This window comes from Bubalus kerabau, chromosome 11, assembly GCF_029407905.1.
Source record: "Bubalus kerabau isolate K-KA32 ecotype Philippines breed swamp buffalo chromosome 11, PCC_UOA_SB_1v2, whole genome shotgun sequence".
Classification (NCBI taxonomy): domain Eukaryota; kingdom Metazoa; phylum Chordata; class Mammalia; order Artiodactyla; family Bovidae; genus Bubalus; species Bubalus kerabau.
This window is the reverse complement of record NC_073634.1, coordinates 48,022,380-48,094,468: the sequence shown is the minus strand read 5'-3', so window position 1 is coordinate 48,094,468 and position 72,089 is coordinate 48,022,380. Positions and strand designations below refer to the sequence as shown.

The following is a 72,089-nucleotide window of genomic DNA, read 5'->3' as shown; positions in this document are numbered from 1 at the left end:
AGTATTCAGCTGACATGCTTGCAAGTGATCGCCAGATATGACTTTATTCTTCTGTTATTTAACAGAAAGTCACACAGGCCCTCCCAGTTATGCTTTTTCTTCATTATCACCATAGTTTAATTAAGAACTGTTGAATGGGCAAAGTCTGAATTATCTATTTTCTTAAAATAATTTTTCAGTGTTATGTGGTGGCCTGGATGGGAGGGGAGTTTGGGAGAAAATGGATACATGTGTTTGGCTGAGTCCCTTTGCCCCACACCTGAAACTATAGTGACATTGTTAATTGGCTATACTCCAATACAAAATAAAAAGTTAAAAGTAATAATTTTAAGGAGAAGATCCCCCCAGATAATATAAGATATACAGATGCATGTGTAAAAGCAGGACAGGAAGATGAAAAGTCATGTGGCATTTGGAGAAAATGTTCGTAAAACTCTCAGTTGGTGCCTGAGGAAGAACAGTGGACTCAGGCTATCATTTTGTTGCATAAGTAGTCCAAGCACAGGCTGAGGGCTGGTACCCAAAAAGAAATAACAGGGTAGAAGATTTTGTTTCAACAAAGATTTTGATCCAACAAAGTAGTAAAAGAGTTCACTAGTACTTCTAGGAAAATAGCTGATTGGCACCAAAAAGAATTCAATGGCTTTCTCATGTCTTTTTGCAATTTTGTTTCACTACTCTATGAAGACTAAAGGCTATCAGAAGGCCTCAAAGAGGGTCAGAGAAGGTGAGAAAAGAGCCTGCCAAGCTGAAGAGAAGGCTGGTATTTTGTATCAGCCTAATGTTTCTCTTAAAATCTCAATATGTAGGGAAAAACAAGTAGAAAGATTGTCTGTCATACAGAGTGAAGTAAGTCAGAAAGAGAAAACCAAATAGAGTATATTAACCCATATATGTGGAATCTAGAAAAATGGCACAGATGAACCTGTTTCCAAGGCAAGAATACAGACACAGATGTACAGAAAGCACATGAGGACATGAAGGGAAGGGTGGGACAGATCGGGAGACTGAGATTGACATATATACACTCCTATGTGTAAGACAGATAGCTAGTGGAAAGTTGCTGTATAGCACAGGAAGCTCAGCTCTGTGCTCTGTGATGACCTAGAGGGGTAGGAGGGAGGTCTACAAGAGAAGGGATATATGTATACATATAGCTGAATCACTTCCTTGTACAGCAGAAACCAACGCAGCATTGTAAAGCAATTATACTTCAATTTAAAAAAAACAAAAAACAAAAACGTATATCATGGCTTGGTGTTTTCAAGTGGACTCAGTATTTCTGCTCCCAGTTGGTTGGAAACTCTTGCTCATGACCCTCCCTGGGGTGTTCTGTAGGTTTCCCAAGGCTTAGTTAGCAGTCATTAGTTTTTCTCTCTAAAAGCCTAGTGATGACATGTTTTATCCACTTTCAAAAATTAACTGAAAACAGTATAACTATTGGAAATCTCCCATTTGTGAATCATTTAATCCTTGAATCACCATAGGTATTGACTATGGCCTTAAGCATGAAATAATTTTAAATTAAGAACAGCAGTCAGTGTTTCTGCCCTTTTTAAAATCAATTCCAAATGCCACATGATTGAGCTGCCACAGGGGCTGTTATTGGCCAGCAAGGCAGCTAAAATAATCAGATTCACCACAGAGATGTCTATAAAGGCAGTGCTATCATTTCTATTTTATGAGAGAAATTGTGCCAGTAAGAAGGGGAGAAGTGTGGAAGGGGTCACCGACCTCAGCTTGTTTGGAAGTTAGCTGAGAGTAACGAGAGGTGGCCCCTTCACCTAACCATCCAATGGCCACCTAATTCCGCCAAGCAATTTACCAGCCCCACCTCAAAAGCCTATCAGTCCTCCAAAAATAGGTCAGGGGCCAGAAAACTCCCCCACTGTCCACCTGGCAGGAGTTTCCCCACTCTGGCACATGTTCACCCCTCACACTATCCTGTATTAAAGTAACCTTTTGTGGCCATTGGGCTCATTAACTGTTCATAAATATCCCATGAATACATACATATAATTATAAGACTGAATTATGGGAAAGATATGCACAGAGAGCATCTTGTTATATAACCTGCAGTTGTCAATCAAGACTGTCAATCAATGACCCCCTTGGATTATACAAGTGTTGTTCAGTTGCTGGGTCATGTCTGACTCCTTGGGACCTCATGGACTGCAGCACCCCAGGCTTTCCCTGTCCTTCACTATATCCCGGAGTTTGCTCAAATTCATGTCCATTCAGGGTGTATAATAGACTCACAGTTTTTCAAATTTACCTGGAAAGAATGTGGATAGTCCCTGGCTAAAGGGAACTCTGATGAGCAGGCTAAATTGGAATGGACAAATGAGTGGACATGCCCAGGAGGGAAGAAAAGGTGGGAAATGTAGGATACACAGACAAGAGACTGTAGGCATTTATGGGATATTCTTCCTTCAAGAAGAATAGAAAGGACTTGCCTGGTCCAGAGGTTAAGACTCTAGGTTTCAATGCAAGGGGCATTGGTTTGATCCTTGGTCAGGGAACTAAGATCCCACATGCTTTGCAATGCAACAGAAAACCAAAAAAAGAATAGAAAAAAAAAAAAAGTAAATGGGAGGAAACAGATGAAGAAATAAGATAGCTAACTTCCAGGAAATCAAGACAGCAATTTATCGTCCCTTTGTTTATACTCCTTTATGTTGTGCGGACCTTGTCTTTTAATTGACCACCTCTCTATTAGGTGTTTACAGGGAAATTTTCCACTTTAAAATCTTGCAGCATTATTCACAGTAGCTAGGATTCTTTACTGTCTGAGCCACCAGGGAAGCCTTTCTTTATGGAAAGGAGCAGGAAGAGCAAACCCCAAATACTGCAAGAGTCCTGAGCTCTGTGAGCAAGGGAAGGCAGTTAGAGACACAGAAAAACTAGAATGATGTTAGAGTAAATGATTCATGACTCCAAAGCTTGGGTCATGTGAAAGGTTATCACAGTAAAAGACATACATGTAACTTTTATTTTTTAAAAATATTTTATGAACTGCAGAAGGAAGAGCTTTCAAAAAGGAATTTTGTAGAAATTTAGTCTTCAGGTGACCCAGATAACCATGATGGTGTCATCATTCACCTAGAGCCAGACATCCTGGAATTCAAAGTCAAGTGGGCCTTAGGAAGCCTCACTACAAACAAAGCTAGTAGAGGTGATAGAATTCCAGTTGAGTTAATTCAAATCCTAAAAGATGATGTTGTGAAAGTGCTGCATTCAATATGTCAGCAAATTTGGAAAACTCAGCAGTGGCTACAGGATTGGAAAAGGTCAGTTTTCATTCCAATCCCAAAGAAAGGCAATGCCGAAGAATGTTCAAACTACCTCACAGTTGCACTCATCTCACACACTAGCAAAGTAATGCTCAAAATTCTTAAAGCTAGGCTTCAACAGTACGTGAACTGTGAGCTTCCAGATGTTCAAACTGGATTTATAAAAGGCAGAGGAACCAGAGATCAAATTGCCAACATCCCTTGGATCATTGAAAAATCAAGAGATTTCCAGAAAAACATCTACTTCTCCTTCATTGACTATGCTAAGTCTTTGTGTGAATCACAGCAAACTGTGGAACATTCTTCAAGAGATGGGAACTTTTCTGCCTCTTGATAAATCTGTATGCAGGTCAAGAAGCAACAGTTAGAACTGGACATGGAACAATGGACTGGTTCAAAACTGGGAAAGGAGCATGTCTATATATTGTTACCCTGATTATTTAATTTAAATGCAGGGTACATCATTTGAAATGCTGGGCTGGATGAAGCACAAGCTGGAATCAATATCAACAACCTCAGATGACACCACCCTTATGGCAGAAAGCAGAGAGGAACTAAAGAGCCTATTGATGAAAGTGAAAGAGGAGAGTGAAAAAATTGGCTTAAAACTCAACATTCAAAAAACTAAGATCATGGCATCTGGTCCCATCAGTTCAGTTCAGGTCAGTCGCTCAATCATGTCCCACTTTTTGTGACTCCATGAACTGCAGCACGCCAGGTTTCCCTGTCCATCACTAACTCCCGGAGCTTGCTCAAACTCATGTCCATTGAATCAGTGATGCTATCCAACCATCTCATTCTCTGTCATCCCCTTCTCCTCCCACCTTCAATCTTTCCTAGCATCAGGGTCTTTTCCAAGGAGTCAGTTCTTCACATCAGGTGGCCAAAGTCCCGTCACTTCATGTCAAGTAGACGGGGAAACAATGGAAACAGTGACAGAGTATTTTCTTGGGCTCCAAAGTCACTGCAGATGGTGACTGCAGCTATGAAATTAAAAAATGCTTACTCCTTGGAAGGAAAGTTATGATCATCCTTGACATCATATTAAAAAGCAGAGACATTCCTTTGCCAACAAAGGTTCGTCTAGTCAAAGCTTTGGTTTTTCCAGTAGTCATGTATGGATGTGAGAGTTGGACCATAAAGAAAGCTGAGCATTGAAGAATTGATGCTTTTGAAGTGTGGTTTTGGAGAAGACTCTTGAGAGTCCCTTGGACTGCAAGGAGATCCAACCAGTCAATCCTAAAGGAAATCAGGGAGGAGCCAAGATGGCGGAGGAGTAGGACGGGGAGAACACTTTCTCCCCCACAAATTCATCAAAAGAGCATTTAAACGTCGAGTAAATTCCACAAAACAACTTCTGAATGTCGGCAGAGGACATCAGGCACCAAGAAAAGCAACCCAACTCTTTGAAAGGAGGTAGGAAAAAATATAAAAGACAAAAAAAGAGACAAAAGAGGGAGGGACGGAGTTCCGTCCCGGGAAGGGAGTCTTAAAAAGAGAGAAGTTTCCAAACACCAGGAAACCTTCTCACTGCCGAATCTGTGCCGAGCTTTGGAAGCACAGAGGGCAACATAAAAGGGAGAAAAAAAAATAAACAATTAAAAATCGCAGATTGTGAGCCCTACGGTAACTCCCCCAGCGGAGAAGCAGCGCAGACGCGTGCACACGGCATTAGCAAGCGGGGGCTGGGCAGGGAAGCGGGGCGCGGGCTGTGTCCCTTAGAGTAAGAATTGGCCCGAATGTCCTGAGCGCTATCTGAGCGAAATAATTTGGGCTAGCAAACCAGACTGTGGGATATCTACCACGCGAAAAGCCAGCCCTAACCTAAGACACCGCCAGGCCCGCGCACAGAACAAAGGACTGAACAGAGATAGCTGGTTGCAGACCTTCCCCCTCTGGTGACAGGCAGCCAGAGCCATAAGGGGGCAATCGCAGCCCAAGAGAGACACTATCTATAAAACTGTAAGCAGGCTTCTTTGCTAACTAAAACTTCTTGGGGGTCTGGACGGTCAACATCTGCCTGAGAAGGTGCGCCGGTTTTACACCCAGATAACCGAGTGGCGGGGAGGCGATAAGTCACAGCATTGGCGTCCGCCAAACACATCACCTTAGCTGCTTGGATCTGGGAAGAGCACAAAACGCAGGCCCAACCGTCTGCGCCTCTGAGGACTACCCAAGTGCCTGAACCTGAGCGGCTTGGACCTGGGAGCTCAGCCCAGGGCCGGCCTCTGATTGTTCCCGGCGGAACAACCTAGAGCCCGAGCAGTGTGGGCAGGGAGGCTACACGCGCCATGAGCGGGGGGCAGACCCAGTGTGGCTGAGGCACTGCGAGCGCACGCCAGTGTTATCTGTTTGCAGCATCCCTCCCTCCCTCCCCACAGCGCAGCTAAACAAGTGAGCCTAAATAAAATAAAAAAAATAGTGTCCTCCACCATCCCCTTTGTGTCAGGGCGGGAACCAGACACTGAAGAGACCAGCAAACAGAAGAAGCTATAACAGAGGGAAACGCCTTGGAAGCTACAGGCCATAGATTAAAACCCTGTGGTTACTACGAACTACATAGGAAGGGGCCTATAGATCTTGAGAAATATAAGTCAGACCAAGGAACTAGCCAAAAATGAACTGAACCCACAATACTCACAACAAAACCAAAGAAAGACCTAGATATATTTTTACTATTTTTACGATCAATCTTTCTTTCTTTTTTTTTTAATTAAAAAAAAATTTTAAGTCCTCTATTGTCCTTTAATTTTCACTTTTATAACTATTACTTTGCAAAAAAAAAAAAAAAAAAAAAGACCCTATTTTTTTTTTCTTCAGCAAACTTCATATATATATTTTATAATTTTTTGACCGTGTTTTGTTTTGTTTTGTTTTTTTCTTTTTCTTCTTTTCTTTAACATTGTATTTTTGAAATTCCAAACTCTACTCTAGATTTTTAATTTTAGCCTTTTGGTATATGTTATCAATTTTGTACCTATAGTTTTTTTCATAATTTCTGTGACTTTTTTTTCCCCTCTGTTTCTTTCTCTTCTTCTTTTGTATAACATCGTATATCTGCAATTCCAAACTCTACTCAAGATTTTTAATTTATGCTTTTTGGTATTTGATATCAATTTTGTACCTGTATTTTCTTTATAATTTTTGCGACATTGTTTTTGTTGGTTTGTTTGTTTTCTCTCTTTATTTTTCTTCTTCTTTTTTTTAACATTGTATTTTTGAAATTCCAAACTCTACTCTAGATTTTTAACTATTGCTTTTTGGTATTAGTTATCAATTTTGTACCTGTAGTTTCTTTATAATTTTCGCGACCTTGTTTGTTTTTCTTTATTCATTTTTTCTCTCCTTCTTTTCCTTCTTCTTTTCTTTAACATCGTATTTTTGAAATTCCAAACTCTACTCTAGATTTTTAATTTTAGCCTTTTGGTATATGTTATCAATTTTGTACATATAGTTTTTTTTTTATAATTTCTGTGACTTCCCCCCCCCCCCCGTTTCTTTCTCTTCTTCTTTTATATAACATCATATATCTGCAATTCCAAACTCTATTCAAGATTTTTAATTTATGCTTTTTGGTATTTGATATCAATTTTGTACCTGTATTTTCTTTATAATTTTTGTGACATTGTTTTTGTTGGTTTGTTTGTTTTCTCTCTTTATTTTTCTTCTTCTTCTTTTTTTTTCAACATTATATTTTTGAAATTCCAAACTCTACTCTAGATTTTTAATTTTTGCTTTTTGGTATTAGTTATCAATTTTGTACCTGTAGTTTCTTTATAATTTTCGCAACCTTGTTTGTTTTTCTTTGTTCATTTTTTCTCTCTTTCTTTTCCTTCTTCTTTTCATTAACATCGCATTTTTGAAATTCCAAACTCTACTCTAGATTTTTAATTTTTGCTTTTATGTATTTGTTACCAATTTTGTACCTTTAAGAACCCAATCTTCAGGACCCATTTTTCACTAGGGAGCGAGATTACTGGCTTGACTGCTCTCTCTCCCTCTGGACGCTCCGCTTTCTCCACCAGGTCGCCTGTATCTCCTCCCTAACTCCTCTCTACTCTACCCAACTCTGTGAATTTCTGTGTGTTCCAGACGGTGGAGAACACTTAGGGAACTGATTACTGGCTGGATCTGTCTCCCTCCTTTTCATTTCCCCCTTTTATCCTTCTGGCCACCTCTGTCTCCTGCCTCCTTCTTCTCTTCTCTGTATAACTCCGTGAACATCTCTGAGCGGTCCAGTTGTGGAGTGCACATAAGGAAGTGACTACTGACTAGCCCACTCTCTCCACTATTGATTCCACCTCATCTCATTGGGGTCACCTCTAACTCCCTCCTCCCACTTCTCTTCCCCATGTAACACTGTGAACCTCTCTGAGTGACCCTCACAGTAGAGAAACTTTTCATCTTTAACGTAGATGTTTTATCAATGGTGCTGTATAGAAGGAGAAGTTTTGAAACTACTGTAAAAATAAGACCGATAACTGGAAGTAGGAGGCTTAAGTCCAAACCCTGACTCCAGGGAACTCCTGACTCCAAGGAACATTAATTAACAGGAGCTCATCAAACGCCTCCATACCGACACTGAAACCAAGCACCACACAAGGGCCAACAAGTTCCAGGGCAAGACATACCAAGCAAATTCTCCAGCAACAAAGGAACACAGCCCTGAGCTTCAAGATACAGGCTGCCCAAAGTCACCCCAAAACCATAGACATCTCATAACACAGTACTGGACATGTCATTACACTCCAGAGAGAAGAAATACAGCTCCATCCACCAGAACATCGACACAAGCTTTCCTAACCAGGAAACCATGACAAGCCACCTGTACAAACCCACAGTGAGGAAACGCCACAATAAAGAGAACTCCACAAACTGCCAGAATACAGAAAGGACACCCCAAACTCAGCAATTTAAACAAGATGAAGAGACAGAGGAATAGCCAGCAGATAAAGGAACAGGATAAATGCCCACCAAACCAAACAAAAGAGGAAGAGATAGGGAATCTACCTGATAAAGAATTCCGAATAATGATAGTGAAATTGATCCAAAATCTTGAAATTAAAATGGAATCACAGATAAATAGCCTGGAGGCAAGGATTGAGAAGATGCAAGAAAGGTTTAACAAGGACTTAGAAGAAATAAAAAAGAGTCAATATATAATGAATAATGCAATAAGTGAAATTAAAAACACTCTGGAGGCAACAAATAGTAGAATAACAGAGGCAGAAGATAGGATTAGTGAATTAGAAGATAGAATGGTAGAAATAAATGAATCAGAGAGGATAAAAGAAAAACAAATTAAAAGAAATGAGGACAATCTCAGAGACCTCCAGGACAATATTAAACGCTACAACATTCGAATCATAGGGGTCCCAGAAGAAGAAGACAAAAAGAAAGACCATGAGAAAATACTTGAGGAGATAATAGTTGAAAACTTCCCTAAAATGGGGAAGGAAATAATCACTCAAGTCCAAGAAACCCAGAGGTTCCCAAACAGGATAAACCCAAGGCAAAACACCCCAAGACACATATTAATCAAATTAACAAAGATCAAACACAAAGAACAAATATTAAAAGCAGCAAGGGAAAAACAACAAATAACACACAAGGGAATACCCATAAGGATAACAGCTGATCTTTCAATAGAAACTCTTCAAGCCAGGAGGGAATGGCAAGACATACTTAAAATGATGAAAGAAAATAACCTACAGCCCAGATTATTGTACCCAGCAAGGATCTCATTCAAGTATGAAGGAGAAATCAAAAGCTTTTCAGACAAGCAAAAGCTGAGAGAATTCTGCACCACCAAACCAGCTCTCCAACAAATACTAAAGGATATTCTCTAGACAGGAAACACAAAAACGGTGTATAAATTCGAACCCAAAACAACAAAGTAAATGGCAACGGGATCATACTTATCAGTAATTACCTTAAACGTAAATGGGTTGAATGCCCCAACCAAAAGACAAAGACTGGCTGAATGGATACAAAAACAAGACCCCTACATATGTTGTCTACAAGAGACCCACCTCAAAACAGGGGAAGCATACAGACTGAAAGTGAAGGGCTGGAAAAAGATTTTCCATGCAAATAGGGACCAAAAGAAAGCACGAGTAGCAATACTCATATCAGATAAAATAGACTTTAAAACAAAGACTGTGAAAAGAGACAAAGAAGGTCACTACATAATGATCAAAGGATCAATCCAAGAAGAAGATATAACAATTATAAATATATATGCACCCAACATGGGAGCACCGCAGTATGTAAGACAAATGCTAACAAGTATGAAAGGAGAAATTAACAATAACACAATAATAGTGGGAGACTTTAATACCCCACTCACACCTATGGATAGATCAACTAAACAGAAAATTAACAAGGAAACACAAACTTTAAACGATACAATAGACCAGTTAGACCTAATTGATATCTATAGGACATTTCATCCCAAAACAATGAATTTCACCTTTTTCTCAAGCGCACATGGAACCTTCTCCAGGATAGATCACATCCTGGGCCATAAAGCTAGCCTTGGTAAATTCAAAAAAAAAATAGAAATCATTCCAAGCATCTTTTCTGACCACAATGCAGTAAAATTAGATCTCATTTACAAGAGAAAAACTATTAAAAATTCCAACATATGGAGGCTGAACAACACGCTGCTGAATAACCAACAAATCACAGAAGAAATCAAAAAAGAAATCAAAACTTGCATAGAAATGAATGAAAATGAAAACACAACAACCCAAAACCTGTGGGACACGGTAAAAGCAGTCCTAAGGGGAAAGTTCATAGCAATACGGGCACACCTCAAGAAACAAGAAAAAAGTCTAATAAATAACCTAACTCTACACCTAAAGCAACTAGAAAAGGAAGAAATGAAGAACCCTAGGGTTAGGAGAAGGAAAGAAATCTTAAAACTTAGAGCAGAAATAAATGCAAAAGAAACAAAAGAGATCGTAGCAAAAATCAACAAAACCAAAAGCTGGTTTTTTGAAAGGATAAATAAAATTGACAAACCATTAGCCAGACTCATCAAGAAACAAAGGGAGAAAAATCAAATCAATAAAATTAGAAATGAAAATGGAGAGATCACAACAGACAACACAGAAATACAAAGGATCATAAGAGAGTACTATCAACAATTATATGCCAATAAAATGGACAACGTGGAAGAAATGGACAAATTCTTAGAAAAGTACAACTTTCCAAAACTCGATCAGGAATAAATAGAAAATCTTAACAGACCCATCACAAACATGGAAATTGGAACTGTAATCAAAAATCTTCCAGCAAACAAAAGCCCAGGTCCAGACGGTTTCACAGCTGAATTCTACCAAAAATTTAGAGAAGAGCTAACACCTATCCTGCTCAAATTCTTCCAGAAAATTGCAGAGGATGGCAAACTTCCAAACTCTTTCTATGAGGCCACCATCACCCTAATACCAAAACCTGACAAAGATCCCACAAAAAAGAAAACTACAGGCCAATATCACTGATGAACATAGATGCAAAAATCCTTAACAAAATTCTAGCAATCAGAATCCAACAACACATTAAAAAGATCATACACCATGACCAAGTGGGCTTTATCCCAGGGATGCAAGGATTCTTCAATATCCGCAAATCAATCAATGTGATACACCACATTAACAAATTGAAAAATAAAAACCATATGATTATCTCAATAGATGCAGAGAAAGCCTTTGACAAAATTCAACATCCATTTATGATAAAAACTCTCCAGAAAGCAGGCATAGAAGGAACATACCTCAACATAATAAAAGCTATATATGACAAACCCACAGCAAACATTATCCTCAATGGTGAAAAATTGAAAGCATTTCCTCTAAAGACAGGAACAAGACAAGGGTGCCCACTTTCACCATTACTATTCAACATAGTTTTGGAAGTTTTGGCCACAGCAATCAGAGCAGAAAAAGAAATAAAAGGAATCCAAATTGGAAAAGAAGAAGTAAAGCTCTCACTGTTTGCAGATGACATGATCCTCTACATAGAAAACCCTAAAGACTCCACCAGAAAATTACTAGAACTAATCAATGACTATGGTAAAGTTGCAGGATATAAAATCAACACCCAGAAATCCCTTGCATTCCTATACACTAATAATGAGAAAACAGAAAGAGAAATTAAGGAAACAATTCCATTCACCATTGCAACGGAAAGAATAAAATACTTAGGAATATATCTACCTAAAGAAACTAAAGACCTATATATAGAAAACTATAAAACACTGGTGAAAGAAATCAAAGAGGACACTAACAGATGGAGAAATATACCATGTTCATGGATTGGAAGAATCAATATAGTGAAAATGAGTATACTACCCAAAGCAATCTATAGATTCAATGCAATCCCTATCAAGCTACCAACAGCATTCTTCACAGAGCTAGAACAAATAATTTCACAATTTGTATGGAAATACAAAAAACCTCGAATAGCCAAAGCGATCTTGAGAAAGAAGAATGGAACTGGAGGAATCAACCTACCTGACTTCAGGCTCTACTACAAAGCCACAGTTATCAAGACAGTATGGTACTGGCACAAAGACAGAAATATAGATCAATGGAACAAAATAGAAAGCCCAGAGATAAATCCACGCACATATGGACACCTTATCTTTGACAAAGGAGGCAAGAATATACAATGGCTTAAAGACAATCTCTTTAACAAGTGGTGCTGGGAAATCTGGTCAACCACTTGTAAAAGAATGAAACTAGAACACTTTCTAACACCATACACAAAAATAAACTCAAAATGGATTAAAGATCTCAACGTAAGATCAGAAACTATAAAACTCCTAGAGGAGAACATAGGCAAAACACTCTCTGACATACATCACAGCAGGATCCTCTATGACCCACCTCCCAGAATATTGGAAATAAAAGCAAAAATAAACAAATGGGACCTAATTAACCTTAAAAGCTTCTGCACATCAAAGGAAACTATTAGCAAGGTGAAAAGACAGCCTTCAGAATGGGAGAAAATAATAGCAAATGAAGCAACTGACAAACAACTAATCTCGAGAATATACAAGCAACTCCTACAGCTCAACTCCAGAAAAATAAATGACCCAATCAAAAAATGGGCCAAAGAACTAAATAGACATTTCTCCAAAGAAGACATCCAGATGGCTAACAAACACATGAAAAGATGCTCAACATCACTCATTATCAGAGAAATGCAAATCAAAACCACTATGAGGTACCATTTCACACCAGTCAGAATGGCTGCGATCCAAAAGTCTACAAGTAATAAATGCTGGAGAGGGTGTGGAGAAAAGGGAACCCTCTTACACTGTTGGTGGGAATGCAAACTAGTACAGCCACTATGGAGAACAGTGTGGAGAGTCCTTAAAAAACTGGAAATAGACCTGCCTTATGATCCAGCAATCCCACTGCTGGGCATACACACTGAGGAAACCAGAAGGGAAAGAGACACGAGTACCCCAATGTTCATCGCAGCACTGTTTATAATAGCCAGGACATGGAAGCAACCTAGATGTCCATCAGCAGATGAATGGATAAGAAAGCGGTGGTACATATACACAATGGAGTATTACTCAGCCATTAAAAAGAATACATTTGAATCAGTTCTAATGAGGTGGATGAAACTGGAGCCTATTATACAGAGTGAAGTAAGCCAGAAAGAAAAACACCAATACAGTATACTAATGCATATATATGGAATTTAGAAAGATGGTAACAATAACCCTGTGTACGAGACAGCAAAAGAGACACTGATGTATAGAACAGTCTTATGGACTCTGAGAGAGAGGGAGAGGGTGGGAAGATTTGGGAGAATGGCATTGAAACATATAAAATATCATGTATGAAACGAGTTGCCAGTCCAGGTTCGATGCACGATACTGGATGCTTGGGGCTGGTGCACTGGGACGACCCAGAGGGATGGTATGGGGAGGGAGGAGGGAGGAGGGTTCAGGATGGGGAACACATGTATACCTGTGGCGGATTCATTTTGATATTTGGCAAAACTAATACAATTATGTAAAGTTTAAAAAATAAAATAAAATTAAATAAATAAATAAAAAAAGAATTCAACTTGTAAAACAACAAAAAAAAGAATGGCTGTGATCCAAAAGTCTACAAGCAATAAATGCTGGAGAGGGTGTGGAGAAAAGGGAACCCTCTTACACTGTTGGTGGGAATGCAAACTAGTACAGCCACTATGGAGAACAGTGTGGAGAGTCCTTAAAAAACTGGAAATAGAACTGCCTTATGATCCAGCAATCCCACTGCTGGGCATACACACTGAGGAAACCAGAAGGGAAGAGACACGTGTACCCCAATGTTCATCACAGCACTGTTTATAATAGCCAGGACATGGAAGCAACCTAGATGTCCATCAGCAGATGAATGGATAAGAAAGCTGTGGTACATATACACAATGGAGTATTACTCAGCCATTAAAAAGAATACATTTGAATCAGTTCTAATGAGGTGGATGAAACTGGAGCCTATTATACAGAGTGAAGTAAGCCAGAAAGAAAAACACCAATACAGTATACTAACGCATATATATGGAATTTAGAAAGATGGTAACAATAACCCTGTGTACGAGACAGCAAAAGAGACACTGATGTATAGAACAGTCTTATGGAGTCTGAGAGAGAGGGAGAGGGTGGGAAGATTTGGGAGAATGGCATTGAAACATGTAAAATATCATGTATGAAACGAGTTGCCAGTCCAGGTTCGATGCACGATACTGGATGCTTGGGGGCTGGTGCACTGGGACGACCCAGAGGGGTGGAATGGGGAGGGAGGAGGGAGGAGGGTTCAGGATGGGGAACACATGTATACCTGTGGCGAATTCATTTTGATATTTGGCAAAACTAATACAATTATGTAAAGTTTAAAAATAAAATAAAATTTAAAAAAAATAAAATAAAGGAAATCAGTCCTGAATACTCATTTGAATGACTCATGCTAAAGCTGAAGCTCCAATACTTTGGCCACCTGATGCAAAGAACTGACTCCTTGGAAAAGACCCTGATGCTGGGCAAGATTGAAGGCGGGAGGAAAAGGGGATGACAGAGGATGAGATGGTTGGATGGCATCACTGACTCGATGGACATCAGTTTGAGCAAGCTCAGCTGATGATGATCAGGGAAGGCTGACGGGCTGCAGTCCATGGGGTCACAAAGAGTCTCAAACAAGCGCATGACTAAATTGAATTGAACTGATTCTTTAGCATAGTAAGAAAAAGTGAGATATTCCCATTATGATCCAGCTAAATGTTGTTAAGTCATATCTGATAAATTGTTGAAGGTCAAAGATCAGTTTCAACTATCACATGAGAACATGAGGACACAGTGGGTTGCAGCCAGGAACACTACCTTTTGCATCAGAGAAAGGGATGAAATTTAAACCCTCATCTCAGAATCACCTCTCTGATACTTCTCATTGAGGGCTGAGAGAGAAAAGAAAAAAAAACATTTGGGGAATTTAATGCCTAGTGGGTATAATTTGCTGATTTTTAAGAATGTGTATAATGTATGTGTGTGAGTGTGTGGAACTTTCTTTCTCTTATGAACCCTGCACTGAACCATGAGCAGCAAGAACACATTTTATGTGCTGCCTAGAAATCAGTGCTGACTGCAAATTCACTAACCATGAAAAGCATTAGATATGACTGCATTGCTCATGCAGGTGGATTCAGTAGAAATACCAGGAGAAAGAGACAAGTCCACTGTCACCTTACCATCTGACATGGCCATGTTCAAGCTGGCCTTTTTTAATATGCTCACCAGGATTCTTTGTTTATAACACAGATGTGGTCTCTGATAGGTTCTCATTTAGGGAAAGTCTAAACAGCTAAAAACAAAAAAGGAATTTAAAATTTGATCAATGTTTCAATCCCAAGCATTATTAAATATTATTTAGTCTAAAAAGGAATTTGTTCAACTATTTAGCTTGACATTTAAGACTGTCCAAAATTTAGCAACCTGTTTCAAAACTGTCCCCTTCACATTGGCTATATGCTGCTGCTGCTACATCGCTTCAGTCATGTCTAACTCTGTGCAACCCCATAGATGGCAGCCCACCAGGCTCCGCCATCCCTGGGATTCTCCAGGCAAGAACACTGGAGTGGGTTGCCATTTCCTTCTCCAATGCATGAAAGTGAAAAGTGAAAGTGAAGTCGCTCAGTCATGCCCAACCCTCAGCGACCCCATGGACTGCAGCCTTCCAGGCTCCTCCATCCATGGGACTCTCCAGGCAAGAGTAAAAAAGCAAAATGAGTCTTTCAGTTCAGTTCAGTTCAGACGCTCAGTCATGTCCAACTCTTTGCAACCCCATGGACTGCAGCATGCCAGGCTTCCCTGTCCATCACCAGTCCATAACCAACTCCTGGAGCTTGCTCAAACTCATGTCCATCCAACCATCTCATCCTCAGTCATCCCCTTCTCTTCCTGCCTTCGATCTTTCCCAGCATCAGGGTCTTTTCCAATGAGTCAGTTCTTCACATCAGGTGGCCAAAGTATTGGAGCTTCAGCTTCAGCATCAGTCCTTCTAATGAGTCTTTATTGGTCAGGAAATACTCTTGCAGAACAGACAGACTTGAAAAAAAGATAATTGGGATCATTTTCTGCAAGTCTAGTAAAATAAATCTGGATCAAAATGCCCATACTATTTATTTCCTTTAAGAATTTTGATATTCTGCTCAACTGTCAAATCACAGGGGAAAAAATGAATAAGGAATTTCTAAAAAGCTATCAGAAAAATTAGAACATTTTCTACCATGGATATTTGTCTTCTATTGGCTCACACATCTTTGTTCCCCATGAGTCACTAAACATTTTGCAGGGCTGAAGCTGGGTGTAAGATGCAAAAGCAACTAGATAAGGGATTAAAGATGCAAATGAGATGCTTTGTGACAGCTAAACAATGTCATGAATTTTAAATATTTTTTCTTAAAAAGAGTCAAGCATTTCTCCTTACAAGTGTTTTCTGTTGATTCTAGAAAGTGTTTTAGCTGTTTATAGTCTGGTTCTGTGAACTGAAACTTGTCTGCAAGCAAGATAAGCAAAAAATCAAACCTCAGAAACTTTTATAGTCATTTGAGCACTGAGAGTAATTTTATATCTGTTGAATCTAATAAAAAATTGGGGGGTTATTACATATATTTTTTATTTCTCCAATAATTTGATTCTTATGTATTCTATGAAAGTTGAATTTTTTTAAAAAGCCTGTTATTTTAGCATATGAAGTTTAGGAAGCAATTTTCTAGCACACGGGAAACACTTCTAGTTGATTTTCTAAAAATAAAGATGTCCAGTGACTCCAAATGCCTTTGAAAACCACGAGTCACTTAGATATGAATGAGCCCCAGACTAAGTCATGGTGGTAGTGCTTATTACGTATTCCCAGGTTCTTTTTTTAATGGAAATGACAGAATCAAAATTGATTGAGAATGTATTTTGGAAGCATCTATAATTTATAATTTCATTTACATGAAGCTAGTTAAAAATTTAAGGCTGTAATGATGATAGGGTGGAAAGCGCAAGAGTACCCAAGTTAAAGCCCAAGGTAAGGAGAGCTAATTCCAGCCTCACTCAAAGTAATGTCCATGAGAACATAGCTGGGCTTCAGGCTTTGTCCCTGTGATCCGGGGAGCTGCTAACTGGCCAGATCAGAGCAGGAAGGCCAGATGGATTGTGTCTTTGGCTCATTCCCAGGGGCAGATCTCACTTCCTCCGACCTCACTTCCTGGGGCACCAGCCAAGGTCAAGGTCACAGCACCCAGACTAATAAATCAGCTTCTTCCTCTCTGCCAGCTCAGGAACATCCATGTTCAACAAGCTGAGCCAAGTCATCAGACTGTTAAATCCAAGGCTGACTTTTTTTTAACTGACATTTGCGAGAGAATGAAACCTGAGAATGAAAATTCCTTATTGCCAAATTCAGACTTAAATTGAAGAAAGTAGGGAAAACCATTAGACCATTCAAGTATGACATAAATCAAATCCCTTACAATTATACAGTGGAAGTGAGAAATAGATTCAAGGGATTAGATTTGATAGACAGAGTGCCAGATGAACTATGGACAGAGGTTTGTGACATTGTACAGGAGACAGGGATCAAGACCATCCCCAAGAAAAAAAAATGCAAAAAAGCAAAATAGCTGTCTGAGGAGGCCTTACAAATAGCTGTGAAAGAAGAGAAGTGAAAAGCAAAGGAGAAAAGGAAAGATACACCCATTTGAATGCAGAGTTCCAAAGACTAGCAAGGAGAGATAAGAAAGCCTTCCTCAGTGATCAGTGCAAAGAAATAGAGGAAAACAATAGGATGGGAAAGACTTGAGATCTCTTCAAGAAAATTAGAGATACCAAGGGAATATTTCATGCAAAGATGGGCTCAATAAAGGACAGAAATGGTATGGACCTAACAGAAGCAGAAGATATTAAGAAGAGGTGGCAAGAATACACAGAAGAACTATACAAAAAAAAGCTCTTCATGACCCCAAAAATCACAATGATGTGATCACTCACCTAGAGCCAGACATCCTGGAACGTGAAGTCAAGTGGGCCTTAGAAAGCATCACTACAAACAAAGCTAGTGGAGGTGATGGAATTCCAGTTGAGCTATTTCAAATCCTAAAAGATGATGCTGTGAAAGTATTGCATTCAATATGCCAGGAAATTTGGAAAACTCAGCAGTGGCCACAGGACTGGAAAAGGTCAGTTTTCATTCCAATCTCAATGAAAGGCAATGCCAAAGAATGCAAAGCTACCACACAATTGCATTCATCTCACACACTAGTAAATAAATGCTCAAAATCCTCCAAGCCAGGCTACAACAACACATGAACCGTGAACTTCCAGGTGTTCAAACTGGATTTAGAAAAGGCAGAGGAATCAGAGATCAAATTGCCAACATCCATTGGATCATTGAAAAAGCAAGAACGTTCCAGAAAAACATCTCCTTCTGCTTTATTGACTATGCCAAAGCCTTTGACTACGTGGACTACAACAAACTATGGAAAATTCTTAAAGAGTTGGAAATATCAGACCACCTGACCTGCCTCTTGAGAAATCTGTATGCAGGATCAGGAAGCAACAGTTAGAACTGGACATGGAACAACAGACTGCTTCCAAATTGGGAAAGGAGTATGTCAAAGCTATATATTGTCACCCTGCTTATTTAACTTATATGCAGAGTACATCATGATAAATGCTGGACTGGATGAAGCACAAGCTAGAATTAAGATTGTTGGGAGAAATATCAATAACCTCAGATATGCAGATGACACCACCCTTATGGCAGAAAGTGAAGAAGAACTAAAGGGCCTCTTGCTGAAAGGGAAAGAGGAGAGTGAAAAAGTTGGCTTAAAGCCCAACATTCAGAAAACTAAGATCATGGCATCTTGCCCCATCACTTCATGGGAAATAGATGGGGAAACAGTGGAAACTGTGACAAACTTTATATTTCTGGGCTCCAAAATCACTGCAGATGATGACTGCAGCTATGAAATTAAAAGATGCTTACTCCTTGGAAGGAAAGATATGACCAACCTATACAGCATATTAAAAAGCAGAGGCATTAACTTTGCCAACGAAGGTCCATCTAGTCAAGGCTATGGTTTTTCCAGTAGTCATGTATGGATGTGAGAGCTGGACTATAAAGAAAGCTGAGCGCAGAAAAATTGATGCTTTTGAAGTGTGGTGTTGGAGTAGACTCTTGAGAGTCCCTTGGACTGCAAGGAGATCCAACCAGTCCATCCTAAAGGAGACCAGTCCTGAATATTCATTGGAAGGACTGATGTTGAAGCTGAAACTCCAATACTTTGGCCACCTGATGCAAAAAACTGACACATTTGAAAAGACCCTGATGCTGGGAAAGATTGAAGGCAGGAGAAGGGGATGACAGAAGATGAGATGGTTGGATGACATCACCGGCTCAGTGGACATGATTTTGAGTAAACTGTGGGAGTTGGTGATGGACAGGGAGGCCTGGCGTGCTGCCGTCCATGGGGTCACAAAGAGTTGGACACGACTGAGGGACTGAACTGAACTGAAACCTGAGATAAGCTTTTCTCAGTTTTAAGTTTCCCTTTACTGTGATTTAAAAACTCATGGGGTCTTCTCTGGGTCTGCTTTCCAACAGGAGCTATAAAAACCTCAACAGTCCATTTCTCTTTCCTTTAAACTTGATTTCTTAAAAATATTTCATGTATCAAAATGTTTAAGGTGAAGAGATACGTACTGGATGGAACTGTATATTTTTGCTTGATATTGTCTTCTTAGGACATAAAGAGAAATCAGTTGTTTTATGCTAAAAATGCAACATTGCATGCAGATATTTTGCACATGATTACCTTTGGAAACTGATAGGCTTACATCAGTGCCAAACTGTCCCTCCTATCCTTGGCAGGTGGACTATTGATTTAATCTGCGGCTATTCACCTCAAGGACTAGAATTTTAGGGGACATTTTTCCTCCTCCCCAGCTAGTGTTTTTTTTTTTTTTCCCCAAGGCACTGTATAAAATCCCCTCATTATCTATTGCCAGGTAATCAGTTGCCTTTGTCCATTCATTCGTCAGCAAATATTTGAGCATCATCTGTATGCCAGGCACTGGGCTAGTTACTAGGTATCCAGTGTTTACTAAAACATCAGGGTCCCAGCTCTCATGTAGATAACAGTTCAGTGGGAAAGGCAGACAATGAACAAGAAGATAAAAATGGCATTACAAACCATGCAACATCCTAAGCAGGAGACAGTGAAAGGAGCTAAACTGAAATGATGCTCGGGCAGCCCTCTCTCTGCCACTTCCTGGATCCTTATCTGTCCTCTCAGCTCTCGCCGGGGCGGCATGAGGTTTACCTCCTCAACTCCTGGCCCAATAGTTCTTTGAAAACCCTCACTGTGCAGCCAGAGGAGGTTGGCATTTAATGACTGGAAAATGGATATGGGGGCTGGTGGGATAGGGTGGGTAGATATGAGAAGTGCGCTTTGAGACCAAGTGAGCCTTGTGTTTAGAATATTGTTGGTCCTTGTTGCATTTATTCTACTTGCCTTATATATTCTCTAGACTCTGTCTCCGGAGCTGAAACAATCATGGAAAATCTGAAGACAGGAATTAATGTGGTGTCTGTCCCCCTGGGATTTAGCATTTCAGCCCGAGCTGATGCTCCCACCTCCACTGCTTACAGGCCTTAGGTGTTTTCAGGAGAACTAATGACCTGAACCACAGAGAAGCTGCCAGGGAGCTTAGGAGCTTAATTCTGCAGTTGGAGAAAAAAAAAATGAGCTGGGATCTCTACCTTGTTAAAGAGGCATTTGAGAACAGAGAGCAATGAATCAGTGTAATAAAATCATTCTGAATGATAACCCTTTGATGCAGGCAGGTTTATTTCCGAGTTTAGTGAAATTTGAGCTATATAATCCACGGTGGAAAAAGAAGATTTCAAAGAAAAACTTGTTTTGATAGTGATTTTCTCCCATTAATGAGGTTGCAGGAGAACTGTTTATTTTTTTTCCTTCTAAGTTTCAAAATTTTTCTAAAAATCAACCTGTTTTATTCTGATAGTTTTAAAAAATAAAGTTTTTCAGTTAATAATACTCCATATTCTTGAATAAGTTCCACATGGATTTTCCCCTGAAGAGACAAACGTCTGCTGTGTCTAAGATGCGCGGTGCAGGGGCGATGTCGGATGCTGATGTCTGGGACACATTACGATGGGGTAGATATAAATGCTGCATGGATGCTCTGCATCCACCAGGAGCAAGAACTGTAGGGGTCTCAAGCTGTGAATGCCTGGGCTTGCAAAATGACTGTTCTCCATTCAGTTCGCTGCGCAAATAGCATTTGGAAGTCTGCAGTGATATTCAGTATTCTAGGACTACAAAATCCCTCCTTGCTCTGGGCCGACAGCACGCATGCCCATTTTGCTTTCCACACAGAAGAGCCCCAGTCTCTTAAGTTCCCCTGTCCAGATCCAAGCCTGGGCACAGCGTCTGCACTGTGATGTTCTTTTCGTGTTTGTGTTACCAAGCTGCTGTGTGCTGCTGCTATATCTAATGAGCCTTTATTAGACACTCTCCCTGAGGTCTCTTTTGTCAAAGGAAGGTCCAACTTTCAAAACCAGCCAATACATATTTAATCAAATATGTGCTCTGAGAATAAAAGAGAGGGAAGTGTTTACCACTTGGTGTAAGTCACCCAGACACTGATATTTGCATTTGTCATAGAAATATCACCAGCATCTCCTCATGTGGTATGTTAGCCTGGACTTCAATAACAAAAATCCCATAGATGTTTATTTCTTATGGTTCTGGAGGCTGGAAAGTCCAAAATCAAGGGGTCAGCTGAGTTATTTTGATGAGGGCTGTCTCCCTTATGTGCAGATGGCTGTCTTCTTTCAATGTTTTTATCTGGCAGGAGGGATGGAAGGAAGAGGGAGAAGAGGATGAAAGGGAGAAGGGGAATGGAAGGATGGATAGAGGGAGAGAGAGAGAAGAAGGAAGGGAGGGAGGGTGGAAGGACGCCCTGGAGTCTTTTCTTTAAAGACACTTATCCCATAGTTGTCCGCCCTCCACCATGACCTTATCTAAACCTAATCTAATTAGCTCCCAAAGGCCCACCTCTAAATACCACAGTGAGAATTAGGGCCTCTATGGATGAATGTCTTGGAGTGGGGGAGGGGAGACAATTTAGTCCATAGCACCTGGGTCTCACACCCTCTGTTCCCCTCAATGTGGGTTGAGGTAGGAGAGAGTTAGGGGCCCACATTTCAGTCTGTCAGTGTCCACTGTTTTAGTCTTATTATACAGTTTCATACTTGCATTTTATTGTTCTTTCTCCTACATAGACCTTTTGGTAATGGGTACATTTGTTTATTTTATCATTAGTTACTTTAGAGGCAATCCATTTTTCAATTGATTTAAAAATTTTTTTATTGGAGTACAATTGTTTTACAATGCCGTGTTAGTTTCTGCTGTATAATGAAGTTAATCACCTATATGTATAATTATATGCCCTCCCTCTTGGACTCCCCCCAGCAATCCTCTCCTTCTAGGTTATCACAGGGCATGGAGCTGAGCTCCCTGTGCTATACAGCAGCTTCCCACTGGCTGGCTGTTATACACAGGGTAGTGTATATGTCTGCCAATTCAGTCCACCTATCCCTTCCCTCCCTGTGTCCACATGTCCATTCTGTATGTCCGAATCTCTATTCCTGCCCTAAAACTAGGCTTGATTGATTTTTGTTGCTAGAAATGCCAGTTTCCAAGTTGTGATCACCAGTATGACCTGCAGTCTCACTGTCTGTCCCTCACATACACTCACAAAGCTGCCAGCTGTGAGGCTGTCTCTTCCATGAGCTACTGTGCTTGCTTGTATTCTGCACAACACAGACTTCTTTAAGTGTATACTAATGTCAAGTTAAACAATTCTGAACTTTAAAATCTCCCCAAGCAAAGTATTTCCATTTTAAAAAGGTTGAATATTCTTGCATATACATATTGCATGATTTATATGACAAAATGATAGAAGCATATTTATATGCAAATCAAGAAAACTTTAAGAGGAAGTATGTTTTCATCCCTTTGAGGTATATGTCTAGGAATGAAATTGCTTGGTCATATAGAAAACTCTGTTTAACATTTTGAAGGGCAGCCAAAATGCTTTCTAAAGCAGCTGCACCATTTTTACAATTCCAGAAGCAACGTATGAGGGTTCTGTGTTCTTTCTGTCCTTGCTAACAGTTGTTACTGTTTGTCTCTTATTCATCCTTGTAGATATGAAGTGGTATTTAATCATGACTTGATTAGCATTTCCCTAATGACTAATGATTTTTGAGTATTATTTCACGTGCTTACTGGCCATTTATATATCTTCTTCGGTTACCTGTCTCTTCAAGTCCTTTGCTAATTTTTCCACCTTTTTGAAACATATTTGACATATAACATTGTGTGGGTTTAAGGTATACACTGTGATGATTTGATATATATTTACATTCTGAAATAATCACCACAATAAAGTTAGTTGACACTCCCATCACATAGTCATCATTTGTGTGTGAGTGTGTGTGTGTCTTGTGTGTGGTAAGATCATTTGACTCTCTTAGCAACTTTCAAGTATGTTGAAAGGATATTGCCTCATGGCTCAGATGGTAAAGAACCCACCTGCAATACAGGGAACCCAGGTTTGATCCCTGAGTTGGGATGATCCCCTGGAGGAGGAAATGGCAACCCACTCCAGTATTCTTGCCTGGAGATTCCCATGCACAGAGGAGCCTGGAAAGCTACAGTCCATGGGGTCCCAAAGAGTCAGATACAATTTAGGGACTGAACAACAATTCTTGTCTCTAGCTGCAGGAGTGTGATGGTCCACCACAAGACCTGTGAGCAAGATAAAAGTGAATAAATAGAGCCATTTATTTCCTCAAGTAAATTTCCAGAGGGAGGAACAGATTTTCCACCAACTTTTATTTTGAAAATTTTCAAACCTACAGAGATACTGAAAGAACAGTACAATAATACATTTTGTACTATATGTAAATACATCTTGCCCATAATTGATGACAATTATTAATGCATGACCACCTGTGTGCATGTGCGTCTGAATCATTATAATGTCCTCATCAAATATCCCAGATCCAGAATGTGTCACCTAAGGACAAGGATCTACAAAGGTCCATATAGTCAAAGCTATGATTTTTTTCAGTAATCATGTACAGATGTGAGAACTGGACAATAAAAAAGCTTAGCATTGAAGAATTGATACTTTTGAACTGTGGTGTTAGAGAAGATTCTTGAGAGTCCCTTGGATGGCAAGGAGATCAAAGCAGGCAATCCTAAAGGAAATCAACCCTGAATCAACTGGAAGGACTGATGCTGAAGCTCCAATACTTTGGCCACCTGATTCAAAGAACTGACTCATTTTAAAACACCCTGATGCTGGGAAAGATTGAAGGTAGGAGAAAAAGGGGGCAACAGAGGATGAGACAGTTGGATGACATCACCGACTCAATGGACGTGAATTTGAGCAAACTCCAGGAGATGATGAAGGACAGGGAAACCTGGTGTGCTGCAGTCCGTAGGGTCACAAACAGTCAGGCAGACTGAGCGACTGAACAACAACAAAGACAAGCACATTATTCTACATAACCTCAGCACAGTCACCAGCAAGAGACCCACAGGTGACCGTATACGGAGCATCTCGGTAGATGATACACAGTCACCCGTCTTGTTTCCCAAACTTGCCAGCGAGATGCTTTACAGCTTTTTACTGCCCAGATCCTATCAAACTGTTGCACTGCATCTAACATCTTTCAATCCAAAACTGCCTCCCTACTTCTATATTCCACATCACTGACATTTTTAAGGAGTCAAGGCCAGTTATTTCTTAAACAGTTCCTCATTTTTTTTTTTTAAGTTTAGGTTCATGGTAAACACTTTGGGCAAGAATGTTACACTGGCAATGATGTATCATGTCTGGACATCTATATCAGCTGTCTCTTCTTAGTGGAATTCAGGAGAATGCCTTGGTTGTGGGGGTAGTTATCTGTCAGACCTTTCCAGTACAAGGGTACCTTTTACATTTGTAAGCAATGAACAATTTTTGTAATTAATAAGTAATAAAAGTGAATACTCTGTTCCCCACAATAATGGAACAGAGTTTACATGCTAAGAATTTACTGAGGAGGTTTCTGATTTCCAGTGACCACTGTTGGCTGTGTCTACCCTGAGTTGTCTAGTGGGAAAAGTCTAGGGGACCTTCATTCTCAAGTTCATGGTGTCAACACAGCAAGTATGTGGGATTGGGGAGTATTTCTTAGTCTCTATCAGTAGTGTAATTACATAGAAATTTGAAGACTTGACAGAGTGTAATAAATACCGGAAACTCCTTCTACACACTCTGTTTATATTTAAAATAGATTTGTATTCAGTTGCTTCTGTCGTGTCCAACTGTTTGCAACCCCATGGACTGAAGCCTAGCAGGCTTCTCTCCATGAGATTTTTCAGGCAAGAATACTTGAATGAGTTGCCATTTCCTTCTCCAGGATATCTTCTGCAGCCAGGGATCAAGCCTGCGTTCCTGTGTCTCCTGCATTGCAGGTGGATTCTTTACCACTGAGCCACCAGGAAAGCTCTCAGATAAATGTAATAGTACCTAATCCTGTAGTTTGGTGCCAGGAGAGAGGAGCTGGATGACATAGAATGCCCATGGAAAACATCTGTGCTCTTGGACTTGGTGAAACCATTGTTTATGCCAAGAAGAGTGTGTCTGAATAAAATATAAGTTGAGAAGAAGTTTAGAAATAAAAGTTTACATTTTGAGAGGACTTTTGTGCCTAACCACTGAATATACTTTCAGAATGTCATTCAATCTATCTTTCAGAGACATGCAGGTGGTGATGTATGACTTACATTGTTTCCTTTGAGGACTGGAGAAAATCGGAGCACAGAACTGTGACTCACTCTGAATCCATCCACATCATTGCAGGGGTGGGGGCACTTCTATGCTTTCCTGCTCATTTCTTTAACATTAATGAAAAGCAGATTGATTTTTTTTCATTTTAGGATGCAATGAGATAAATGAAAGGGGAGGTCAGTTGAGTTTTTCTTGCTTGAAAATTGTACAGTCACATCTGAGACACCTTCCTCATTCTAAACCAACCTGGAGTAGTAAGAATAATTTAGACAAAGAGTATGAATGAATGCTGAGCAGTGGAGAACAAAGAAATTAAGAAACCACTCAGAAATAGCTCGAGGATTTAGTTCAGAGGCAAAGTTAGGAATTTAGAATCTTATTATCCTGGTTTTGAATGGATTTCAAAACACTAATTAGTGCCCTAACTCTTCTCTGAAGCAGATCATTTCACTCAAAGGCCAGTTAAGAAGTTAGAACTTAAAAGAGTAATTCTCTGAGCGGCTCTGTTGCTTGTCTTCCCTGAATCACTCAGGACTTAATGATGGGGAAAACCAGGGGTGGAATAAAGCTGTGGACTGTGTGGGAGAGACAGGGAGTCCCAGGGCTGTGGGCAACATCAGGCCCACTGCTCAGAGCAGGTCCAGAGGCTCTGGGAGCCAGGGGTGGGGCAGAATGTGCACTTGGGTGGCTGCAGGCTCTGCCCGCTGAACACACAAATGACTCAGGCTCTATGGCCAAATGTGGGACCATCAGCTCAGCTGTCAGACCTTCCTACCAGGGTCAGGCTCAGCCCTCCTCCCTGCCTGCTCTGAGGGACTACCCACTGCTGCTCCCTTCTCAGCATGTGCCCCTCTGCAATGAGGACTCTGTTTTAGGGCTGAAGACCATTTTTCCCCATGAACTTAGCCCCAGGTCACACTTGTATCAGATGCACTGCTTATCCCTTCTACAGCCATCTTCAGTGCTTTGGGTTTCATACATATATAACCTCACACAAATAGCTTCAAGTTCATGGCCAAAAGCTGACATCAGCCCCAAAAGGAACGCTGATCAGAAGCTATTCAGCTGGCTCAGTTTCTCACCAACTGAGACCATCTTTCTGATGTGGAGCCCCAAGCCTTCTCACTGTGCTGCCTGGGATCAAACCATTTCCTCGGCTGGGTCTACTTGTGCCCTCAGTTGAGGTTGAAGCCCTGAGAGTCACACCTACCCTTCTGCAGAAACTGGTCAGCTGGATAACAATGGACTATAGACTGAGGAATTCAGAAGAGGGTCTGGAATCAGTAGTCAGTGCAATGTTTTATGGGGTTTTAGAGGCTTCTGATGACAAGCCATAAAGTAAAATAGATAAACCTCTCAGAAAGTAAGGAGTCATTTTGACATCTGAAATAATTTAAGTTTCTGTTACATTTTCAGAGCACAAATCATCCACTAGCCTTAGATTTTAGCTGTTTCCCTGGTTGTCTAATTTGTTTTTAATTTCATTGGAGTATGGCTGATTTATAGTGTTGTGCTAAAAGAGGAGAATGAGAGCACTGTGGACCTTCAGAGTTACTTGCCAACAACAATAAGACATGTACCAGGGACTTGGGAATCAGCAAGACCTGTTCTAAGCACCTTGGTGCCGAGTGTTTCCTGGGATCACAGCAGCTAATATCTTTATCGAGATCCAGTGATTTTGTTTGGAGTAAATTAATCTGTACTTCTTTGCATGAAACACATGTGGTTCCCTCCTTACAACAAAAATAATTTCAATTTCTGTCCACTGGGCAGTGTTCCCTGTCTGGGTTTCAGGAGTGGATTTGAAGAAGGAGCAAAGACCCCTGATACATCATTGTTTCGACCACAGAAGGACTGAAGGACACAGCATTAAAAGAAGAGAGGAGGGAAGAGCAATAACAAAAAGTAGGTGAGCATTCCAAACAGAAACAAGACAGGAAAAGGAGCAAACAGGTTTTCCTAAGTAATAATTTTTCTTAAAGTTTTTAGTTTCTATATTACAAGTTTCCATTGAGTGTCCTGAATAAAAATGGGAAGGAGAAAGGAAACCTCTTGTGGCAATTAGCTAAGTGCCCCAGAGCCCTGGTCTCCCCTCTCTTCTTCGCGGCAGTCTTTTATTTCTGATGGGGGCCCTGAGGTTCCTGGGAGGCAGACTCCACTCCCAGCCCCAGGGCTGGGGTCTATAGTCTCTTTCATCTCCCTGGCTACAGAGATTGGTTCAAAAGTGGACTGGCTACTTACGAAACCTCAATTAATGGCTTCAGGTTTTCTGGGAATGCAGAGACAAACCATTTTAATAGGAATTCTGGAACCAAAATAGGAGCTGGGAGTTGATGGCAGTCAACGTCTCTGTTATTGGAGCACGTTAATTGCTTTATTGTTCAAGCTCATTTGAGCTTGGGTTTGTTTCTCTCTGTGAATGAGAATTACTTATAATCGAATCAGAGTAAAAGAAATCTCATCAGGAGATTTCAGAATAACAAGGATGAAGCTATAGTTCTAAATCTTCTTGCAAGAAAAAATAAAGCACATCATCTACAAGGAAATGATAACCAGACAGGCAGTCAGTCTCTCATCAAAATTTCAAGGTGGTAAAAATCATGGAAAAATATCTCCCAAATTTCGAGGGAAAATTATTTTTATCTTAGAACTTTACAGAGTGAAACTTTTCTGAAGTGTGAAGTCACGACATCGTTAAATCTACATTTTTTTTGTTGAGTTTGCCTCCCACATACTCTTTCTTAAGAAGAAGCTTAAAGATACGCTTTTGGAGAAATGAGGGGCTCCAACAAGGGAGGGGAAGACGTGGACTGCAGCCTGCTTCTGGTCAGTCCAGCCAGGAATGAAGGGACACCCTGGAACTGCAGCTGTGCACCAGCCAAGGGGCAATAGGTGTGAGGGGGGAGGGGGCACCCAGGGAGGACACCTCCACCTGTGGGAAAAGATGACCCTAAGGGGCAGATTGGGAAACAAAAGGTACCTAGAAAAAAAGTTGAAAAAGTCGGACAGTTATTTACTACAGAGAAGAAAACGCTGTATAAAAATTTCATAGCTCATAGTCATGATCAGTGTTTATAATGTGAATCTGGATTATTGCTCAGTTATCAAAAGATGCCTGCCTCCACTGGGAGAATATGGCTCGGCTTTTGAAGAGCTCCATCCACATCATGACGGAGTAAATGCACCCCTTACTGTGTGTGTGTGCTCAGGCGCTCAGTCGTGCCAGACTCTTTGTGACCCCATGAACTGTAGCCCACCGGGCTCCTTTGTCCATGGGAAATCTCCAGGCAAGAATACCGGAGTGGGTTGCCATGCCCTCCTCCAGGGAATCTTCCTGACCCAGGGATCAAATCAGTGTTTCCTGCATGAGCAGGTGGATTGTTTAGCATCTGACCCACCAAGGAAGCCTTTTATTATGTGTAACTCATGGATAATTATGAATAATTAACAGATGTTTAGTGAGCAGTTAGGCATTTTATTTTTGTGGTTTTCTTATATTGGGGAACACATGTGTTTTCAGGTTTCAAACATAAGCACTTGAAAATCCCCTAGATCCTAAGTAATTGCCTATGGTGGCTAACAGAACACACTGGGAGTGGTCTTAGGACCACTTATTAACTCACATTGACTGAGCAGTAACTGCAGGCAAAATAATATTCTAAATGATGTGAAGTGTTGAATTATAGATGAGTAAAATATACAGTGTCTGACTTCAAAGATTATAATCTATGAACAAAAATAAAACTTATTCACGGAGCAAAAATAAATAAGCATATTAAATCAAGGTGAAGATAAATTATTCAGAATCACTGAAGGTTGACAATAAAGAGGAAATAAAAATGGGTTGGAAATATACAGATTTCTTACAGGTTTTTTCCCTAAGCCAAATATTAAAGAATTCATTTATTTTATAACTCTGAAAAAGTTATTTAAATCCCCCTGACCCCACTTTCCTTATCTGAAAATGAGAAAATTAAGCTAAACCTTTCCTTCCTGCTGTAAAACTTGATATTATGATTCTGACAGAATTTCCCATCAGGCATAAATAACATTTCAAGGAAAACAGGGGTTTTCTTTTATCAAAACAAGGAGATAGTTCTTCTGTCACCCATATTCAGATCTCTAGAGATTATTCCAGATGAAAAATTCCATATGGCAGTTGTAGAAAGTAATGCATTTGACAAAGAGCCCCCAGAGCAACTGAAGGTCAGGAAGGGCTTACTGCTAACTCACACCACACTCAACAGACAGATTAATCTTCCTACAAGATGCTTTGGGCATAAAGGACCTTGCCTGAAACACTTTAATAGCTTTCCCCAGCACACAGGATCCAGACCTACAGGAACACATTTCAAACTGCCTTAAACATATATACCAGGCTTCCATTTCTTTTTTTTAATATAAATTTATTTATTTTAATTGGAGGTTAATTATAATATTGTATTGGTTTTGCCATACGTCAACATGAATCCGCCACAGGTATACACGTGTTCCACATCCCGAACCCCCCTCCCTCCTCCCTCCCCATACCATCCCTCTGGGCAATCTTGAGAAAGAAGAATGGAACTGGAGGAATCAACCTGCCTGACTTCAGGCTCTACTACAAAGCCACAGTCATCAAGACAGTATGGTACTGGCACGAAGACAGAAATATAGATCAATGGAACAAAATAGAAAGCCCAGAGATAAATCCACACACCTATGAACATCTTATCTTTGACAAAGGAGGCAACAATATACAGGCTTCCATTTCTAATAACAAATTACCAGATTGCAAAAAGAAGACAATGTTCACAAGCTATTTTAAGCAAAGAGAAACATATTGAAAGAATATGTTTGTTGTTGTTGTGTCTTTCAGTCAGTTTTGTCTGACTCTTTGTGACCCCATGGGCTGCAGCACACCAGGCTTCCCTATCCTTTGCCATCTTCCAGAGTTTGCTCAGACTCATGTCCACTGAGTCAGTGATGCCATCTAACCATCTCATCCTCTGTCACCACTTCTCCTCCTGCCCTCAATCTTTCCCAGTGTCAGAGTCTTTTCCAATGAAGTGTGGCTACCCTTGAAACCCAGGGCAGTATGTACAGCTGGTTTTGCCAAGGGCTTCCCTACGGAAGGGAGTTGTACAGAATCAAGACACCAATTATTGATAAAATGGGTACATTTGGACACAGACACACAGGGAGAACACTGTGAGCAAGAAGGAAAAGATTGGAGAGAAGTATCTTACAAACCAAGGACCACAGGGGACAAGCCATGGTGGCAGCAAATGCTGGAAGCCTGGAGAGAGGCAGGGAACAGATTCCCGACCAGCATCCTTGGTGGAAACTAGCCCTGTGCACACCTTGATCTCAGACTTCCAGCCTCCACAACTGGGTGATGATACAGTTGTGTGGTTTCAGAATGTGAAAGTCTGTTCTGGCCACCCTGGGAAAGGAATTCATATGGTAATCCTACATCTCATTTTTGAGGAACTGATGAAACGTTTTTAAAAGGGGCTGGGACATTTCACAGTCTCATTAGCAATGAGTGAGGGTCAGTTTCTCCACATCCTGGCCAAGGCGTGGTGCTGTCCAACTTTCTGATTGTTGTCCTGGTGGGTGTGAACTGGCCTTCTATGGTCATTTAGAAAGTATTTCCTTATAATCCTTATTATTCTTACAAGATTAATAGTAATGTTTCCTCTCTCATTCCTGATTTTAGTATTTGAGTCTTCTCTCTCTCCCTTTTTCTTGGTCAGAATTTTTTGTCAACCTTGTTGATCTCAAAGATCCAACTTTTGATTTTATTGATTTTTCTCCGTTATTTTTTAATTCTCTGTTTCATCTACTGCCACCCTTGTCTTTATTATTTACTTCCTTCTTCTTGTATATTTTTAAGTTTTAATGTTTACTTTGGGAATTATTCTTAACATCTTTATTTATACCAATCTAGGCAATGGCAACCCACTCCATTGTTCTTGCCTGGAGAATCCCAGGGACGGGGGAGCCTGGTGGGCTGCCGTCTATGGGGTCGCACAGAGTCGGACACGACTGAAGTGACTTAGCAGCAGCAGCAGCAGCAGTTTGGATTACTATCAAATTAATGTTAATGCTATACAAAAAACTTTGCTTTTGTATAGATATGGTCTCCATTCCCCACTTACTGTCACAAAATACCTCTGTATGCATTGTTTCCATCAGTTTGGGCTTATAGTCACTGCAGTATGCATTTGTGTTTTAAATCAAATAGGGGGAAATGGGGAAAGGAAATTAAATAGGGTAAAATAGAGTTACAAACAAAAAATGCATTTATACTGCCTTCTGTATTTACCTGTGCAATTATCTTTATTGGTGCTCTTTATTTCTTTACATGTATTCAAGTTAAGGAATGGTGTTCTTTCTTTTCAAAATAAAGTACTGCTTAATAGTGTCTCCTATAGCTCCAGTACTCTTGCCTGGAAAATCCCATGGCTGGAGGAGCCTGGTAGGCTGCAGTCCATGGGGTCGCTAAGAGTCAGACACAACTGAGCGACTTCACTTTCTCTTTTCACCTTCATGCATTGGAGAAGGAAATGGCAACCCACTCCAGTGTTCTTGCCTGGAGAATCCCAGGGACGGAGGAGCCTGGTGGGCTGCCGTCTATGAGGTCGCACCAAGTCAGACACGACTAAAGCGACTTAGCAGCATAGGTCAGATGTGCTAGCAAGGAACTCTCTTAGTTACTGTTTATCTGACAATCTGATTATTATTTTTTATCTGGGACTTTTAAATTTCTTCTTCACTTTTTTGTAGCACAGCTTTGCTAGATATAGAATTCTTCTTTGACAGCTTTTTTTTTCTTTCATCACTTTTAATAAATCAACCACCACCTTCTGGCTCCCATGTTTTCTGCTATTTTCACTGATACCTTGTCAGATCCAAGATAATTAGACTTTCTGTTTTTATTTTTCTTGCATGGGTTCTCCTTATCCTGCATTCTTTCTAAAAGTCACTGTATCAATCTAGATCCTGAAATAAAACATGATTTTTCTCAGGGTGAACATACCAAAAATGTGATCACCCAAAGTGATCTGAGCCCTGCAAAATCTTTGCCACATCACCATGAGAGATTTTCACAGCCTACTGGCAACTTTAAATTCTAAGTTGCTCCACACTGTTCTCCATAGTGGCTGTACTAGTTTGCATTCCCACCAACAGTGTAACAGGGTTCCCTTTTCTCCACACCCTCTCCAGCATTTATTACTTGTAGACTTTTGGATCGCAGCCATTCTGACTGGTGTGAAATGGTACCTCATAGTGGTTTTGATTTGCATTTCTCTGATAATGAGTGATGTTGAGCATCCCTGCCTTATGATCCAGCAATCCCACTGCTGGGCATACACACTGAGGAAACCAGAAGGGAAAGAGACACGAGTACCCCAATGTTCATCGCAGCACTGTTTATAATAGCCAGGACATGGAAGCAACCTAGATGTCCATCAGCAGATGAATGGATAAGAAAGCTGTGGTACATATACACAATGGAGTATTACTCAGCCATTAAAAAGAATACATTTGAATCAGTTCTAATGAGGTGGATGAAACTGGAGCCTATTATACAGAGTGAAGTAAGCCAGAAAGAAAAACACCAATACAGTATACTAATGCATATATATGAAATTTAGGAAGATGGTAACAATAACCCTGTGTACGAGACAGCAAAAGAGACACTGATGTATAGAACAGTCTTATGGACTCTGTGAGAGAGGGAGAGGGTGGGAAGATTTGGGAGAATGGCATTGAAACATGTAAAATATCATGTATGAAACGAGTTGCCAGTCCAGGTTCGATGCACGATACTGGATGCTTGGGGCTGGTGCACTGGGACGACCCAGAGGGATGGAATGGGGAGGGAGGAGGGAGGAGGGTTCAGGATGGGGAACACATGTATACCTGTGGTGGATTCATTTTGATATTTGGCAAAACTAATACAGTTATGTAAAGTTTAAAAATAAAATTAAATTAAAAAAAAGAAAAAAAAAATTCTAAGTTGCTCCAGCCACTAAGTCTAACTACACTGTGAGTTTATTGAGAGCAAGCAAAAGATATTCAGTACTTAGTGCATTAATATTTTTTATTGATAATGGCCTAGATTGTGTTTAATTCACATAATAAACACAACAAGCACATACCACACTTTATTGATGGAGCTGAGTGGTGCGTGTAATGTGAGCAGCATTTACAAAGGAAGGAAACAAGACAATGATGGGATGCTTGTTAAGGACCCAATCAACTTGAATGTGATGCTCTATACCACTGGACATTGTGAAAGCAAATATCTCATTTAACCCACCCTGGTCCTGGGTGACCCTCATCGTTTGCCCGAAGGAGCCTGGTATGACCTTGCCTTTAATGTCTTGATGAAGATGATGTTTCATTACTTTAGCTGTTAATCCTCTATTGTTCTTACAGAAACTCCAGCACCATAGGTCACATCCAGACTGAATTACCTCTCCTTTTATTCAGTTTTGATGAGTTTTTCATACATAGAAAGATATGGTAAAACTTCCAAGGGAAACAAAAAAGATTCATGATGCAGCTGATTTGTAAAAGTGAATCATCTAAAATCCTTGATGTTAACTTTTAATAAAAAGGCGGCTAAGATGGGGACTCTTTTTGCTACAGGGGACACTTCTTTCTAAATGGACATCCTCCCAGTAATAAGGTCTCATAGGGGGATAGCACTTCACACTTCAAGCAATTGTTACATGAAGAATTAACTCATTTGGTTCACCCAGGGAGGCAAGCAGACTTTATAAGCCCTTTTCTAAAAAATGAAAACACTAAAATATAGAGCAATTTGATTTGCCTTGGTCATACTAATTACTAGAAGTGATTTCCCCTGATAGTAATATTGACTTAATTTTCACAGTACTAACAGTGGCGATGGTGGGGGTAGGGGCCAACAGGTGGGAAAGGCAGGTTTAGGGAGTTCTCATTTTTAAATTGAAGTATAGCTGATTTATATTATTTTGCTAGTTTCAGATGTAGAGCAAAGTGATTCATTTATATACATATAACTGAGTAATATAAATACTTCAGATTATTTTGCATTGTAGGTCATTAATAGTACTGAATATAGTACCATGTGCTATATAATAGATCTTGTTGTTTATCTACTTTATATATAGTAATGTGTATCTGTTAATCCCAAACTCCTAATATACCCCTCCCTCTTTCCTTTCCCCTCTGGTAACCATAAGTTTGCTTTCTATGTCTGTAACTGTAACAGATATCTTTATAAAACTGTGAGCAATCATCTCTAAAGGAATCCATGCCACTACTGCAGCTCTTGATGATGATGAAGATAAGACTGATGATGATAAGGATTTGGTGTTAATAGTGTTAACATTTATCAGAAAATCAGTAAAGGCCAGGGATTGTAGTAGATACTTAGACTGAATGAATTTATTAAATGCTCACAGAATCATTAAAAGTTAAGTGTGTTTGTCTGAGTTCAATCAGGAGACAGAAACTGCACATTAATTTGAACAGAAGTATAATGTAAAGAGTTTTAAAACAACTATAAGAGGATTAAAGATATAAAAGAAACTTTAAAGAGTAACATACAGCTGAGAGGGAATATCTAAGGAAAGGGAAACTTGGAAGGGTGGCCTGCATCAAGACCAGTCTTTTGGACTCTGTGGGAGAGGGAGAGGGTGGGATGATTTGGGAGAATGGCATTGAAACATATATAATATCATATAGGAAACGAGTCGCCAGTCCAGGTTTGATGCACGATACTAGATGCTTGGGGCTGGTGCACTGGGACGACCCAGAGGGATGGTATGGGGAGGGAGGAGGGAGGAGGGTTCAGGATGGGGAACACGTGTATACCTGTGGCGGATTCATGTTGATATATGGCAAAACCAATACAATATTGTAAAGTTAAAAAATAAAATTAAAAAAAAAAAGAAAAACAATCTGAAGCCCTATTTGGCCGTGATTCAGCTATGTGACCCTGGCTGACTCGATGGCCTTCCACTTCAGTTTAATGTGGTAAATGAAGATTTTGGATTACAGGATCTCTTAAGGCTCTTTCTGTACTGGACTGTGAGGCACTTAACTGTGAGGCAGTCATGTTAATAAATAATAGATACACATATACATAGATTATTATTTAGTTAGTACATGTAAAAACTGCTCTTTTGAAGAGGCTTGAACAACCAATATCAGATTGATTATATTCTTTGCAGCCAAAGATGGAGCAGCTTTATACAGTCAGAAAAAACAAGACCAGGAACTGGCTGTGGCTCAGATCATGAATAAATAAAAAAAAAAGACCAGGGTGAAGAACTCACTTGACCAGTGGTTGCAGCCCACTGCACAACAGAGGCTGTTATTGGGTTCCAGACCAGAGAAACAATGACCTTACTTGCTTGCTTAGAAGCAAACGTGTAAACACATCAAGGATGGCAGGGCCAGCCTTGTCTGATCCCCCTTAGCACTAGGAGCCTCCCATGAGCAGAAATTAGATCCCTGATTAGATCCCTAAAAGCTGGTGAAGCCAGCTTCTTATAGCCTGCCCTCAAATATTCATAAACATATAATTATGCACTTAAATATCAAAGTGTATTGAGAGTTACTACCTGTTTTAACAGGTATATATTTAACACTCATTAAATATGTGTTGGATGAGAAGTGAGAAAATGTGTCCTTAAATTGTGGTTAAAATTAATAAATTCTGCTTAGGATCTTCCCACTGTATGTAAAATAACATTTGTAACTATCCTAATACTTTCTTTTGTTGGATTACACTTTGAATTATTTCTTTTATTTGCCATGACTGCAAGGAGATCCAACCAGTCCATACTAAAGGAGATCAGCCCTGGGTGTTCTTTGGAAGGAATGGTGCTAAAGCTGAAACTCCAGTATTTTGGCCACCTCATGAGAAGAGTTGACTCATTGGAAGACTCTGATGCTGGGAGGGATTGGGGGCAGAAGGAAGAGGGGACGAGAGAGGATAAGATGGCTGGATGGCATCACCAACTCGATGGACGTGAGTTTGAGTGAACTCCAAGAGATGGTGATGGACAGGGAGGCCTGGCGTGCTGTGATTCATGGGGTTGCAAAGAGTCTGACACAACTGAGTGACTGAACTGAACTGAAGAGTCATCCATGACTTATTTCTAAGTAGCTCCACTGAGCTCTGTCTTGCACTGATCTCTAGTGTATTTTCTCTTTAAGGATGAAAAGTGTACAATGCTGACCAATGGTTTCCTATCCATATCAGTATGGACACATAGATATTTATTTAATACTTTGGATTGCAATGCAGTACTGCTGTATTTAGGCTTCCTCTGTGGCCCAATGATAAAGAATCTGTCTGTAAAGCAGGAGACGCAAGAGGCGTGGGTTCAATTCCTGGATTAGTAAAATCCCATGGAGAAGGGCATGGCAATCAACTCTAGTATTCTTGCCAGGAAAATCACATGGACAGAAGGGCCTGGCGGGCTATGGTCCATAGGGTTACAAAGAGTCATGCATGACTGCAGCAACTGAACATGAGCACAGTGTTTTGCTGTTCAGATTGTTCCAGATTTGGTCATTTCAAACTCTTTCAGTTTAGCTCTAGTGAACCTTTCACAAGCTCCCACTATTATGTTTTTAGAGTACTTTCTTCCTTACTGAAACAACAAGGAACCCCAGGTTCATTTTGTATGTTTCCTTCCCCAGCCCCAGAAGCACGAGTCCTGGTCACTCTATTGGAGAAGGACGTTGGAAACCAAGAAATTGGAAGTCTGTGTGCTCACATATAATGCATTGTCACTGCCTCTAGACACTCTCAGGGGCAGACTAGAAAATACATGTATGTTTACTAACTCATGGCTACATGCCTATCTATAATTTTTTAATCTTCCCTTCTGTATCTATTTTAGGTATGAGTTCATACTGGTGCCTTTGAATCCAGCCTAGGAACAAAGGATTCATTATAGCTTTTGTCACTTGTTCAACGGAAATCTCACCCTCCAACGATGAGGAACTGGTTCCCACCACCTGGTATTGATTTATTTAATTGTTCAGATCCATGATACAAGTTTAGCAGTATCAGAACTGTTCACCTATAATCCCATGTTAATCGTCTTCTTGAGGTAATTGTCTTGTTATTTATTTTATGGATTTTTTATTTTTAAAAGTTATTTGTGTGTTACCAAGGAAGACACTTCAGCTTGGTATAAAATTCAGATGAATGCTGTGGTGAGGAGGTGATGAGATATTATGAGACTTACAAGAAAGCTTTCCAAAGACTGAGAGGAACATTAGAATATAATCGATTTTATTTGGATTTTCCCCAGATCCCTGGGAAAAAAGTTGCATTATCTTTTGCCACTGATTCTTGGTTACATGGACTATGAAAGAATTATTATGAAACCCCATTTAGTTCAGTTCAGTTCAGTTGCTCACTACAGGCTTCCCTGTCCTTCATCATCTCCCAGAGTTTGCTCAAACTCATGTTCATTGAGTCAGTGATGTCATCCAACCATCTCATCCTCTGTTGGCCCCTTCTCCTCCTGCCTTCAATCTTTCCCAGCATCAGGGTCTTTTCTAATGAGTCGGCTCTTCACATCAGGTGGCCAAAGTATTAGAGTTTCAGCCTCAGCATCAGTCATTCCAATGAACATTCAAGACTGATTTCCTTTCACAGTTCGTGTACTATTGAAGCCTGGCTTGGAGAATTTTGAGTATTACTTCACTAGTGTGTGAGATGACTGCAATTGATGAAACTCCATTAGGAAGAGATAAAAAAGGAAAATAGAAAGCAAAAATTTACCCCTGAGGTTAGTACACATGACCCCATTATGACACATGAAGTTTTAACATCCTAACACTGGTATTCTCTTGAATTTTCAAATCTTTTCAGGTATCTGGATGCTGACCCATTTTTACTGAGTTTCCAAAGTGGGTCAGTGGTAAAGAATCCACCTGCCAGTGTAGGAGACACAAGAGACACCGGCTGGATCTCTGGATCAGGATGAGTCCCTGGAGAAGGAAATGGAAACCCACTCTAGTATTCTTGCCTGGAGAATCCCATGGACAGGGGAGCCTGGAAAGCTACAGTGCAGGGGATCGTAAAGAGTGGAACACAACTTAGCAACTAAAGAACAAATCAATAAATTGTGCAAATGCTGCCTCTTTATTTCCAGATCCTATCATTAAACAGTGCTGCCTTTCTCTGTTTTAAAATTTAGAATCCAGTTCTTCATTGAAAGAGAGATTTTCATTTATTTTTCATTTGAAAGGCATGCCATGTCCTGGGTGTGTTTAGGAGTTCCCTTAGTGACTTCATCATAATTGGCTGAAATATTTTTACAGGATCTGATCCAGGCTGAGTTCAACAGTGCTGTGAATTATAGAACAGTTAGTTCTTCCTGACCTAAACAGCTGTCAGGCTGTGGAATCAGTGCTGCTTGAGGCTAAGTTACATCAGAAGGTTAATGCTCAGGCTCTTAACTCTGTGGACCTTTATGGCTCAGATATTCCTAGTGTGACAGGCAGAGATAGAGCCCAGTCATCTTGGCAGGACCCTGGGTGAACACATGCATGGAGCACAGCATATGCACAGTTTCTCTGGGCATTTGGCCTTTTAAGGGAAGAGTCTAAAAGGCCTTTAGAATCCACTTTTTATTTTAAACCTAAGTTGGCTCCCCTGGTGGTTTAGATGGTAAAGAATCTGCCTGCAATGCAAAAGACCCAGATTTGATGCCTGGGTCGGGAAGATCCCCTGAAAGAGGAAATGGCAACCCACTCCAGTATTCTTGCCTGGAGAATTCCATGGACAGAGGAGCCTGGTGGCCTATAGTCCACAGGGTCACAAAAAGTTGGACATGACTGAGTGACTTTCACTGGCTGATGCTCAAGAAAGATAAAGGACTTAGCCATAGTCCCCCAGCTGGCCGGTGGATGTGACAGGTCAGAACATACATTGTCTGTATTTCTGACTTCTAACCCACATCTCCATCTGCCAGGCCTCCTTCAGGGCATGGGGACCAGTCTGCTGGGTTGTTCACTCAGAGGAGTTGAAATCCAGGTCGGAATAGTAGTCCAGAACCAGAAAAGGCCAAACAGAGATGACATGGGTGTATTATGTCTTCTTTCAAATAGTAAAGAATCTGCAGCTCAGGTTCGATCCCTGGGTTGGGAATATCCCCTGCAGAAGGGAATGGCAACCCATTCCAGTATTCTTGCCTGGAGAATCCCATGGACAGAAGGATTCTCTAATATACTATATCATGATGTAATATCATACCATATTATGCTGCATCATGTTATATTATACTGTATCAAGTTATATTATACTATATAACATATTATACTATATCATATTATATTGTATCATATCATATCATATTATGTTGTATCATAACATATCACAGACCATTGATATATTACATGAAAAAAGCCAGCAGAACTGTGGATAAAGTCAGGTGGCAGCTGGGTCCCCAGTCAAAACCCCTCCTTTACCTTTCTTCTGGCTTATCAGCATGGAAAAAAAAAAAGTTAAAATGGAAAGCAGAAGTATCAAGAAAATGCAACTTTCTGTAGTAAAGGACCAAGAAGAGAAGAAGAGGAAGATGACTAGAGAGGGAAGAAAATGAGATGGGAATGGGTGTCTGGGTGATTAGGGCATCACAAGGAGCCAGAGGACAGAGTCCGTGCTGCTGTGATCACCAGAGGTCAACTGCAGCCCAAAGAGCAAGAAAAGGACAAGCTCATTCAGAAATTCATGCAATGGGAATTGTAGGCAAATACAAACTGCCTGCTTCACCACATTTATATTGAGGTCTTGGTAAGTCTAACAGAAAATGGAGAAATAAAAAGTAATTCTAAAAGGAAAAAATGAATTCTTAAATCTGTGGCTGAAATGGATGTGCCTTTCAGTCAGAACAACTCTATTATATAACGCACTATGAAACTGCTATTATCCTAGCTCAGAATGTCAAATTCTCAAAAAATAAAAGGAAAAAAGAAGAAAAGACCAAATGAAACAGATAAAAGTACCAGGAATTTTGTAACAAGGCAGAAAGGAAATGACTATATACTGATTTTTCCATGAGGTTGTGTTTCTCACATAGGAGCCCAAATAAACAAAGAAAAGTCATGTCATTAAAAACACTTCTTATAAATGTTTCCAAATAGCTGATAAGATGTCTGACTGTTGGGCTCTGTGTTCACCACCACAGTGAAATGTAGGGTCTGAGTGCAGAACTGTGCACAGTTCTAATTCATTCGTCATGATTGTGTCATCAACCTCTGGTATCAGCCTTCAAGATCATGAAGATTGTAGGTCTTTGGCCTGCCATTGATAATTATTTATCTGGCAATTATGTATTACTTTGGCTTTTATAACTACCTTAAGTGTCTGTATGCTCAAGTTTCAGGGGTAATATTTGAGACTGTTTTCTCCCAAACGATGAGGGGAGAGTAGGGGATACACATGTCATATCCGAATAATTAGAACCAACAAAATCACTGGATTCAACAACCTTGATAACAGAGCAGAGCTGTTGCTCTAGTGCAGTATATACCCTTTCATTATTGCAAGAATGTGAAATAATTGCATCAGCTGCCATTTTAGAATCCATAAAACACTCTCCTATAGAGTGCCTACTTAATATTCTCTATGGTTCTGTGAGGAAGTATAGTATGATATGGGAATATATTTGGTCTTTGTCCCTGGTTCATGGCACAGAATTCCCCAAACCTTGATATCTCCTGAGTGATACTGAAGTTGGAGCTGGCCTCTGTACCCCAACACTGAATTGAATCTTGGAGACAGAGTTTTGGGTGAAATAAAAAAGAATAGCTTCATTTCTTTGCCAAGCAAAGGGGTCCACAGTGGGCTAATGCCTTCAAAATTGTGTGTCTGGGTATACCCATGGAGGAGGAAAGGTTGTGTATTAGGAGTCCTATAGTCCAGGGATAGCGTTGCTGATAAGAATTCAGGTGTGTGCAAGGCTCCACCACCCACATCCCTTCAAGCCAGAGATCACCTGGTGTCAGGCGGTGATGTGACCTCTCTGGAATGAGGAGTGCTTCATCAAGTAGTTAATATCTTCTGCTTGTTTTTTTTAGTTCTGCAGACGAGCTCAAAGATATTTTGTGTGTCCCTTGAAGGGGAACCAGGACCCGCTGCCAGGCTGTACTATTGTTTCTTAGCTGTTCATCCCTTGTCTCTGCACCCCTTCCCTTCCCTGATTAGCAGCTGCTTGAACTTGCCCTTTGTCCTCCTCCATTAATTGTTGTTTAGTCACTTAGCTGTGTCCAACTCTTTGCAACCCCATGGACTGTAGACCACCAGGCTCCTCTGTCCATGGGATTTCCCAGTACTGGAGTGGGTTGCCATTTCCTTCACTGGGTATCTTCCTGACCCAGGGATTGAACCTGCATCTCTTGCATTGGCAGGTGGATTTTTTACCAACTGGGTCACCAGAGAAATCCCTCTGTTTCAATATGAGTGTCTTTTTTATTCATCCTGCGTCCCTTCCCATCACTTTGGGTTTATGCTAATTGAAGTGACTTAGAGTGGAACCCCTAGACCCTCAGGATGGGGTTGGTCACCAGAAAGCCCAAGTGCTTGGATAGTTGAGATGATCACACCCACGACCTCCAGGGGTGGGGTGGGGGCTGGAGATTGAGCTCTTAACAAGTTCTTCAAAAACAGTTGAGCTAGCTGAGGAGTTGGGAGGGTGCATCTGGAGAGGCGTGGAATCCACCTGCTCCTCCCTCCTTACTCTGCCCCTGAAGTGATTCCATTTGTCTGTTCCTGAGTTGTATCTTTTGTAATAAACTGTTTCTTGTGTTTTGTCAGCTGTTCTATAAAATCATCAAAACTGAGGAGGGGAAGCATGGAAACCCTTGACTTACAGCTGGTTGTTCAGAAGTACAGTGGCAGCTGGGACTTGAGACTGTGTCTGAAGTGGGACCGAGCCCTTCACCTGTGGGGTCTGCATCACCTTTGTGGTCCATGTCAGAACTGAACTGAATGAAAGGACAGCTAGGTGGTGCCCTTTCCACCACCAGTTGGAAAACTGGTCACTGTGGGGAACAAAGAACCCTACAAATTTGGTATCAGAGGTGTTTGAGTAAAAGCAACTCAGGCAGACAGGGTGACATCATTCCCTTTTACAGGTAGGCTTACAAAGCTGAACTGATTCTCTCACAGGATGAGCCAAGCAGGGTGTCCACGGAGCAGGCTTTACCTTATTCTCACACTCATACCATCCCCCTCTTGACTGTGGTTGAACCGGGTCTGGTCCTGTCATCTACAAACTGGCACTTGCCAAGAGCATTTGTCAGTGACTCAACAACAGCAGCAAGGACATTTGCCATCTGCCTCTGCAGAGACTGAAGCCTGTGCTGCTGCAGCTGCTGACCTTCAACACCCCCCGAGGGAGTTTAGGGTGGAGAGTGGGCACTCTGTGCTCCAGGGAATCTAGTAGAACAGGTCTTTAGATAGTTAGATATTTTCAGGAACTGATTTCTTGATCCCAATCCTTGCATTTTCTCATATCTTTCTAGAAAAGCACTAAAGCCCTTCCCGATGACATCAGCTCCTCGTGATAGCAGAAAATCTTTTGTAAAGTAAGTGCTCAATTACATTAAACTCCCCCTTTACCAAAATATATATTGACCTTCCCCCACTGCTTCTTAGGAACAGTCTCTCAGAACTCTCTGAAGTGCTGTCTCCCAGGCTGCAATCCTCATTTTGCCCCAAATAAAACTTAACTCGAAACTCTCATGTGGCACATCTTTTTTAATTGACAATCCTGACTAGTCATAGGGCAACACATTCAATGTCAAAACTGCAGAAACCTAACCAGTAGCCAGAGGCGAGGGTAGACCCAGAATAACTGGACAACAAAGTCAACCTAAGCTAGTTTCCTTAGACGTCAGTTTACAGAAGTCCTCCGCTGAGAAATCACACGAAAGCTGCTTGTTTCTGTTTATTAAAATCATTATCTCAGTCTTCCCAGAAGTACCTTTCCCTCAGCACTTTGTGGTGGTACCAAGTTGGTTTCTACTTGTCCCATTAACTTATTGCAAGGGAAAAGGCTAAATGTGAAAACAGAGGCACCATTGAGAGAGGAGAAGAGATGAGTAGATTTTATTAAGCAGGAAACTGGCAAAGGTTTGACAATCTCTTGCTAAGGCTATTTAATAGCATTTCCCCTCAGACGACAGAGCCACAGGTTAGCCTGAATTGAAAAAGGCCAGCAGTGTATATATGTTTGTGGGCATGTGTGCATGTGTATGTGTGTGTGTGGTATGTCTGGGCATGTGTGTGCACACATGTTGTGTTTGGGAAGAGATTGTGGACAGTGATAGGAAACAATTCAGACTAAATATAAAAATCATCACTTAAATCATAGCTTCGTGAGCATCCCACTTGTGACACATTCTCAGGTCATCACAGTGGGAGACAGAGCATCCCCACAGTGACAGTGGGGAAGCAGGAATCCAAGTGACATCATTTGCTTTAGAGCAGCAGTCCCAACCTTTTTGGCACCAGGGACCAGTTTCATGGAAGACAATTTTTCCACAGATCGGGGGTGAGGGACACTTTACGGATGACTCAAACATTTCGCATTTATTGTGCACTTTATTTCTATTATTATTACATTAGCTCCACCTCAAATCATCAGGCATTAGATCCTGGAAGTTGGGGGATCCCTGAATCAGATCACACTTAGAAGACTTGAAATGGAAAAAACCCAGCGACGGTGCTCAGACTTTTTTATTGTAGCTGTGTGTTAAATTATGCAAATATTTTCCAGTCATGTTAGTTTCATCTTACTTAGCTCATCCACCTATGACACATTAAGTGCTGCCCTGAACTGAAAAATCTAGCACTGATTTCAGTAGGGCCCTCCCCTGAGCCTTCCTTTTCTTCTGAAATGATCTCACATGGAATATAACCTTAATAGCAAGTCGGATGGATAGATTCTGTATTCATTTTCAAAATCTGAGTAGCTAGCTGATGGATGGCCTTTCTTGATTACTATAACCATACCCCAAAGTGCAAATCAGACAGGTCCTGTTCCTCTTAATATTCTTAATGCCTTTAAGACATTTCGTGCTTAGCACTCTTGAACAGATCCCTAGTGTCACGGTGATAAACTCCAGCCTCCTTGGAGAGCTCCAGCAGGGCCCGCTTCCTGCTGCAGGGCTGGCCCCCAGCCTCACTGGGTGTCACCGCATCCCTGAGCACTCCAGGCATACAAAGCTGATGGCATTCCCACATGCCCTCTGCTCCCAGACGTGCCCAGTGTGTCAGGAAGAGATTGTGTGCCCAGAATAGCTGCCCCCACCTCTTCACCTGGCTGAGTCCTCCCCCTCAGCACTCACCCCAGGTCAGGTGCAGCACACCTCTCCCTCTTGGGCCCTTGCTCTGTCTCCCCTGTCTTACTTCCCTTTGTTATTGCAGCCCCTCTCACATCATTAGTTTCCCCATATATTAACCTTCCCGCAATTTACTGACCCTAGAAATTAGAAACTCTTTTCCTATGTGTTTTGTCTTCTCCACAAATTTGTCGCCCTTTGTTAAAATGGTACATAAGCCTCCAGGCTAGACTACTTTTAAGGGGTTTTCATTTCATTTCCGTAAAGCCCCTGGGCCAGTGAGAGAGGAGAGGTATCCCAGTTCAAGGAGAGTGCAGCATCAGCCACCAGAAGACAGCGAACCCTGGGCGGCCTGTAGGTTAGTGACCTGCGAGAGTTACCAGGATCATGGCTCGGGGTGTCCCTGGGTTCGGGAGGTAAAATGTCAGGAAGCCAGGAGGTAAATAATAAGACATTAGACATATTACAGAATGAGATGGAATTTTGATTTTGAACCTGTACCAATTGTGCAGTTTCAACCATATCACATGCACTGCTCTATTTTATGCACTTTCAGAGTCAAGGCCATTCTGAAACAGGGGAGCTGGGGTCAGCTGATGGCCTGAAATGAAAACGTGCACATCTTTCAGTTCCAAAATAATTTGACCTGTACCACCTGGGAAAGCAGCTGCCCCCAAGAGGATGAAGGTGTATGTGGGTTGGAATATGGCACACAGAAGCCACAGGACAGGAAAAGTCAGGATGGGAGAGGAAGCCAGTGTTAAATCAGTGCAGTGCTGGGCTGTCAGCACCAGTGCCTGCAAATACACCCCAGGAAACTTGGCACGATTACCCAGGGCTGTGCATTCCCACCTCTCCCCAGCATCTTCTCTGCTTACCCCCTTTTGAGTTTCTTGCATTTCCAGCTGTTTGGGGTCGCCTGCAAGGTGTACACATGGCTGCATGCATAGCACGAAATCTTGGGATTTCCATATAGACAGCTTCTTGCCGCTCCAGCAATTCCCACAAGCAGAGTGGGAGCCTTTTCAGTGCACGTGTGTGTGTGTTCACGTGTTTATCTCCATAACAGCAGCTACATTACAGAATCTGCCAGTTTGATCATTTCAATTCTGCTCTGCTTGGAAAGCTAATAGAGCAAAACTCAAAGAAACGACATCAGAGTCACAGCTCATTTCATGTGATCTCCATCTGCTGCTACAGAGTCGAGAGTTGTCTGTGACCTTAGGGAGAACTTCTGCCAAGAAACCACCTAGGGAGGGAGATCAGGGACCAGGAGAGCTTGCTCATTTGCCTCATAGGCTTCAGTCGATGGCTGCTGTTTTAAGGACTGGAAAGGATGCCCATATGTGACACTGTTGCTGTAGCTCCCATTCTATCTTGCCAACAGCTTTTGGCTGAATCTTACACACAGATTCAATGATGCCCTTCCCTCTTGGTTGACGTCCTCCTGCAGTCTGCTGCTTTCAGCTCTTGAGCTGTGGCTTCCTGGCTCCTCTCTCTTCAGCTCACACCGCCACACCTTCATCATCCTGGAAAATGAGAAACTGAACTCCACTGATACTGTTTCCATCACCAACTGCAGACAATGTATGTTGACACTGAAGAACACAGCCTCCAATTCTGCTATATGAAGATCTTCATTTTTTTTTTTGCTATATATTACTTATCAGTCTCACCTGCTGCTGCTGCTATACTTGAAGTCCATGGGAACAAAGATTGAATCTTGGCCACAATTTATTTCTAGCATCTAGCCAGTGTCTGACTCGAGAAAAATACACATGAATTAGCTGTTGGATTATTAGAGGGCTTCCCTAGTGGCTTGGTGGTAAAGAATACACCTGCCAGTACAGGAAATGTGAGTTTGATCCCTTGTCCAGGAAGTTTCCATGGAGAAGGAAATGACAACTCACTTCAGTGTTTCCCTTTTAAGATAATTTGTGAATAAATTTATGCATATAAATATCCAATTTCACATTAAATAACTTATTAACTTTATTTATTTTGATTTTTTGTTCATCATGGACTCTTTTGCATTCATTTTTATTTTTATTTATTTTCTGGCCTTGCTGCATGGCATTCAAGATCTTAATTCCCAGCCAGTGATTGAACCCATGTGCCCTGCAGTGGAAGTGTGGAATCAACCACTAGACCACCAAGGAAATTCCAACTTACTAGTTTTAAAACACACTGATAATTTTCCAACTCCACCATTTGTTTCATATTAACACTCTATTGTGAGGAGGAGCTTACTGTTCTTCACTTTTTATTGTCTGGTTGGTTGTTTTCCTTGAAGTTCCTATATATATATAACTTTTTTATTAATCAGTGGGTGCTGATGCATTACTGTAATTGCCTATTTTTATGTTCAAATTGTTCCAAAAATGACCGGGGCAAATCAGTTCATGTGAGTACCTGTGACCTTGTGACCCTTGAGCTCCTTCCATTATTCTTTTGGCATTGCTCCATTTTCTAGTGCAGTAAGTTGTGCTAGGACCATCTCAGAATTTTCCCATCCCAGCTATGAGCTCCCTGGTGATTCACACGTTAAATTATCTGCCTGCAACAGTGATTCGATCCCTGGGTCAGGAAGATTCCCTGGAGGAGGGCATTGCAACCCACCCCATTATTCTTGCCTAGAGACTCCCATGAACAGAGGAGCCTGGTGGGCTACAGTCCATGGGGTCACAAAGAGTTGGACATGACTGAGTGACTAAGCACTTACCTTTTATCTAATGAAACCTTGTTCATTTCACTGGAGAATGATATTTAGAAGCCAACCTCTGCGTGTTTATAGGACATTTGTGTATCTTATTTTGTGAATTTTCTCTTCACATTTATGGTATACTTTCATCAAGTCTGCATAGCAACTCTTAGGATGTGGGTGTGTCCTCTGTCTCAACCTGGGTGCTGGTTACACAGATATGCTCCCTGTTATTATGAATATTATTCTCAGTAGATAGTTTAAAGAATAATTTACTAGATGACATCTGTAAACAAGACAGAAGTGAAATCTTCAGAAAATGACATCACCTTTCCTGGAAACAGTAGGACCACTTTCCTCTATAATTTGAAATTGCACTGAACTCTTTAATTCCATATTTTATATTTTTTCCTCCCTTTCCTCAAAATCCTATTTTGATTACATTAAAAATCAAATGTTAGATATAGAGGCTAATTTTAAGCTCTAAATGTCTTTTATAAAATATGTTCTTCATTATTTAAAAAAAGGAAATTATAATCCATTTTATTATTTCATTTCCCACTTGAAAGACAAAAACCTTGTCAAGATTTAAAAAAAGGGGGTTTCCTTTACCCTGACCTTGCTGTTATAATACAGCATGATTTCTATCCTGAAAATTGGGAATATGCAAATGTACTAAGATGCTGAAAATTCAAGATCATCATAATATGACTACAGCATGACCTTGGCAGAGGGAGGCAAAGAAAGCAAGCACAGGAAGGCACAGGATTATTCTAATAATTCAGAGCTCAAGTTTTCATCATATAGCCAGATTTCCCCAATATAAATCATTCTAGCTCTGGCATTGCTGCTTCCTAGGCAGTTGCTTTTAGAGTAGAACACATTCTTATGCTAAGTAAGTGTGCATGCCTTGGTACTGAATACATTTCTTTTTCTGAGACTAGAATATTAAAAATAAATATTATCAGTCCCTATGATAACAAAATAAACACACTTCAATGAGAATGTAAGAAGAAAAACATTTAAATGCTGAAAATATATTAAAAAAAGAAAAAACACAAGCAACCATTTGGATTTTTAGAACTAAGTGACTTGAATTATTCGCTGATTAGGAATTTTGTTGTTGGTTTTTTTTTAGATGAGTAAATATATACTTTTTGGATTAGATGTGTATGTGCTTAGACACTCACTCATGTCTGGCTCTTGAGATATGGGATTTCCCAGCAAGAATACCAGAGTGGCTTGCCATTTCCTTCTCCAGGGGACCTTCCCAACCCAGGATCGGGATTGAACTAGATCTCCCGCGTTGCAGGCAGATTCTTTACCCACTGAGCCACCAGGGAAGCCCCTCCACCACTTGGATTAGATGGACCCCATTTTATAGTTTCAGAAAAACATCTATTTCTGCTTTATGGACTATGCCAAAGCCTTTGACTGTGTGGATCACAATAAACTGTGGAAAATTCTTCAAGATATAGGAATACCAGACTACCTGACCTGCCTCTTGAGAAACCTATATGCAGGTCAGGAAGCAACAGTTAGAACTGAACATGGAACAACAGACTGGTTCCAAATAGGAAAAGGAGTATGTCAAGGCTGTATATTGTCACCCTGCTTATTAAACTTATATGCAGAGTACATCATGAGAAACGCTGGGCTGGATGAAGCACAAACTGGAATAAAGATTGCCAGGAGAAGTATCAATAACCTCAGATATGCAGATGACACCACCATTATGGCAGAAAGTGAAGAAGAACTAAAGAGTCTCTTGATGAAAGTGAAAGAGGAGAGTGAAAAAGTTGGCTTAAAGCTCAACATTCAGAAAACTAAGATCATGGCATCAGGTCCCATCACTTCATGGCATATAGATGGGTAAACAGTGGAAACAGTTGGGGACATTATTTTTTGGAGCTCCAAAATGACTGCAGATGGTGACTGCAGCCATGAAATTAAAAGATGTTTACTCCTTGGAAGGAAAGTTATGACCAACATAGACAGCATATTAAAAAGCAGACATTACTTTGCCAACAAAGGTCCGTCTAGTCAAGGCTATGGTTTTTCCAGTGGTCATGTATGGATGTGAGAGTTGGACTGTGAAGAAAGCTGAGTGCAAAAGAATTGATGCTTTTGAACTGTGATGTTGGAGAAGACTCTTGAGAGTCTCTTGGACTACAAGGAGATCCAACCAGTCCATCCTAAAGGAGATCAGTCCTGGGTGTTCATTGAAAGGACTGATGTTGAAGCTGAAACTCCAGTACTTTGACCACCTGATGCAAAGAGCTGACTCATTTGAAAAGACCCTGATGCTGGGAAAGATTGAGGGCAGGAGGAGAAGGGGAAGACAGAGGATGAGATGGTTGGATGGCATCACCGACTCATTGGATATGAGTCTGGGTAAGCTCCAGGAGTTGGTGATGGACAGGGAGGCCTGGCATGCTGTGGTTTATGGGGTGGCAAAGAGTCGGACATGACTGAGTGACTGAACTGAGAAACTGAACTAATTTTATATAATAGCAAAGAAATGTATTAATTGATTTTCTACTAATGCAAATGAATGTCCTTCACAAGCAGCAGAAAAAGAAATCACCAACAAAATCAGAGTTTAATTATTTCCTTAATAGCCACTTGGAATCAATATATCTGCCTAATGCCCACTGCCAAAACTTAATTCCCATAGTATTCACTTGCTTTTATGTGATTTCAAGCAATCAGAAGATGAAAAGAGAGTACATTTCATTCATGTTATAATAACAACTTTAAAAAATTATACACATAATGTTTTGAAGGGAGCAAAACAAGATAAAAAGACAACGAATAAAGAGGACAGGTACTGGCATGTTTCTCGGCTCAGGTGTCCACTTCCAGGGATGAGAAAAAATAGACTCAATCAGGTTAGTACACTTGGCTCCAGCTTCACTTCCAGGATAAACCAAATAGCTGAACAAGTGTCCATGAATCCAAGATCTCAAATTATCTTCCTGAGTTGGTCACCAATTGGCTGTGACCTTGCAAAGCTTACTAGCTTTTCTTAAACACAGGTAGTTTTAGAAACAGGTGCCTGTTTTGTGTAACTAGCAACCCCTAAGATGTTGTTTATAGAAGAGGTGGGGGCTTCCCAGGTAGCGCTAGTGGTAGAGAATACACTGCTGATGAAGGAGACATGAGATGTGAGTTCTATCCCTGGGTTGGGAAGATCCCCTGGAGAAGGAAATGGCAACCCACTCTAGTATTTTTGCCTGGGAAATCCTATGGACAGAGGAGCCTGGCAGGCTACAGTCCATGGGGTCGCAAAGAGTTGGACATGACTGAGCATACACCTTTAATATAGCTACTCCCTGATACAAATCACATAAGGATTTTGGAACTCAGCACTGTTAAGTGACTTATTAGGTGATAGGCTTACAAGGTGGTTACACTGGGACTGAACACTGGGCTCTTTCCTTCATGTTTCCTATGTAATAAGCTGTTACTGAGAAAAGAGGTGACAGCCTCACAGCAGACTCCTCACAGGCACCTTGCAGTCCAGTTTGATCACAGTTTTATCTTTACAGCCTTTTGCTGCCTGGGTGCTGTTTCTGGGGCCCTGACCTGCCCACACACTTCACATCCTGTCACCTGGACCAGAGAAATAGCATCTTTGTCTAAGCACCCAGTGATGGGACTTCCCCAGCAGTCCAGTGGTTAAGACTTTGCCTTCCAGTGCAAGTGGTATGGGTTCAATCCCTGGTTGGGGGGCTAAGATCCCACATGCCTCATGGTCAAAAAACCAGACCATAACACAGAAACAATATTGTAACAAATTCAATAAAGACTTAAAAAAAAAAAAAAAAAGGCACCTAGTGATGTAACAGCTGCTACACCAGGAACATAACTCCTTTGGGTGCCTGTAGATTCTGACAGAGCTGCACTGAGGAATTGACTTGCTAGAAGGCACATGCATGGAGAGTGTTTCTTCATTTATTCAGTCAGTACTTTCTTTTGAGGAATTACATGTGCCAGGCACTGCATGTGACACTGGGACTAAAGCAGAGTCCCCCCAGTAAGAGTTTAAGGAGGAGACACACATATCAACAGTCACAATTGCTCTGGCTACATCCCAGGATGTGTGAGAATCTGTCCAGGCAAAGAAAGGTCTGCACTGGGCCTTCCGGTCAATCTGAAGAGACTCTGCAGAAGTGCCGTGAGGTTCCACATTGCACTGGAGATCTCGAACTTTGAACTCTTTGACTTCAAATTTACTCAAGGTTGTATACCAACTTAAATTTTAAGAAATGGATATGTGACCACTCTCCAGAAGATCTACTCAGATGAATAGCAGGCCGTGTGTCATACTGAACACACTTCCTTACACGCCCCATTGTCTTGTTGATAGACTGTCAGCTTCTTGACAAAAAGAGCTAAAGGCCAGTTGACTTCATCAAGATTCCTTGGAGCTGATCTGTTGTTTAGTTGCTAAGTTGTGTCTTACTTTATTGCAACCCCATGGACTGCAACTCGCCAGATTCCTCTGTCCATGAGAGTCTCCAGGCAGGAATACTGGAGTTGATTGGCCCCCGAAATCTCTGTATAAATATGTGTGATGCTTCCTTTCAAGTTGATCAACATTAGATATCACCAACTTCATCACAATATCTTTATAATGATAGCCTACAATCACATGGATAAATCCCTTTATTTACTTATAATAAGGTAAAATGATGACAGATATTAATTTGTAGAGAAGCTGCTGATCTACCTGACTTTCTTTTGCATCTGGCCTGTTTCCCACATCATGCAAACTTCCTATTCTGTCTGCATCCTCCCCAGCTTTCTCTTTCATGCCTAAATACTGATGATCTTCAAGGGAAAACAGGTGAAGAGGCAATAGGGGAGAAGAACTAGGCATTTTAATTTGGGGGTTCTCATTTATAGCAGCTTAGTCTGCCCTGGCATTAAGGGACACTGTGGGTTTTAGCCCAGAAAAGCTTAATCACAGGAACCCAGACGTCAGCAGAGTCTGGGAGCTGAGAAGCAAACAAGAACAGACTGGATATAAAGTCTAGCATTTTGACTTTCAAGTCCTCATAACCTGATCCTCTTAGAAAGAGCTAGGATAGAGTGCTGATCAGATGCCCACGGGCTGCTATGCTCATCAGGGACCACAGGACCCTGGCGGGCAAATAAAGAGACCAACCACAGATGAGAAATGCTGTTTTGGGACCAGGATCCAAGTCACGGCAGAGCCCTTTAGCTACTCCTGATCACAGAGCTGTGAGCAAAGGGAGGAATATTCTCAAAGTGTGCCCAGCATCTGATGTATTTATAGTGCAGTGAAATGTGCAGATTCTCCAGTGCAGTTTTCACAAATCTACACATTTGGGGAAATGCTGACATGTCCTATTTTGGGATTTTTATACTGTTTATACTCTTCAGCCAGATTCTCAAGATCAGTACACCTACATACAGCACTTGATTTTTTTCTTTTTACATAAAGTCCTCCCTAACCCTTAGACTAGCAGTGCAGGTAGGGTATGATCCAAGGTCCAGTCTCAACAGAATTTTCCCATTGATGGGAACACATGTCCATCAGTTAGAGCCATTCTTCCCCCTGGAGACATGGTGACCTGCCCGGTCGCAGTCCTGATCACAGAGGCTGGCCTGTGGCACTGTGAGCGCTGCGAGTCTCCAGCAAACACAAGTGTAGCCCCTGGACAAGGCTCCAGCCCTCAGGTGGCTTTGCTGATGGGCTGTTGGTGACCTTTCTCTACGCTGTTTTCACGCCTAAGAAGTATTCCTACAGGAAGTTGCCAACACGTGTGAGCTCCAATGGGAAGGAGAAGCCACAGGGGAAGGTGGAGAGAGCTACACACCTTGAAAATGATGACTTTCTTCCACAAACATCTCTGAAGACCCCACCGGCTCACGAACCTCAGAGCAGGAAGAGGTCCATCTGAGGAGACTCATCCTGGATGGACGCATGTCCTCATAGAATCTGCACTAGTGCAGCCTGAAGACCTTAACATGGCTTTGATGTCACAGAGTCCTGGGGTCCGTCCTGCTCCATAATGTAATAGATGCGTGACCTTAACTGAGGTCGTTAATTTTCCCCATCATAAAATGAGGATAATAGAAGTGTGTGTGCCTTACAGCTTTCTTGCACATGTTAGCTTAGATAATTTCAGCAGCATGCCTAACAAACTACTGGGTTGCTGTTGCTCAGTTTTGTCCAACTCTTTTTTGACCGCATGGACTGTAGCCCACCAGGTTCTTCTGTCCATTGAATTTCCCAGGCAAAAATGCTGTAGTGGGTTGACATTTTCTTCTCCAGGGGATTTTCATGACCCAAGGATCAAACCCATATCTCCTGCATTGGCAGGCGGGTTCTCTCCCACTGAGCCCCAGGGAAGCCCATGGTACTGGGTACACGGCACTAAAATGAAACTGCCAGTGTGGCTATTTCCCTGTCCAGTTGCTCCTTCCCTGAGGCTGTCTCACAGCTTAGGGATTAAATCACAGCCAGGATTTCGCACTTCACTGCCATCTGCTAGAGTCCACACTGCCCAATGAAGCTGCTCTAAGGTCAATTTATTTTGTTCCTTTCTTCGACTATTAACCATACTGAACATTTCAGGAACCTAAGAGCCTGCCCTGGGCAAAGTGAGGAGATAAAATGGACAATCTGCAAAGATCTTCCCTAATAAAGTGTTAATGAGGTGATAATGACTTACCGTGTCTGCCTTCCCATAGAACATCTCTTCATGTTAAAAAGAGCCCTCGGTGTTCTAACCCAGAGGACTCACTAACAGTGTAGCCACACTACCCTACCTTCAATTTAAAAAAAAAATTATTGAAGTATCGTTGATTCACAGTGTTGCGCTAGTTTCTGCTGTGCAACAAAGTAAATCAGTTATATATGAACATAGTGTTGAGTCGAGTTCCCTGTGCTATACAGTAGATTCTATTAGTTATCTATTTTATACATAATACTGTGTATATGTCAACCCCAGTCTCCCAGTTTAACCCTTTCACCTCACCCCTTCCCGGGAACCCTAAGTTTGTTTTCTATGTCTGTGACTCTACATCTGTTTTGTTGATAAGTTTATTGGTACCATTTCTTTAGATTCCACATGTAAACTATATCATATTATATCTGTCTTTCTCTGACTTACTTCACTTAGTATGACAGTCTCTGGGTCCATCCATGTTGCTGCAAATGGCCTAATTTTATTCTTTTTATGGCTGAGTAATATTTCACTGTGGGCTTCCCTAGTGGCTCAGATGTTAAAGAATTCGCCTGCAATGTGGAAGACCTGGGTTCAATCCCTGGGTTGGAAAGATCCCCTGGAGAAGGGAACAACTACCCATTCCAGTATTCTGGCCTGGAGAATTCCATGGACAAAGAAGTCTGATAGGCTACAGTCTCAGTTCAGTTCAGTTCACTCACTCAGTCGTGTCCGACTCTTTGCGACCCCATGAATCGCAGCACGCCAGGCCTCCCTGTCCATCACCATCTCCCGGAGTTCACTCAAACTCACGTCCATCGAGTCGGTGATGCCATCCAGCCATCTCATCCTCTGTTGTCCCCTTTTCCTCCCACCCCCAATCCCTCCCAGCATCAGAGTCTTTTCCAATGAGTCAACTCTTCGCATGAGGTGGCCAAAGTACTGGAGTTTCAGCTTTAGCATCATTCCTTCCAAAGAACACCCAGGGCTGATCTCCTTTAGAATGGACTAGTTGGATCTCCTTGCAGTTCAAGGGACTCTCAAGAGTCTTCTCCAACACCACAGTTCAAAAGCAGCAATTTCTTTGGCACTCAGCTTTCTTCAAAGTCCAACTCTCACATCCATACATGACCACTGGAAAAACCATAGCCTTGACTAGAAGGACTTTTCTTGGCAAACTAATATCTCTGCTTTTTAATATGCTATCTAGGTTGGTCATAACCTTTCTTCCAAGGAGTAAGCCTCTTTTAATTTCATGGCTGCAATCACCATCTGCAGTGATTTTGGAGCCCAAAAAATAAAGTCTGACACTGTTTCCACTGTTTCCCCATTTATTTCCCATGAAGTGATGGGACCAGATGCCATGATCTTTGTTTTCTGAATGTTGAGCTTTAAGCCAACTTTTTAACTCTCCTTTTTCACTTTCATCAAGAGGCTTTTTAGTTCCTCTTCACTTTCTGCCATAAGGGTGGTGTCATCTGCATATCTGAGGTGATTGATATTTCTCCCGGCAATCTTGATTCCAGCTTGTGCTTCTTCCAGTCCAGTATTTCTCATGATGTACTCTGCATAGAAATTAAATAAGCAGGGTGACAATGTACAGCCTTGACGTACTCTTTTTCCTGTCTGGAACCAGTCTGTTGTTCCATGTCCAGTTCTAACTGTTGCTTCCTGGCCTGCATATAGGTTTCTCAAGAGGCAGGTCAGGTGGTCTGGTATTCCCATAAAAACAATAGAATGATCTCTGTTCATTTCCAAGGCAAACCATTCAATATCAGAGTAATCCAAGTCTATGCCCCAACCAGTAATGCTGAAGAAGCTGAAGTTGAACGGTTCTATGAAGACCTACAAGACCTTTTAAAACTAATACCCCAAAAAGATGTCCTTTTCATTATAGGGGGCTGGAATGCAAAAGTAGGAAGTCAAGAGATACCTGGAGTAACAGGCAAATTTGGCCTTGGAATATGGACAGGGCAAAGGCTAATAGAGTTTTGCCAAGGGAACAACACACTGGTCATAGCAAACACCCTCTTCCAACACCATAAGAGAAGACTCTACACGTGGACATCACCAGATGGTCAATACCGGAATCAGATTGATTACATTCTTTGCAGCCAAAGATGGAAAAGCTCTATACAGTCAGCAAAAACAAGACAGGGAGCTGACTATGGCTCAGATCATGAGCTCCTTATTGCCAAATTCAGACTTAAATTGAAGAAAGTAGGGAAAAACCACTATACCATTCAGCTATGACCTAAATCAAATCCCTTATGATCATACAATAGAAGTGAGAAATAAATTTAAGGGACTAGATCTGATAGATAGAGTGCCTGATGAACTATGGACTGAGGTTCGTGACATTGTACAGGAGACAGGGATCAAGACCATCCCCATGGAAAAGAAATGCAAAAAAGCAAAATGGCTGTCTGGAGAGGCCTTACAAATAGCTGTGAAAAGAAGACAAGCAAAAAGCAAAGGAGAAAAGGAAAGATATAAGCATCTGAATGGAGAGTTCCAAAGAATAGCAAGAAAAGATAAGAAAGCCTTCCTCAGAGATCAATGCAAAGAAATAGAGGAAAACAACAGAATGGAAAAGACTAGAGATCTCTTCAAGAAAATTAGAGATACCAAGGGAACATTTCATGCAAAGATGAGCTCGATAAAGGGTAGAAATGGTATGGACCTAACAGAAGCAGAAGATATTAAGAAGAGATGGCAAGAATACACAGAAGAACTGTACAAAAAAGATCTTCACAACCAAGATAATCACGATGGTGTGATCACTCACCTAGAGCCAGACATCCTGGAATGTGAAGTCAAGTGGCCTTAGGAAGCATCACTACAAACAAAGCTAGTGGAGGTGATGGAATTCCAGTTGAGCTATTTCAAATCCTGAAAGATGATGCTGTGAAAGTGCTGCATTCAATATGTCAGCAAATTTGGAAAACTCAGCAGTGGCCACAGGACTGGAATAGGTCAGTTTTCATTCCAGTCCCAAAGAAAGGCAATGCCAAAGAATGCTCAAACTACGGCACAATTGCACTCATCTCACATGCTAGTAAAGTAATGCTCAAAATTCTCCAAGCCAGGCTTCAGCAATACATGAACCGTGAACTTCCAGATGTTCAAGCTTGATTTAGAAAAGTCAGAGGAACCAGAGGTCAGATTGCCAACATCCGCTGGATCATGGAAAAAGCAAGAGAGTTCCAGAAAAACATCTATTTCTGCTTTATTGACTATGCCAAAGGCTACAGTCTATGGGGTTGCAAAGAGTCAGACACGACAGAGGGACTTTTACTTTCAATACTCCACTCTATATATGTAAACAAATTAGTTTGGGGTCTCAGAAGAGTCCTGTAGTGATTTTTCATCACTATCTCCCCAGGTCGGGAGGGCATTCTCTCAGTACCGTGATGATGTCTAGCACATCTACAGTTGGAAAAAAAACATTTCTGCCTTCTACCCAAAGATCATGTCCACGACACTAAGAATGTATTTAGTTCAGGAAATCTTAAAATTTGAGACAACCATGTAAGTAATCAGAACTATAAAAACAAATGATGCAATCCTTAGACTGAGTAGCATCTTAAAAAAAATAATGTCAAATAATGTCAGCATCTTAAAAAAATAATCCTGTTAAATCAGAATAAATATTAGCACTATAATAACTAAATGATTAATTTAATTAGTTAAGTCAACGAAAAATTAATCATACTATGACAGCAGACATCCCACCACCAGGTTTCTGTGTCTAGTTAAATTATGTTTTATTGTTCTCTTTCTTTAACTTAATTATATACTACTGATACTATGCATAAAATAGATAACTAATGAGAACCTACTGTAGAGCACAGTGAGTGGAGTAATGGAGTGTGTAAGTCACTCAGTTGTGTCCAACTCTGTGACCCCATGGATTGTAGCCCACCAGGCTCCTCTGTCCATGGAATTCTCCAGGCAAGATACTTGAGTGGGTTACCATTTCCTTCTCCAGGGGATCTACCCAAGCTAGGGATTGAACCCAGGTATCCTGAATTGCAGGTGGATTCTTTACCACTGAGCCACCAGGGAAACTCTGCAGATATGTATACATGTGGCTTATTCATTTTGCTGTACAGACAACAACAAGAAATTAACACATTGAAAAAACAACTGTACACCAATAAAACTAATTTTAAAACTTAATTATAAAGATTTTACTTTAAAAGAAGGAAAATGAAATAGTTTGAGGGTCAATAGTAACTACCACACGGTACTGTTGTAAGATTTAAATGAGAGAGAGAGAATTGAAGTGTCTGATCCGTAGTCAGTTCTCAGTGACCACGAGCTATGGTTGATGCTCTGACAGTCCTCAGTCTGCAGCACATGGCTTGCATGTGACAGCATCTAGATAGACTTTTAAAAATTAATACATCAACATATCCTTTGTTTTGAACAATTCTTTGCTGCATATTCTCCTCCACTGCATGGGCAGTTTTATGGAGGCAGGACAATGTTCTCCAGATGGTGACCGGGCTCTGAAGTCAGTGAAACAGGCGTGAAGGTTGACTATGCTATTTTTTATTTATGGCACTCGGGCAAGTCACTCACTCCAGGAGCCTCAGTTACCACGCTTGTACTTGGTGGCAACGGGACCACAAATGCAGGGTTATCAAGAGGATGAAATAAGATGATTTAATCAGTGGTTTTCATGAGCTCACAACCTCCCACTTCCTCTCTCTTTTTAGCAGCTGATGCCCAGCATACGCCAGTACAGTGATCCCTGGATAGGTAGATATTGGGCTTCCTAGGTGGCTGAATGGTAAAAAAAAAAAAAAAAACCCGCCTGCATTGTGGGAGACACAGGAGAGGCAGGTTTGATCTCTGGGTCAGGAATATCCTCTGGAGAAGGAAATGGCAACCCATTCCAGTATTCTTGCCTGGGAAATTGCTATTTAAAAAAAAAAAAATGCTTTTTGGGCCACAAATAGCAAAAAAAAAAAAAAAAAAAGACAAAATCACTAAGACAATGAGCTCAGTGTGTCTGTTAGTGTCTATGCCTGACGCCTGATACCAGAGTCAGGTTTAACTTGGTTTCTCTGGGATGGAAAACAGGATTGCAGAACTACTGGCAGCACCACTGAAAAGATCAGCTATGATTCCCGGCTGCTCAGAGTCAGTGACCATCCATGTTTCAGGGAAGAGCTTTCAGGAAAACTGTGCTCCAGTCTCCACTTTGACTCTTTCTGGATACAAAAATCACACGAAAGCTTCAGTCGTTTCACAGCATGGTGACGGCAGCCACCCTATCCTAAGTGTTCCATCTGTGCCTAGTGATGCAGAGAATCACTCAGCTCTACATGCCTGTCACATCGACACCGAGCAAGGTCAGGATGCACGAAACCATCCTCGGCCACAGGGCAGATAACGTGACTCCCTCTATCAAGGAAAGACGATACTCCATGCAGTCAATTAAGCTGCAGTTCTGAGCAAAGCACATTATGGGTGGCAGGGCTGGGAAAAGCTGGAGAGAACAGTTCACACCATCATTAAGAGGCTCAGCCACATGTGTAGGTGCACCTGACGAAACCATTTGGTCTCTCTAGCAGCTTCCTTTCATTTGGGTGGTTCACACCTTTCATATTTTCACACCTGAAGTAGCATTGAAAATGGATCAACTCCATCAGCAAGGAGTCCATGAGGTCTCTGGGACCAGCACTCAGATACTTTCAGCTCTGCCAACATTCAGGGAAGGTTTAGCATCATGTCAGTGAGGGTGTTCTCTTGTTTCTTTTGAGAAACTCAAGATTCTAGAGACAATTTGATGAGGACTTCAGTTTTCATGAATGTCTAGCCCAAGGCAGTCAAAGTAAGTAACATAGACAATTTGGAGACTTATTAAGTCAGAATGTAATATTGGAAAATCAAAATAAAAGCATTTAAAATTTTTGTAACTTTAGATTTACTTGTGGAGGTTTGTAAAGTTGTGATGACAGGAAATTTATTGCAGTGATTAAGAACGTGAGTTTTAGAATGAAATTGCTTTGCTTTGAAATTCTTCTCCACCCTAGCTGTGTAGTTTATTAACCCTCCAAGGCCTCAGTTTCCTATTCTCTAAAATGAAGATAAAAGTAATATAAAATAGTAACTTTTCACAGCCATGCTGTGATTACATATATGAAATTATATATATATATATATATATAAATATATGTGTGTGTGTGTGTATGTATATATGTAGTACATAGTTATACTAGCCAGCACTTAGGGCTCAAGTGGTGGCCATTATTATTTTGAATTAAGGATTTGAGAGTTGATCTCAAAACACAATGAGAGATAAAGACTTCCTAAGTGATCAGTGCAAAAAATAGAGGAAAACAATAGAATGGGAAAGACTAGAGATCTCTTCAAGAAAATTAGAGATACAAAGGGAACATTTCATGCAAAAATTAGCACAATAAAGGATAGAAATGGTATGGACCTAACAGAATATGGACCTAACAGAAGCAGAAGATATTAAGAAGAGGTGGCAAAAATACACAGAAGAACTGTACAAAAAAGGTCTTAATGACCTGGATAACCATGATGGTGTGATCACTTACCTAGAGCCAGACATCCTGGATTGCAAAGTCAAGTGGGTCTTAGGAAGCCTCACTACAATCAAAGCTAAAGGAGGTGACAGAATTCCAGCTGAGCTATTTCAAATCCTAAAAGATGATGCTGTGAAAGTGCTGCATTCAATATGCCAGCAAACTTGGAAAACTCAGCAGTGGCCACAGGAGTGGAAAAGGTTAGTTTTCATTTCAATCCCAAATAAAGGCAATGCCAAAGAATGTTGACTACTGCACAATTGCCCTCATCTCACATGCTAGCAAAGTAATGCACAAAATTCTCCAAGCTAGTCTTCAATAGTATGTGAACTGAGAACTTCCAGATCTACAAGCTGGATTTTGAAGAGGCAGAGGAACCAGGGATCAAATTGCCAACATCTGTTGGATCATACAAAAACAAAGAGAATTCCAGAAAAACATCTACTTCTGCTTCGTTGACTACACTAAAGTTTTTGACTGTGTGGGTCACAACAAACTGTGGAAAATTCTTCAGGAGATGGGAATACTAGACCACCTCACCTGCCTCCAGAGAAATATGTATGCAGATTTCTCTGCATACAGTTAGAACTGGACATGGAACAACAGACTCATCCCAAATTGGGAAATGAGTACATCAAGGCTGTATATTGTCATCCTGCTTATTTAACTTTTATGCAGAGTACATCATGCAACATGCCAGGCTGGATGAAACACAAGTTGGAATCAAGATTACCAGGAGAAATATCAATAACCTTAGATATGCAGATGACACCACCCTTATGGCAGAAAGCCAAGAGGAACTAAAGAGCCTCTAGATGAAAGTGAAAGAGGAGAGTGAAAAAGTTGGCTTAAAATTCAACATCCAAAAAACTGAGATCATGGTATCTGGTCCCGTCACTTCATGGCAAATAGATAGGGAAACAATGGAAACAGAAATTTTATTTTCTTGGGCTCCAAAATGACTGCAGATGGTGACTGCAGCCATGAAATTAAAAAATACTTGCTTCTTGGAAGAAAGCTATGACCAACCTAGACAGCACGTTAAAAAGCAGAGCCAGTACCTTGCCAACAAAGGTCCATCTAATCAAAGCTATGGTTTTTCTAGTATTCATGTATGGATGTGAGAGTTGGACCATAAAGAAAGCTGAACACTGAAGAATTGATGCTTTTGAACAGTGGTGTTGGAGAAGACCCTTGAGAGTCCCTTGGATTGCAAGAAGATCATACCAGTCAATCCTAAAGGAAATCGGTTCTGAATATTCATTGGAAGGACTGATGCTGAAGCTGAAGCTCCAATACTTTGGCCACCTGATCCTGGGAAAAACTGAGGGCAGGAGGAGAAGCGGATGACAGAAGATGAGATGGTTGGATGGTATCACCAACTCGATGGACATGAGTTTGAGCAAGCTCCGGGAGTTGGTGATGGACAGGTAAGCCTGGTGTTCTGCAGTTCATGGAATTGCAAAGAGTTGGACAGGACTGAGCAACTGAAATGAAGGATTTGAGAACTGATCCCCGGTTACTATGGAAGCCAGGTAATTATGCATAAGTTCTTACAGCTGTCCATTTCTGCCCCTGTGATGTGAACCTGAGATCATAGACTCCACAGCTGGTCTCAGTGATCCTGGACACAGACTGTAGTGGAATTATTAACTTCCAGGAAAATTTTAAGGTCTCTATTTGTGAAATCATCACCTTTATTGATCAGGAGACGTTTTTCCCATCCCTCGAGGTTTCCATGAATCCATTTACCTCCATCCTCAATGACAGCAGACAGAGCAAAGAGCAGTGTGGCAATTTTATGCCACACGGTGGGTGGGCACATTTTGGAAGGAGCCCCTGCATTCAGCCCTGTCTCCAGCTTACTGTGTCCATGTTTGTTCTACGGTCATTCCTACGTCCACCCATCTACATTAACACAAAGCGATGTCTCCACAAACTCAACCTCCAGGCTCATTACTGTATTACTGTGCACGAGGTCTGATTTCCCACCAATATGTAGATGCCCTAACTGAACAACAACACTTAACATGGCCATTTTGTTCACTCTGTGTCAGCACCTCCCTTCTGCTGCACATGTCAATGTTAATGTCAGCCCCCAACTGGTTACAGAGGAGCTGACTCTCCTTATTTGCATCATAAAAGGAGTCTTCAGTCACCTGTCTCTGGCTGGCCAAGTCCAGCAATGAGCCTTTACAGACCAATTTCCTACCATTCCTCAGGGCTACCAGGAAGCCATAGGTAATAGGGCTGTGAGTGACTTTGAAAATGACCAGAGAAAGTGAGATCGTTGCCAATATTTTCTTTCACTTTTGAGAAAACAGCCCTGCTGTCTCTTTGGAAAACACAGGAGGTGAGGCGAAGCTTGATCATTGCATAAAAGCCTATCCCTGTGATGCTCAATCACTGTTCTCAGAATACCTTTTTAGAGCTGTCCAGGGCTTTGGGGAAAGGATGGCAGAGAGGATTTTGTGCACAGCAGCCCTCAGCATCACTCTTTATTTTTGTCGTGCTGGGTAGAAGAGTTTCCAGATTCATTGTCTGCCATCAGTCTTTTTTGCCAAATGAAATTTCACATGGTAGGAGAGAAACATTTTTTTTTAATCAAAAGTAAGGAAATAAAAGCAACTAAATGCTGTAAGGAGACAAAATGGTTGCTGAAACATTCAACGTGCAGTTTTGAAGCTGGGACCTGCCAGGGGACAGGATATAGGAACAGAATGCTTTTACGGAGTATTTTAATTGAACATTTTGCAATGAGACTAAATGTCAAAAACAAAACAACAAAAAGAAGTGAAAGCAGGAACCCCTGAAGTATCTTTTAACTCCCTGGAAAAGTGTGTCAGTTTTGAGGTTGTTAAAAGCAGCTTCCTGGTGTTAACTTTCTCTTCCATCAAAAGAGGATACAAAACAAAAATAAGAGTCAGATGACAGCCCCTGGGGTGCTGCTGAAAGCACTTCGGTCTCAGAGCCCTTCACCTGCATCCCCAGCTCTTGCATGGCCAGATCCCCTTCTCCAGAGCAGAAAGTTCTCAGGGATTGTTTTCCATCCTGTGTATACAGGACGACATCCCTGTCTTCCTCCATCACTGGAGGCAAGGACTGGGATCCTGGTCTCATAGCAACATCACCTCTGCTCTCAGGGTAGCCCACAACTTGAAGATGGCTTCCTCTTTCGAATATTCAGAGTGATGAACACAGAATGTATCTAAGCCTGCAAAGGCAACTCTGGAAAATAGAAGAGCTTCATGGGAGAGAAGGAAAGAGAAGGTCCCTGGGGACATGAGGAAGGACCAGCACCTCTTTCTGGCCAGCATCATCTACCTGTAGCAGGACTACCCAGCCCTGTGGCACTGAGGTCCATGAACCCCGGGGAAGTAAAGCTTCTCACAACATCTGTGGGTGACAGGCAAGCACAGGGACAGTGGATGGGACTGTATCACAGGCATCTGTAATAATCTATAGCCACAGACACGGATTAAGAGCCTGCTACCATCTAATAGGATTCTGAGCACAGTGAATGCCCTGATTAGAGGAGGCATCCTTTACTGAGAATGTGTTGCTGGAAGGAGAAGGGAGACCAGGTCTCTGACAGCTTGGAGAGCTCTCAGAGACAAGTCTCCATGATCCGGAGGTGACTCAACCTGCTATAAGCAGAGGGGAGCCACACCCCCACACCTGCCCCAGCAAGAAACTAGACCCCACCTCCTCGGGGCCCTGGTTCCTGGAGGGACCACCCCACCCAGTGCTGGCCAGTTCCACAGAGTAAACGACTCCTCCAGGAGAGACCCTGACCCCAAATTAGAGGTCATTGAGGATCCTCATTGCTCCCAGCAGTTCAGAGCTGAGGGTAGGCTTGACATGGATTTGTTTACCTCCTTGGTGGACAGCACATAGGTTGTCAGGATGGAGTATGGGAGGCCTCCTTGTCCTGAGAAGCTGGGTGAGGCTCTGACTTGAGGGTGGGCTACTTCTTGTTGAGGGACTTCTGGCTCAAGAGGTCAGAGCTGGGAGGCAGCTGAACATGAAGTGAGGTTAGAAGCAGTGTTGTTCACTCAACACAGATGCCTTGTGCTAGTTGTCATGTCCATCAGCTTGCTGGAGACTGCAGAGCCAGACCCCCATCCTAAAGCACTGCTGGCCATTCCTGGTGTAACCGGAGCAGATGCAGTGCCCCGGGCCAGAGGCCGGGAGAGTGATGGGGACATAGGAGGCAGGAGGAAGTTTCAATGAGGAGACAGGGAGGAGTGGGCGGCTGTGTTCTCTAACTCAGCCTAGAATTCCACAGTTTTGTTGAGTGGCCTTTGGCTTCCCAAATCTGTCTTTGCAGTCAGCCACCTGAACCATTCATTTCCTAACAGTTTCTTTCCAACAAGCAAACGAAAATCAAGAAGTACGTTTTCTGGGCTACATGCAGCACCTTGCACTTGCCAGGCATTTGTATTCTTCCGTCATCCCTCCCCCACCCCCACCTACATTACAATGTGCTCCATTATCCCCAGACACTGCGAACCTGTCCCAGACCCCGACCTCCAGGTTGTATGGCAAACAGAGGTGCTTTGGGTGGCAGGCTGCAATGGTGAGTCAGGGGTCACATTCTGTGAGTCCCGCAGTGTGAGTGTAGATGAGTATCAGCCTTTATGAGAGCAATTAGCCAGCTACTGAGGCTGATTATAATGACAATAACTGCGTGCAAGTGTGTGTGTGTGTGTGTGTGTGTGTGTGTGTGTACCTGTAGCTGTGCATAGATGGGCTGAGTGCCACTCCAGTTCTATAGGATTTATTCTAAAGAGGTCCTTAAAGTGCTCTTGGAGTGGCTCTTATTAAAAAGCATGCCTGCCTTGGAGCTTTAAACCTGCAGATTAAAGTCACATGTCACAAAAATCTGCAGGTCCTCATGGGCACGGGAACCCTGGACAGTGTTTTGTCTCCAGCCACAGTGAGGAAGCCCCCGACAGGACTGCCCTGGATGAGACTAGAATGCGGTCTGGAGCTGTGTGTGACCTTTCCCTCTGGATCTGAGCGCTCTAGGTCCTTAGATGCCCACCTGTAACCCCATGTGTCTTCTGTGCTTCCTCCAGGAAAAGCTTCCCTCAGGAGAGGGGACCTCCTTCCGTGTCAGGTACCCAAGGCTATTCTGATGCTAGTACAGCCTTCCAGAGGCATGATGGTTTCATCCAACAGGATGAACCTCGGATGTGAAGTCACATTCCACAGCAAATGAGGAGTGTCCTTTCAGAGCGTCTATCATTTCCTGGGTGTTTTAGGGGCATCAGGAGCATCTGGTAGGTCCTTGAGTCCCCTCATTGCAGTGGGCTCCTGATCTCTCCACCCAGCCACCAGCCACATACTGATATTTAGATTCTGGCCACAAAATCAAATGACTTGTTCTCTGACAGGGCATAGACCATTCTTTCCTGATAAGCAAATCAAATTCAGTTTCCTTTCCTGAGATCAGTAGGAAAATTGCTGCCTTATTACAGAACATCCTCAGAGAGATATTAGGGAAACAGAACTCCCCTTCTATCATTTCATAAACACATGTCAGCGATGCCATCAAATGCTTATATTTAGAATTATTTTTGCTAATAATTGGAAGTGAAAGTGAAAGTCACTCAGTTGTATCCGACTCTTTGTGACCCCATGGACTGTATAGTCCACGGAATTCTCTAGGCCAGAATACTGGAGTGGGTAGCCTATCCCTTCTCCAGCAGATCTTCCCGACCCAGGAATCAAACTGGGGTCTCCTGCATTGCAGGCAGATTCTTTACCAACTGAGCTATCAGGGAATCCCAATAATTGGAAATAGCCCTTTACAAAGTAGACTGTCTGATCAGTTAAGATTGAAAATGGAAAGTGATGGGAGCATTGTGTAAGATGCACTGTTTGTGGAGGTATAACAATTGTATTAACTGGCAAAATAAACAATTCACTGCTTGAAAACATTCTTGTCAACATGGTGCAAAGGATAGCACATGATGCATTAATCCTACAGCATTAATGCCATGTGGGACTATATGGGGCTCCTTAGATTTCACAATGAGTAGGGTCTCAAGATGACATGTGATTCTGAAACACAACCTTTTGCTATTAGCAGCATCCCTTATCATCAAGAACAGGGTGTGAGTAAATCTCATTGCGTGTTTCTGTGGATGTGGTTGTTAACAAGAAGCTGAGGCTGTGTGTCATTTGCACACTGGTGACTCAGACAGTAAAAAATGCACATGCAATTCGGGAGATCCCTAGATCAGGAAGATCCCCTGGAGAAAGGAATTGCAACTCACTCCAGGATTCTTGCCTGGAAAATCCCATGAACAGAGAAGCCTGGTGGGCTACAGTCCATGGAGTTGCAAAGAGTTGAACATGACTTAGCAACTAATACTTTCACATTTTCTCTTTCTATAACACTTGCTGATTCAATAAACATAATACACACATCAGTTCAGTTCAGTTCAGTCGCTCAGTCGTGTCCGACTCTTTGCCACCCCGTGAATCGCAGCACACCAGGCCTCCCTGTCCATCACCAACTCCTGGAGCTCACTCAGACTCATGTCCATCAAGTCAGTGATGCCATCCAGCCATCTCATCCTCTGTCATCCCCTTCTCCTCCTGCCCCCAGTCCCTCCCAGCATCAGAGTCTTTTCCAATGAGTCAACTCTTCGCATGAGGTGGCCAAATACACACATACTTGTACATAATACAGATTTATACATTCCCACTGACAAGGCAACTAAATAACATTACAGACACAAGACCTCTGTCTTCTCAGATATGTATTTTGTAAATCTTTTATTCTAGTTCACTATTTTCTTTTTCATTTTTTACAAGTATACATCTTGAAGAGCAAAAGTTTTAAATTTGCTGATGCCCACATTGTTTTTGTATATGTTTTGAACATTTTGTGTCTTGTTTAAGAAATGTCTGTCAAAGACAAGTTTACTAAGATTCCCTCCTCTTTTCTTTCTGGACTCATGGTTTTAACTCATCCACGTAGGAGCATGGTCTGTCATGAGTTACTTTTTGTGAATTGCATGAGGCAGAGGCTGAGATCTTTTCATCAGACTCTTCAGTTAACCCAGGAGAGCTTTACGTATGTGTTACTCTCCCACATTTAATTTTCTTAGCTCCTTGGTCAGAAATCAAATGACCACACGTATGTGGACCTATTTCTGGATGGGCTATTCTATTCCCTTGACTCATGTGTCTGCTTTCCTGTCATTTTCATACTGTGTTAATTATTGTACTTTTAAAATAAATCTTAAAATCAGGTTTTATAGGTTTTATACCTTTGTTCTGTTTGTCAAAAATTGTTTTGATTATTCTAGATAGTTTACACTTCTATATAATTGTTAGAATCAGCTGTCATTTTCCACAGAAAAGGCTGCAAGGATTTTGATTAAAATAACATTGGATACAGATATGTAAATCAATTTGGAGGAAAACTAATGATTAGAATGTAGACTCTTCTGATCCTGATCAAATATACCCTTCCATCTATTTGTCATTTGTAATTTCTTTAGAAAATAGTTTATAGATTTGAAAAAATACAGCAAATAGCAAGTATTGGTAAGAATGTGGGGAAAAGGAAACCTTTGTGCACTTTGGGGAATATAAATTGGTGCAGCCCTTACAGAAAACACAGAATTTCCTTGAATTTTTTTCTGCTTAAATGCTTGGTTACATTGACCAGTGAAGCCACCTGAATCATTTTTTTTTCTAGGAATGTTTTAACTACTAAATCAATTTCTTTATAGATCTAGAGCTTTTCAGATTATCTATTTATATATGTGTGACCTTTAGAAGTCTATGTATTTTAAGGAATTCATTCATTTCACTTAACTTGTCAAGTTTATTGGCATTAATTTGTTCATACTACCCCTTATTATACTTAATATCATAAGGCATATAGTGATGTCTACTCTCCCATTCTTTGGATTTTTAAATGTGTGTTTTGTTTTATTGATTATTCTGGCTAGAAATTTATCATTTTTATTAGCCATGTGCTTTGATTTCACTGGCCTTTTCTATTTTTTGATAGTTTGTTAACTCTCCTTCTCATTATTATTTTTTTCTTTGCTTGTCTTGAGTTTATTTTTGAAGTCCCCTAATTTGGGGAGCTAGTATGGATGCGAGAGTTGGACTGTGAAGAAAGCTGAGCGCTGAAGAATTGATGCTTTTGAACTGTGGTGTTGGAGAAGACTCTTGAGAGTCCCTTGAACTGCAAGGAGATCCAACCAGTCCATTCTGAAGGAGATCAGCCCTGGGTGTTCTTTGGAAGGAATGATGCTAAAGCTGAAACTCCAGTATTTTGGCCATCTCATGCGAAGAGTTGACTCATTGGAAAAGATTCTAATGCTGGGAGGGGTTGGGGGCAGGAGGAAAAGGTGACAACAGAGGATGAGATGGCAGAATCGATGGACGTGAGTTTGAGTGAACTCCAGGAGTTGGTGATGGACAGTGAGGCCTGGCGTGCTGTGATTCATGGGGTCGCAAAGAGTCGGACATGACTGAGCGACTGAACTGAACTGGAGTTCATTGATTTGAGACCTTTATTTTTCTCTATTATGAGTACTCCATAAGCTTCTCATTAAACTTTGCTTTAATTGAATACATCAAATTTTTATAAGTTGTGTTGCCATTTTAATTGAGTCAAAGTACTTTTAAAAACTGTGTTCTCATCAGTTTTCCTCCTAAACCTTTTTATACATGCATAGACATCTTTTCTCAGTCACATATTTGGGGTTTTCCATATATATTTGTCTTTTCAATTCACAATTTAATTCCAATGTAATCATAGAAACATATTTTGTATGACTTACTTTCAAACTTGAGACTCTTAGGATTCAGAATGTAGATCAAGTGTGTACTTGAAAAGAATGAGTATTCTACTGTTCTTTAATTAGTAGGTAGTGTCCTATTAATACCATTTCAATCATGTGCTTTGACAGTGATGCTCACTTATTCTATATAGGCAGACCTCAGGAATGTTGTGGGCTTGGTTTCAGATCACTGAAATAAAGAGAATATGGCAACAAAGTGACACACACAAATATTTTGGCTTTCTGGTACATATAAAAGTCATGCTTACACTGTACTGTAGTCTATTAATCGTGCTATAGCAGTATGTCTGAAAAACAATAGACATACTTTAAAAATACTTTATTGCAAAAATTTTATAATTAAAAAATAAAAATACTTTATGACTAAAAAATGTTAACTATCATCTGAGCCTTCAGCGAGTCATAGTGGTAACATCAAAGTTCCCTGACTACAAATCATCCAAATAAATATAATAACAATGGAAAAGCTTGAAATATTGTGAGAATTAATAAAATGTGACAGATACAGAATGAGAAAATGCTTCTGGAAAAATGTCACCATTACACTTGTTACAGGCTTTCCTGGTGGCTTAGATGGTTTAAAAAAAATAATTAAAAAAACAACCCGCCTGCTGATGCAGGATACATGGGTTCATTCCCTGGATCAGGAAGATTCCCCTGGAGAAGGAAAGGGCAACCCATTCCAGTGTTTTTGCCTGGAGAATTCCATGGACATAGGTGCCTGAGGACCTACAATCCATGGGGGTCACAAGGAGTTGCACATGACTGAGCACCTCTAACACTTAGACTTGTTCCGGGCAGGGTTCCCACAAACCTTCAGTTCGTAAAAAACACAAACTCTATGAGACAAGGTGAAGTGAAGTGCAATAAAGCGAGGTCGGCCTCTATTGAGAATGAGCTTCATCTTTTTCGAGTCTTGCTTTTAAGCTCTGTTGGTCAGTATCATAGCAGCCTTTAGTCCAGGGCTCACTTGACTCTACTACAGAGGTGATGCTCAGAATTCAGAGGACTCAGGGGTTCTCTTTTCTGGGTGTAGGTGTTGAGTGACACACAGATGTTATCAAACCCCTTCCGATTCCCTGCCTTGGTTAGTGCCCTGACACATTGGTTAGCACTCACCATAATACAGAGGAAACCCCTGCCAACATCCAGAAGTCTATCTGTGCATCTCTCATCTCTACGTGGACCTCTGTCTCTCTGCCACTGTTCTCTGAGAATTTTAGCCCCTGGGCTCCTTCAAATTATCAACAGTGGACTCGACTGGATGGCTAGCCTGTCCCCCATTTCCTTTATCTCCATCCCTATCAGGAAGCTCCAGGCAAGAAGCTCCCCATCGTAGGGACCAGCTCCTCTCTTGGCCTTCTCTCAGGAATCACTGTCTTGTGTTGCCTGTTTTCCAACATCTGTAACTCTTTGGGTCATAAATTTTGTTTTTTCAGTTGTTTAACACAGGTAAATTTAGCATCTGTTACTCCATCATGTCTAATAGTGGAGATCTTTATTTTCTTTTAAGTCTAATCCTATGTTTAATTTTATAGGAAATTTCCAGGCCCTTTTCAAAGTGGGTGTACCATTTCACACTCCTACCAACAACATGTAAAAGTTTCCAACAATCCACATTCTCATCAATGTTTGGTATCACAATTCTCAAAAGTGTGAACCATTTGAGTTCTGCATGTTTACATCTTGCTGTGGTTTTGATGTTGATTTCCCTTTTACTTAATGTTCCCTAATGTTTCACATACTCATTGGACATTTGCATTCCTTTTCTTGTGAAGTGTCTGTCCAAATCTTCTGTTAAGATTTTATATTTGCTTATTTGTCTTTCTATTATTGAGTTATAAGAAACTTTTATATATTCTAATACCGATCTTTTGTCATATGTATGTTTTGAAAATATTTTCTCAATCTATAGCATGCCAATTCATGCATTCTTAAGGATGTATTTTGATGGTCTGGGACTTCTACTTTCGATCAAGTATAATTTATCAGTTTCCCCGTAATGTTTATTGCCTTCTATATCCTGGATAATATCTATACACAATATTATAGAGAGAGATTAGGTGAGATTTTTTGAGCTTTCTAATTGTTTCCATTGAGAGTGTCAGTCTGCTAAAAGCTACTATAGCAGAAATAAAAACAGATCCAGGGCCAACATTTAAGAGTTAATATTAATGGATTAGAAACGGACACAGAGAGAGAGAGA

General features: G+C 41.1%; 1 long non-coding RNA gene across 2 annotated transcripts; it reads left to right on the top strand.

Annotated features, from left to right (window-relative positions):
* Positions 1 to 26,295: 26,295 nt before the first annotated feature.
* Positions 26,296 to 38,876, top strand: LOC129622420 (uncharacterized). 2 transcript variants are annotated; one of them, XR_008699976.1, is made up of 4 exons: positions 26,296 to 26,942; positions 27,511 to 27,621; positions 37,614 to 37,826; positions 38,597 to 38,876. It is a non-coding gene; the product is annotated as an uncharacterized LOC129622420 (long non-coding RNA). The 2 variants fall into 2 exon arrangements; XR_008699975.1 differs by lacking the exon at positions 26,296 to 26,942 and having other exon boundaries at positions 27,299 to 27,621.
* Positions 38,877 to 72,089: the final 33,213 nt, after the last annotated feature.